Here is a 72,089-nt window from a genome sequence, read left to right as displayed (position 1 = left end):
ATAGCTGAAAACATGCTTGAGCCCGCCGATGAGGGTAGCTAATAAGCTAACACCCAAACCAAAAAGAAAAATGACTGAGAATAAGCCTAAACATACATCAGAGCAATTTCAAAACAAGACCCTCCAGCTCCTTGTGCCAAATAGCGAGAGGCTCAGGGGCTGCACTCAGAAGATCCCAAGAAGCGCTACATGGTTTCGCTCAAGAAAGCACTTGAACAACGCTTATTCCTGCTCAACAAGACTTGAAGGAAATAAGACAAGACTTCCAGAACTCTACCATGAAGCGCTCAGGGGCTTGCCGGTCCTAGGATACTTTTGCAACTAGAAATAGGACCAGATGCTGACCACACTATGAGCTAAGCCAAGAAGAAGAAGCTGGAGATATCCAAAGTCTTTTCTAATACTAACAAGAACGCAAAGTTTGTCGACACAACGGGCTATACCGAGTTGTTTACAAGTCACAGACAAAAGCTAGACAAGCACTCAACAAGTCAAGGAAGTCTATCAAGACATCAATCTACATACATCGAGTTATTTCACATGGCACAGACGAAAGCCAAACAAGTACTCGGCAAATCAAGAAAATTTGTAAAATACAACGATCTACATACAGCGAGTGGTTTATACAACACGGATGAGAATCAGAACAGATAGCTACCCGAAGAAAATTCTGATCAATTGAAGAACACATTTAAAGAGTAAGCAAGGATTAGACATCTAGACAAAGAAGACATCAACAAAGATAGAGGATCTTCATTCAAGAAAGAGTATAAGTATTCTGTTACAAAAGCCAGAGTGTAGGGGTCGATTACATTCAAGCATTGTCATTAGGAGTAGAAACATCAATATTGAGATTATCTACAATCTTCCTGGCTAAGTCATCGACCTCGGGCTCTAACCTCTCAATAGCATCGAGGTACTCTTAGATCTCGGCTTCATCAGCAACCTTGGACAAAGGAAAGTCTAGAGAAAGAACCCAGACCTGGGCAAGGACGTTCCTAGTGCAAAGATGGGCACAACGCTTCATGAACTCCTAGAAATGGGTCAGCACTTGGGGAATGAATTGAGCCCAAGAATGACCATCGTCTGCTGAAGTCCGAAGAAGGTTGGCTACTGACCGAAAAGACTTCCATAAGGCTTTCTAGTTTTCAATAGCCATTGCCAACTTGCCAATCAAGTCCTTGATGGTCTTTTGGGCCTGTACAAGATCTATGTCAGCTCCACGCCTAATCAATCAAGCAAGCACGAGTTCTTCTTCAGCTTGAGCAATTACCCTCCTTAGCCTTGTTGTGGCTAGTTCGAGCAAGCGTCCTCATCTCCTCGATACCCTCTGAGAGCTTCTGCTTTTCAACTCAGAGAGCTAGACCAGGCAACAGAAATAAGTCAGCAGAAAAGAAAATCAGAGTACAAAAGAAAAAATGAAAACTTAGTAGAAAGGGAAGCTAGAATACAAAAGGACACAAAAAGAACCTGCAATACCTTTGCACTCATTCTTCACAGCATCCTTCTGCTTCTCTACCTCTACCACCCGGGCATGAAGAGTTTTCTCCTCCTTTTGATGCGTCTAACGCTCGGTCTCCAACTCGGCCTGAAGGAGGTCAAGCTCGGCCTTCAGGGCGCTTACCTCAAAAGACAACTTCTTCTCATTTTCGGACGAGAAAAAGAAGCCGGTATGATCTCGAGAGAAAGACTGAACAAAAAGAGAGAGAGAGAAGGCATAAGAAGAAAATGAAGATCAAACATCCAAAGAAAGAACTCCTCTAGCAAAACTCACCTGAAGCTTTTCACCAAAGGAAGTCGAAAGGGCCCCCTAGGCAGTAGTCAATTTTGACAGACGATGGGTGGCATCGAACTGCAGCAACACTTCATCATCCAAGCGCTGACTATTGGTTCCAAGGAGAGCAGAGGGAGAAGCTGGCGAAGGCAAAGAAGGCAGAACCAGGGCTATATCCTGGGAAGCCCCAGCTACCTCTCTAGAAGTACCCATCGCCGTAGCCATGGTCACCTCCGAAGCAACAGGATCAGCAACGGTAGGGGACTCGGCTTCCCTCATAGCTACCTCACCAACTGAACATCCCAAGTCCAGAGACTCAGTGCACAGAGGCGGGTCAGAGGACTGAGAAGAAGTAGGCAGAGGGTTAAGGGAAGGCGAAGGTCTACAAAATCACAAGAAAAATTGATGATAAAGAATATGAGTGAGGGAAGAACAGAGAGAGAAGCAAAAAAGCATAACAAGGAATCACTTACTCAGCTATCTTCTTCCTCATAAGACCAAAAGAAGACCTCGTAGGCAGAACCACAGCAGCAAAGACGTCCCCACCACTCGGTGGCAGGAGCAGCGTAGTCGGTACCGGAGCCCTGGAAGAACTCGATACCAAAGCTACAGAAGAACTCGGTACCAGAATCTCAGAGGAACTCGGTGCCGGTGCCCCAGAAGAACTTGTACCCGATGACCGCTTACTACAAAGAGATCAAGACCAAAGTTAGAACAAAAAGAAGGTTTCAACTATAGGAAAGCAAGAAAACAACTCATCGACGAGTAACAAGGGCAGCACCATCATCCTCTTCTGCCTCACTCTCAACCAAAGTTGCCAAAACACCAGCTAAAAAAGGACAAAAGTACTCGGTTCAAGATAAAAACAAGAAGACAAAGGGACAAAGCGTATTAATATGCTCATCTAAGAGCATGCTAGCTACAACTAGAGTACCTAGACGAGTACTTGACTGGTGGGACTTCTTGGCAGAAGACAAACCAGAAGAACTTTCAGCTCGCCCCCTCTTTCCGACACTATGACGACCTCAAGGAACTGAACGAGGAACATACTCTACATATACATCAGGGTTTGTGGAAGAAACACTAGGAAGCATTATGACTGTTTGTGACTTACTGGTTAAAGAAGCCCCAGCAAGACTACCCCTAGCCCCCACAATGGCAGGGAGGTCGTGAAGGGGAATCGGGTTGATGAAGTTATGCCCCAATCCCTACAAAAAGAATAAGACAACAAGACAAGGAAGATTAAGCGAAAATAGATATAGCTAAAAGAAATACAAAAAGTGCCTGCACAAAGAGAAAACAACTTACAGCTGGAGGGGGGTTCTTTGCACAAAGCTCAGAGATGATAAGTGGGACAACGCTTGCTCCTTTCAGCATCTTCTGAAGACGCTCGAGTACTTCCTTGTCGGTCAACTCAAGGGCCGGGACCATGCATGAAGGATCCTCAGCCCCCGAGTACTCGAAGCCAAAGTTCTCTCGCTCCTTCAGAGGCTGAACACGACGTCGAAGAAAACTCAAGACGATTCCAAAGCCGGTCAAGCCCTACTGCTTCAGAGTGCCTATCCGCTCAAGGAATGGCTGGATCGCCTGGAGCTCGTCCGGTGTTAGGGAGTTCTTTTCCCATCGATCGTTAACCGAGGGACCAGATCCAGAATGAATGATGAGAGAAGGAATCAAATTGGCGGCATAGAACCAATTAGCATGCCAATCCCTCATAGAGTCAACCAGGTCATAGTCAAAGAACTTGCTTTTAAGACCCTAGCAAAACTAAATCCCACTGCCGCCAAGAAACATTGGTGTCTTCACGGCGGGGTTGAGGCTTCAGACGAAAGAAGTGATGAAAGAGAGAAAGAGAAGGAGGAATTCCAAGGAAAGCTTCACAGAGATGAATACCACAGAGATGAATAAAAATAGAAAGATGGAGAACGGCATTGGGAGTAAGATGGTTCAAACTAACCCCAAAATAACCAAGAAATTGATGAAGGAAGGCGGAAGCAGGAAGACAAAGTCCGGCACGGATAAAGGAGACGAAGAGAATAATCTCATCAGGGCCTGGAGCAGGGACCCGATGCTCGCCTAGAGCTCTCCATTCAGCAATGTCCTTGCTCTAGATCAGACCATCACTAACAAGCTCGCGAAGCTAGTCTTTAGTTATTGTCAGAGCCGGCCAAGACTTCTAGGCAGCCCTCATGGCCACGAACTCCTAGTTCTCGATCACGGAAAGAGACGACTCCTCATCCACAAAGGTTGCCTGGGACTTGCTCGTAGCTTTCTTCCTACCCATGTACTAATGGAGGCCAAAAAGCACTAGGGATAGAGAAGGCTCGGACGGCGGCGCTCAGATGGTGGCGGTAATGGCGACAACGAAGTTGCAAAGGCTAGGGTTTTTTCAAGGCGAAAGGCGAAGGCAGGGGTACCAAAGAAAAGGTGGACAAAGGCCTTTAAATAGATTTTACACCGATAAAAACACGGCCCACCAGGCCCATTTTAACGTAGCATGAGAACGCAACGGTCCATTTACTGACACAGCTAAAATGATGGAAGGCACAAATCCACACAATGGTACAGTTCAACAGGCAGATTTCGGGCTTATCCATCCAGCAAAACGGCAGAGTTACCATATGGCTGCAAAAAAGAACTCATCAGCCATGAAGCAACGGAAGGTTACCTTACAAGGAACATAACAACCCGGTTCTAACATAAAGAACTCGGGAATCTCATAGACAACCAGGACATCAGCAGAATAAAGAATGACAACTCAGAAGACAAGATTCTTTCTATTACCAATGACTTCAAAAGATACAAGATTACACATCTTCATGTAATGCTTTGAGGATTAATAAAAGTTTTCTTTACAAAAAAAATCAATGCATGGACAATGAAATTTCACTCCACTCTATAGTTGCATACAAATTTTTAGTTTTCTCTATTGGGCCATTTGGCTGGGCTCCTACCTGCTCCGCCTCCTACACTATAGCTTCACTATAACACACAGGGAGACGGAGGCCCAAGCGGGAGGAGCCAAAAAAACTGGCTCTGATGGCTCCTTGTGTGTCACTGAGAGAGGGAGGGAGGAGAAGAGAGAGAAAAATACATTTCGTGAACAATGTTGCTAGAGTGCATGTGTCAGGCGGAGCTGGAGCTAGCAGAATCCATATCAAAGAGGCCCTGTATATAGGGTTTGAAAATGGAAACAAATATCCATTATCTAAGATCCGTATCCACTAAAACTTGTAATATATATGGATATCCATATTCACTATCTGTTTATATAATATGGATACTAAATGGATGTTTCAGTGTTTTTCTTTATCCTATTTCATATCCGTATTCGATAATATTCAACAGTATCCATATCCGCAAAGAAAATAAGGTATCACAAACCTATTTAAAAGTTTTCTCTCCATAACGAGTGACTAGTTATTAAATTTATTATTACTAATGATGCATTAAAACCATTTAATAGCATATCTATAAATCAATTTTAATAAAATTATTAACAATACAATAAGAAAAAGTTAATTTTAGTATTTTTCTTATTTAGTTTAAACCTAATATATTTGTTGTTGTAAATTATTTATTACTTTAGTTTATTCATATATTGATTTAAATTGTTTTATATAATTTGTTAATTTAATGGTAAATATTTATATAAATATAATATTGATTGATTAATTGATATATTTAGTTATTAAATATTTATTGATAACTATATTATTTTTATGATCTATCATTGTCTATGTTATAATCAAATACTTTATCTCTACTTGTGTAATAATTTTGTAATTCCAAAAATATTGATAAAGCAAATGGCTATTTGTTTCTACCATTTTATTTGAATTTCTTCACTTGACCTATTGTTTTAATAAATATTATCCATTATAATTTATTTTACTTTGATATTGGAGATTATTAGAAGTGTACTTTCATTTAGTTCACTTTGGTTAATGATGAACTTAATAGTAAAATTTTATTCATGTATGTAAATATCCAAATAGAAATCCGAATCTGAGACATCCGCTTTGTATTCGTATTAGAAACATCCATATCTGTATTTGGATTTGGATTAAATTACGAATCCCATCCGTTTCCATTCGTAAATGCAGCCCGGTCACTCTGGCCTTATTTAAATTCAGGGTGTAAAAGTTTTTTGGTGTCACATCGGGTGTCACATGAGGGTGTCGCATGGGATGTTCAGATACTAATAAAAAAATAAATTACAGAATCCGTCAGTAATCCGCGAGATGAATTTATTAAGCATAATTAATCTGTCATTAGCACATGTGTTACTGTAGCACCACATTATCAAATCATGAACTAATTAGACTTAAAAGATTCGTCTCATAAATTAGTCATAAACTATGCAATTAATTATTTTTTAGTCTATATTTAATACTTTATACATATGTCTAAATATTTGATGAGATAGAGAGTAAATTTCAGAGATGAGCTAAACAAGGCCCGGTATAGCCAGCCACTGCCACAGTGCCACAGTAGCGCTCCCAAATTCCAACGTCTTTTCCTTTGCTTTTCCAGCGTGCCTGCAAAGTGCGCGCTCGCTTGCAAACAAACAAGAAAAGGGTCGGCAACAGGAGGGGTGAAAGACGGACGGCAGATGACAAAGAAACAAAGAGAAAGACCGTTAGAAATTTGCACCCCCACTGCCACTGGGTGGTGCCTGCGCTCTTGTTTGCGTTGGAAGCCGCAATTCTCTTTTCGCTGTCACACATTGCCGAGTGAACATATGTACTACAGTAATTCTGGCCATGCTGGCTCTGAAAAATCACGGTTAGCAGGTAAGACTCTCTCTCTCCAAAAAATAAACCATCTTGAGTTTCACTAAATTTAGTATGTATCAATATTTAAATAAGTATTATTAAATTCATCATGACATATATTTTTATAGGATGCATATTTTGTGATATAAATATTAATACTCTTTTTTATAAATTTTATTAAACTTTAAATTTATTATTAAGAATAGAGTTAGAATTATAAAGTATCCTTTTTGGGATGGAATGTCTTCAGAAATGTGACGCGTTGTGATCCTTAGTATGTAGAAATGGTGAAGGAACCTTAACATAAGGTCTAACTACTTTATGCCAAGACTCCGATGTGCAGACCGAGCCTAGCTCCGGTGGCATGCCTCGCTCGGTTGCAGGCTACCGGCTGAAGTTCGATTCCCACGGGAAGCGAATTTCTGGTCTCACACCCAAAAATTCCTCCTACTGTGCACATGAGCCTGGTGACTGTGTTGGCAACAGTGCGTGGCCTTCTGGCGACGCAGGCCTGATGATGTGTTCCGGTTCACTCATCCCTTCGGAGTATGTGCCAGGGTTCAGAGGTTTTCTCGACCGGGATCATACGGTCCCCTTTCTATGGCATTGCCGTGAGGGCGGTTCTTCCCTCACTGGTCAAGTTTTTTTTATGCCAAGACTCCGATGTCGCCTTTGTTCTCTTCAGATTCATGCAAATTTCCGCTTATTGAAAGTTTTTAACGGAATTGGTCATCAGTCCAATTTTATGGTGTTCGCTATACTATTAGGATTTTATTTGTGTTTTTCCTTGTTTTGGAGTTTTTCAGATCATGAATTCAAAGCAGTTGCTATTACATTCGGAGCCAAAGGAGAACATGCGCATAGCGTAGTGGTAGGGACCTGATGAGTGTTGAACTACATGTCCAGAGTTTAACTCTGTCTTGTCAAAAAAAAAGGGAAAAAAGTCACTTGTACTATTTAAAAGGGTTCGTTGTCTTTTTTTTTGACCCTATGGTTGATCTAAGGGGCGTTTTTTTACATTCGGAGCCAAGAGTAGTACTACGAGTAAACAAAAGACCTGTTCGTTTCGCTGAAAAGATCGGTTGAAAAGTACATTTCGCTGATTTATTATGAGAGAAAATTACTGTACCATAACTGATAAGTTAAGTACAAGATGAAGAGATGTCATGCCAATATATATGATCGATCTTCGTTGCTAGCTTGAGAGATAATAATCCAACATTATAGATGAACAAAAATTGGGAGCCAAAAGAGCTCAGTCCGCATGTCGCGTATTCGGCTATTCGAGCAGGAAGCCCAGAACCGTATCACTATATCGTGCCTGCTTCCCCTCTCCACGTTCCCGCCAATTCTGAAGTTTGAACGTTGCAAGCAGCAACGACCACCTCCTGGCTCCTGCTCCCTTCATCTCCAGCACTCGCGCCATCTACCGCAACCACGCTTAGTGATCGAAGTCGAAGGTCACAGCAGCATGGCGATGGCTATCGATGCTGTCGTCAGTCACATCACCACTGGGACCTTCACCGTCGTTTGTCAAGTCGCTCGGAACGAACTCGTCTTCACTGCTGCCAGCACCACCATCCTCCTCGTCGTCATCAGCGCGTAGGTTCAGGTCAAGGCCACCGCCACCGCCCATCCAGCGCTTGGACTCGCTCGGCATCCGGACGCTCTCCGCCTTTCTCTTGAGATCGCCGGACGGCGGCAGCAGTTCGCAGGTTGACAACCATGGGACACTATTCATGTTAGAGGTGGTTGCATTTGCATTGCACGGACGAGTCGGTTGGTTCCACTGCGACTGCGAGTGAACCCTCAGCTGGCAGAGTCGGCTCCATTTCTTCTTCAGCTCCATCAGATCATCCTGCATCAATCAAACGATGCGAAAAATGCCCTTGAATATGAATGACATCATTACTATTCAGAGAACAGATTCTTCCTAAATTTTCATCAGCACTTGCTAGTGTGTGTGTGTGTGTGTGTGTGTGTGTGTTTTCTGTTTATTACTGAATGTACCTTGTGCGACGTCTGGGGTTCGTCTGCCTGCGGCCAGCCAGGGAAGAAGGTCAGCGCGAGATTGGTGCCTGCTGCCTTAGCTCTCACAACCGATGCTTCATTTTCGTAGTACTTAGCGCATTCAGCACACAGGGTTGGCATTGGCACGCCATCCTCTTGGTCTTGTTTGGGTGCAAGATCCAGCAGAGGAAACTGAGCAGGATGGGCAGCCTTGCCGTCAGCCGGGCTGCTAAGACAGCAGACAGCAAGAACAGATGCAACTATTACGCTTCAGTGTTGCATATACTGTAGTATTTTTCATAACAAAGACGAAACAGTAGGCGGCAAGATTTATAGTAGTAGTAGGATAAATATGAGTTGCGCATGCAATCAGATTGTTTGCATTGGAGATTCCGAATCCTGCTAAGGAAATGAAAAATGAGAACATGTCCTCCTAATAGCCACCACTACTCCAGTTTTCTGATTATTTCAGGCTAGTATGTCTGTCTACTCTAATGGACGGCCAAGCATAGCAAAGTGAATGGTTTCAGGGGTATCCTGAGTCCAAACTCCAAACAGAAGGGACCAAACCAAAAGAGAGCAGGAAAGGACAGCCGACAGCAACACATCAGTCACAGCAAAGTGAATCAAAACAAAAGCAAAGCGTACTGTACGAAACAAACAACAGTAGTAGGAGTAAAATAAACAACAGGTTTGTCACCTTGCAGTTGCAGCGCGAGGGCCGAGCTCCAGGTCGAGGCCGCCGCCAGCGCCAGCAGGGACGGACACCGGCTGCAGGTCCCACGTCACCTCCAGGGACGACCGCTGGCAACGCATGAAGGTGCCGTAGCTCGCTGCCGCCACCAGCCAGGCGCGCCCGCCGTGCCCGTGCGACGCGGCGCGGAGGCGGAGCTCGCCGAGCAGGCGGGCGAGCTCTGCGGCCAGGTGCGCAGCGGGGCTGAAGCCGCGGGCGTCGTCGTTGCTGCTGTCGACGGCCCAGCGCATGTCGCCGACGTAGATGACGAGGCCTGCACCGGTGTTGTCGGTTCCGGTGGCGGCGCCGACGCTGCGGCGCAGGTCGGCCGCCCACGCGTCCACGTCGGCGCGGGTCATGAGCCGGACGTGGACGTGGGAGAGGTGGAGCCGGAGGACTCGCGCGCCGCGCAGCTCGTCGGGGACGTCGCCTCGCTCCATCCGCCGCATCAGCTCAGCGACGGACGCCTCGGCAACGGACGCGGAGTCGCCGACGACCACGGGGTTGGCTCGTCGTCTCCCCTGGCGCCGCGTCAACATCACCTCCAAGATCGCTCTCACGTCTTCCGCCTTGCATGGAGACTCGGACTCCAAGGAGGGCGCTGCCCACAACGCGCCGCTGGCACCGGCGTGCGCCGGGAAGCCGCCGTAAGGCTCCAGCTGGAAGAAGTGAGGCGGTACTACTACGGCCGCGGCTGGAGGAGCATGGGAGGACGACGACGGCGTCGAGGAGCCGTGGTGGCTGCCGAGGCCAAGCAGCATGGCGGCGCTCTCCTCCTCGAGGTTGGTCTTGACGGCGGCGCTGGAGAAGCCGGCCTCCCGCATGACCCGGCTCACGCTGGGATCGTCGAGGATGGAGATGATGAGCTGGTCCAGCTCGACCTTGATCGTGAGCATAGGAGGCTGCTGCTCGACCTTGGTAGTGGATTGCGGTTGCGGGCCTGGCGGCGACGCACAAGGCTGGCTCTGCAGCTCGACGCAGCCGCGGCGCTGGTTGGCCTGCGCGCGTTTGAGCGCGGCCACGAGCGCGTTGGACAGCGTCGGGCTGGGCTGTTGGAGGAGCGACGCCGCGAAAGAAGTAGAGGGCGAGGAGCCCATGCCCAACCCCGCATTGCCCGTGGGCAGGCGGTTGAGCGCGACGTTGAAGCAGAGCTCCAGCGCCCGGCACTGCGCCGGATGGGTCTGGGACTGGGAGCGGGACCGGGCGCAGGCGCGCATGAGGAGGCCGTAGGCCGGCGTGGAGGCGCCGGCGACGGTGGTGGTGGTGAAGAGCCGCGGCGACGACGACGGCTCCGAGACCCCGAGCAGCGTGTAGGCGACGTGCAGCGGCGTGACCTGCGCGTGGCCGCGGCGGCGCGCCAGGCCCAGCGAGAGCTTGAGCACCGCGGCCGCCTCTGCGGAGAGTGACTGGTGCACCGTGTACGCCCCCGCCCGCATCGCTGTGCCCTGGCTGTGACACACCGCCGCTCACTTGTCAGCAGCAGGTAAGCTACAACTACAATAGTAGGATGTGTTTGTGAATGTGTCTGTCTTTGTCCCTCCCTCCCCTCTCCCCTCTTGTCTGGCCGTCAAGTTTAATAATCCTAGAGTGAGTCCTAGGCGTGGTGGAGTTCCAGTCCAGGGATGGATGGATATAACCTCTGCTTTTTACTCCTACTAGTGGAGTGGCATTGCTAGCTGTGCAGTTTTTCTCGTGTGACGTAACTACGGGCGTAGGAGTAGCTTTCTCTTTTGTGTTGGTTTTTTGAAGCTCAACTGTACAGTGTATAGAATAGGCAGACTGGGCTCCGATGCAAAGTGGCTTTCTCGTCCCTCGTCTATCTGATCGGCGGCATGCTCTTTCCTTCTCTCATTCCGATTCATCTGCGACTCGTGTCTCTTTGTGCAGAGAAAGCGAGAGGGGCAGGGCCAGTTTGTCGCTTTTTTCACACAGAAAAGACACAGCGGGTGTCCTGTATTAGGACGGAAGTGGGGTTGGGCGCAGGCTGCTGAGCTTTGCTTTTGTTTTGCGACGTCGGCTCCGTGCTCCGTGCTCCCCTCCCCGGGACGGCCGAGAGCAGAGAAGGGCTGGCTACACATACATCCCTTTCAGTCTTTCTGCATCCGCGGCGGCCAGTATCACCCTTCCTTTTGTCCCTTTTTATCTCTTGCCCCTCTCAGTAGCTAAGCTAGTGCCGCGCGTATCACCTTCTTGTGTTAGCGCATGCATTCTACTATACGAGTGGTAGTAGTACGTCTCATCTTTATGAAGGAAGCCAGATGGAAACCCAACGCATTAGAGCCTTCATTTCCCACAATCTGTAACCGCGGTAATTAAGGTCATGTTTGGATCCCATGGCAAAATTTTAACCTCGCATTTTTAGCTTTTTTTTCCATGGGGATCTAAACATGGGGTTAAAAGTGAGCAAATGGTTAAGAATTGGGCTAAAATCTTTTGCTACCAAAGAGGTCCTAAACTAGGCTAACCTCCTTCGGGGCGGGCGCTAGACGCTCCATACCCCTTGCCGCTTACATATATATAGCTGTGCATGAATAATTAAATGAGGATAAATTATTCATTTTAGATTAGAGAACTAAAGCTTAGCCCATAAATCTAAACAGGTTAGCAGGACTAAAGTTGAAACACCACCTAAGCTAATCGTTCCGTCCGTCGGTAACCTGTATTTTTACCCTTTTCAGATCTTTGAAAGGCAAGTTTTCCCATTAACATGCTGTTTGTCAGGCTCTCTGTCCTAGCGAGTCACGGGCGCCATGGAAGAAGGAAATGGACGGGCCGCTGCGCTCCACGAGGAAATTCCACTGCTTTCATTCCATTCCATGGGCACGTCGTTATACGACGACAGAGGCGATCTTTTCATCCATCGAACTTGGCGCCGCGAACGCGGTCCTTCTCTCATTCCTTTGGTCCTTTCCCCCTGTAGGAGCGACTAGTCTGCTGTACCGGCACCGCCACCGGCAGCTGGCGCTACAGCAGCAATGGGCAATGGGTGCTAGCTGCTGGGGGCCGGGACCGGACCGGGCCCCTTGCCGGCGAGGCGCGCGCCTTTGGGCTCTGAGCCTCCGACGCCCCTCGGCCCCTGCCAGGAAGGGAGGAGGAATTTGAGGTGGTTTGGATGGTGGGCGATGGCCGATGGACGTGTTCACACTAGCCAGAGCGGGTGCACCGCAGCAAACCGGGCTTTCCCGGCCCCCTTTTCCTCGGACTCCGGGGCGCCGATACTTCGCTATCGCCGTCTGCTCACCGGCCGCGCGGCCTTGACCGCCCGCGTCCGCGTGCCGCTGCTGTTGCAGCCGAGCCCGCCGGGTTTTCGGTGCGCAAAGGAGTTAACCGAACTGCCTTTGAGTTTGAGCGCCTCTTTCCGCCAAGATAGGGGAGCAAGGCACACACAAACTTTAACAAACTCCCAAAAGGAACTTTATGTCGTGAATTGTTTGCCCATCACCTTTAGCTATCGACGACGGCAAATGACCAGTCAACGACACCAACAATCCGCACCGACTGATCGACAGATCAAATTCATGATAAACTATTCATATAAATTAGAGCCTTTTTTTCTATATATTGCCTAACGAGCCTGGTGTTTCCCTAATCCCTATCTATGCCTCTGATTATTTTCATGGTTCACTCCCAAACATTGCCGTACCATCTTGTATTGATCTGTATTGAATGAACTCATATTGATTTTTATGAATAAGCCTAGGCATGACCAGCTGCAGTCTGTTGACAAGAATTTTGGTGAAGATCTTAATAGAGAGAAATAGACCTAAAGTCTAAATGTTTCACAGCATTATAATGCTTAGGGACTAAGGTGATGTGAGAACCATTCAAGCTCTGAAGGCATACATTGCCATTGTAAAAGGCCTGACAAAGGTTGTAAAAATCATTGCATATGATGGGCCAACACTTCTTTATGAAATCAGCATTAAAACCATCAAGCCCTGGGGTTTTGTCTAAAAGTAAGTGTTTAACCACTAAATCAATTTCTTCTTTAAGAAAAGGATCCACCACTGAGGACAACTCTTGTGCATTCTGAATAAGATTTGAAAGTGATCCCATGATAGGAGTCACCTAATCTCTCTTTGAAAGAAGACCAAATAAGATCAGCCTTGGCTTGATGAGAAGTTAAAATTTGTCCATCTCAGTCTTGCAAGGTGGCAATAAGATTTTTCCTTGAACTTGATTGTAGCATTAGCATGAAATAATTTTGTACTAGCATCACCCATGGTGTCCTATTTGATGGAGCCTCTCTGTTTCCAATAAATGTGTTGTTGGTGGATGTTGATCGTCAATAAACATCAATTTTGACCTTCGATATTGCACCAAAAGTGAGAGAATAATCAACACCATAGTGATATTTTGTTTCCAATTGATGTGGTTCCAAACTTTGCTCATGCAGGAAAAACATGCAAAAACAAAAAAAACAAGCGCTAGAAGCAAGTGGGACAAGGCAGGGCCACCAGAGGCTTGGTGGGGTCGGCCGACCTAGCCCCACCTTGTGCTACCTCACTAATCTGTGTCATGTCAAGGAAACACACTCCCAAGCTCCCTCCACCATTGATCCAATGATGGTGCAAGATCAAAGGCTAAAATGAAGCATTACATGGATCTTTGGACCCACCAGTGATGCGTCGGTGTTCAAATGGACATGGGGCTTCATACCCATGCTCCCAAGCACCCTATAGGGCCACCGCAGCAAAGGAGGGAGGCCCACCCCTCAGTGGGGGTCAGCCGACCCCCAGGTCACCCTACGGCCCCCAGAAGCTCCATCGACTCAGCTTTGAACATCATGCACACAAAAGCACAAAAATGGAGCAATCCCATGTGTTGGTTTGAGGCAGTTTCGTCCAAGGGTTGTGACATGCTCTCCCACGGATTCACCCTCCTTGGAGTAGCCCCTACTCCTCCTCATGCTATAAATAGGACCCTCTCTCACTTGTAACACACACCACAAGAGAGGCTCTCTACTCTTCCAAGATGTAGTTCTGGTGTTAGTGGTAGGAGTTAGAGTTTGGGGAACTTTCCTTAGAGTCTGGAGGCAGTCTCCAGGAGTCTGGTATAGCTCTTGTATCTCTCGGTAGCCTACTTAAAAGGGAGGCGGTCCTGACACCATGCTCACTGATGAAGCTCGACCACCAGCCCGTCAAGAAGCCCAACGACTGCCATGAAGCCAACGTGAAGCTCGTGTGTTGGCACCACCCGCCCCTAAGCCCATGGCGGAGATCCACCAGTCATCATCGCCCATCATGGAGATCCTCGTCGTGAGATCCACCCGTCACTGAGCTCCTCGCTGTGAGATCTACCCGCCATCATCCTTCCCCCATCAAGCTCCTCGAGCGGTGATAGATCTGAGCTCCACTACCATGACATACACTCATCGTGATCCTATCCATTCAAGCTCCTCAAACCGTGAGGATCCAAGCATGATGAAAGTGGTCCTGCCTAATAGAGTTGTGAGGACGAGTTTGACCTGCTCGACAGCATCGATTATGAGATATCTCGACGTGGTCAAGAGTCTGTGGCATCGAGGATGAGATCACCTAGTGTCGTCGCGAATCTGCTAGGGACCCGATGCCTCTAATGTCACCTCCCGCCTGTGCCTCAACTCCGCCGGGGTCCCGATGCCTCTACATGCCTCCAACTCAACTAGGGCCTCGCCATCTCCATGCGCCACCATCACCTATGAGGGTCTGACATGTTAGAATGGCTAACCCGGATGCCGTCCACTTGACCGACTCGTCTTAGCTATCCCTCAGGAGAGTGTCATCTGCACCTCCTTTGACATTTTATGGTTGAGTTACACTACATGAGCCATTTATCAAGCGAATCACATATCACAATTACTATATATGAAAGAGTTCGATTTAATGGTTAAAACATCATTGACCATAAAAGAAAATAATTTAATAAGTTTACTACACTAGCCTAGAACTATTTCATTAATTAGCCCACATTCTATTTGAGTCTACTCTCAGTCTCTTGCTACTAATCATCAGAGTAACTGTAGCTCACTTTGGGATGCCCATCCTTTGGTCTGCTACGCTTCGACTTCATTGAGCTTGGCTCAATGGTCATCAAGTCAAAGTACCTACAAAACAACTTATCAGCAGCACCATGAGTACATTGCGTACTTGCAGGACTTAATCCATCACATACATATTTGGTGGATGTAGGGATTATTGAGCAATTGTAAAGTTGCATAAAAAGCATGGTGTGTTCATGATTCTTAATTTGATTGTTATCAAGTATGATAATATTGATAAGTAATATGGAGAACATGGTTAAGTGATCAACATTATAATTCATCTCATCGTCAAATTTCATCATCAACACTACATTGAGTCTAGAAGTAAGAACAATCGAATGGTTCTATCCCGATGGACTTTAGGATTTTGAAAAGATCTCTGCAAAGGTGTATAACTATACCCACACAGACACCAAGGATGAACCTCCATACCCGTGCCCAGATAATGGTTGCCTCATGGTTCCAACCTTTTCTCAATGTGGCTCTCAAATTGATGAACGGTTTGATTGGGTAGCGATGTAATGCCATCGTATCTACATCACGTCACCCCTCACTCCGAATCTGCCCAATAAGCAAGTCACCACCAAGTACTTGGCTCACCACCCCCATAAACGAATGTGGTCTATATGGGTAGTTAATCAAACATACTATCCCATGCACGGTCCTTAACTACTCCACAAGCTACGTCACTTGAGACCCAACACTTATAGTGACCTTACCCCACGATTGAGTAGAGATTTCCAAATTGATCATTACTTAATTATCCAAATTAATGTTGGTCCTTAGTCACATTGAGTCAATTGAGTCAAGTCGACACCCTTTGCAAGTTTTAAGTGAATAATTACCCCGGTGTAGCTCCTACATGCATGAGAGTGAGTGCTTGCTCACACTTGACTTCTAACAAAGCTAGCCAATTAAGCAATTAAGTGACCCAAACCCATTGGTTGAGTAAAGTCTATGATTAACTTAAGTGTGTTGGTCTACTTTAGTCAAGCATGATTACATAGGTCACTGATTTTAAATGAGACGCAAACACATAACGAACAATAGTAAGTATCCAAAGTAGAGTAGTAGTAGTGGTGCCTGTCTATCATGAAGTCCCGATGACTGAGGGTGATCATGACTACTCATAAACATTCCTCACATCCTAGATTAACCTACGAGAGAACATCAGAAGAGTTGGAGACGAGTTCACTTGATAGATAGAGAGATAAAGAACATATGGGAGTGATTCGAGATAAAGAGCTGGGAAGATATATCTAACAGTGGATTAGTGTTTTTTCTTATTTTTAGCTAGACATGTGATAAGGTGGTTAGGTCCTAAGGTCAAGTGTTAAACATTTTAACATTATAAAGTATTCTACGGACACTCCGTCAGCTTTGACGGACGCTCCGTAGAGTTATTTCCCAAAGCTAACAAGTTTGGGTTGGGCTTTGGGTGAATTGACGGACGATCCGATGAGTACAGGCCCGATCTTCCGAGAGGTAGCCGGTAAGTTCGATTTGTGGAGATCTCGACGTTGGCGATCCGGCTTCAAATCAGACACGATTCGAACCCTGCAACCGTTACACCACCGCTCCGTTGGTTATCAACCAAGCACAACTTGATTGACCTCGCCAAGAAGGCTTTTCCTGCAAGCGAATCGAAGAGCACAAGCAAGAAGGTAAAACACGCAATCTGAAATTGCAAATATGAATGACGCGAATATCAATAGAGGGTTCAAGAACTCGGTTCCAAAGGACTAATCGACACAGTGGAGGAGATCAAGAACGGGGGCCCTGGATCACTGTAAAAGGATTTGTCACCACAGTTACAATGAACGATTCAGTTTCTCGATGGAAAACTAAACTCTAAACAAAACCCAATTGTGTAGCAGCGGTGGCGGCTATGTTTATAGTCTAAGACTCGACCTAGGGTTGGGGACGGCCAGGGGTTGGGCGCCCACAACTTGGGCTTAAGGCCCGACACGATACATGGCCAAGTTGGCCCAAATAGGTGACGCAGCACCTTGCCGTGGTCACACAGAATGATCCACGGACCTTCTGGAGCTGGGACCAGATCCAAAACGACGGCATCGTCGTCCCCTTTCCAACGCATCCAAGAGCGGCCCGTTTCGATGTCGTATGAGGAAGTTATGACCGAAACAGTGACGACGTGTCTGCTGAATCCGAGGACGACTGTGGCAGCTGAGTTGGAAACGAATTGCAACTTGGGGAAGACCATGGCGTCGGTGTGTCCAGCGTGGCGATGTCCTCATCATCCTCCCCTTCTCGAATTGGAGTCGTCCTCGACTCCATCTTGGCGATGTCCTCATTATCCCCTCCTTGTAGAATTAGGAGTCGTCCTCGACTCCATCCCATCATCAGCGAACTCCTGCAAAAGGTTAGTGACAGCAGGCAATGCACCAGACATACAAGGTTGACAAAACATAGTATAACATGGTGCATCAGGATTATCACATAACTCAGCAGTAGCAGGAGTTGTAGCAAGAAAAGCACCTCCTTTTAACTTAATCCCATTATTTTTAGCAATGTCTGTTGGAGGTTTATTTTTTATCTCATTAGCATGTTTAATAATATCCGTAGGAGACAAAGGCAGCAATATAATTTTCTTGTCCTTATGTATGATAGTGTATGTATTAGTTCTACCATGGTGTAAAGCATCATTATCAAATTCCCATGGGCGACCTAACAAAATGGAACAAGCTTGCATAGGGACAACATCAAAATCAGCAGTATCATGATAAGAGCCTATGAAAAAGCTAATGTGTGCTGATTTAGTTACCTTAGTCTTACCACTATTATTGAACCATTGAAGTTTATATGGATACGAATGTTGTCGTGTGGTCAAGCCAAGCTTGTCAACCAAATCTGAACTCACCAAGTTGTTGCAACTCCCGCTATCAATGATAGTGAGAACACGACAACCCTGTACTAATGAGATACATGTGGAATAAATTGTGGCGTTGGATCTTCATCTCTTCTTCATGACCCACACGTGTACTCAACACACGCTGCACAAGAAGGCTAGGGTAGTTCGCGGCAGCAACCACAGAGTCAATGGTGATGGCCTCCTTGTCATGATCGCCCTCGATGAGATCTGCATCAATGTTAGCAGCAAGGGCTAAATCATCTTCAACATCACTAGCACTTACATATCCATCCTCGGTAGCAATGAAAGCGCGACGACTGGGGCATTCCTTCATGACATGTCCCATGCCTTTGCATCGGTGGCAAATGATTTTAGAGCTGGACGAGGAGGAGCTAGTAGAAGCACCCGGAGTGCCACCTTTCTTCAGCTGTGGAAACTGCACATTAGACTAATTTACTTACCCCAGAAGAAAATGGAGGTGTAGATGGCTGTGGTGCAACAGGAAGCTTGGGCGTCTCCGGCTCGGAACGCTGCTGAAAATTCCTCCCATTGTTAGACCTGAAAGGCTGGTGTTGTTTGCGTCCCTGTACTTCTCGTTCGGCCTTAATAGCAAGATGATATAATTGGGAAAAATTGCGCCATTCTTTGTAATCAAGTATGTTCTGTATATCATGGTTTAAACCACCAAAAAATCTAGCACTAGCATCATCATCATCTTCATTTATACCACAACGTGCTAAACCAATAAGCAATTCTTGATAGTATGCTTCTACTTCCTTTATCACCTTGTTTTAAAGTTTGTAGTTTCAAACGTAAATCACGTTGGTAATAAGGAGGAACAAAACGAGATTTCATACGTTACTTTAAAACATTCCAAGTTTGAGGCACAGCAGCAGCATTATTGGCATTGCAAAGATCACTCCACCAGAACAAAGCAAAATTAGTAAACTCACTGGTAGCAAGTCTAACTCTATGCTCAGCAGGAACATTATGAGAATCAAATTTTTGTTGAACAGCAAGCTCCCAATCTAAATATGTCTCTGGATCAACATTACTAGCAAAAGGTGGTAGACTAAATTTAATTTTAGCAAAAGGATCATTATTACCATGATTATTACCTGCCATACCGCGACGATTGAAGTTGAGGCGGCGACGGGCACCACCGTCAGCATATGCATCTTCATCACCAGCATCTTCATCATCAGCACGATAAGGTGGAGGGCGTTGCTCAAGCTGTTCAATGCGGGTGACCAGATTGTTCACGTTGCGCGTCAGCTCGGTCATAAGATTGCGTTGTTCAGTCATGAACGTTGCAAGCTCGCCCTTGGACACGCACTCATTGAAGTCCGTCGGAGTTCCTGCCATGGTTAGAAGATAGAAAAAGACAACACCAAAGTATTATCCCTATCAACTAAAAGGAAATAAGTGGTGGTGGTGAAAGTGGAATGCAAAATCACAAGCGGCTTACCACCGTCTTGCCTGTATTCTTACCAACGCCAAACAGGAGCAAAACCAAAGTGGCGAAGCAATCTGTTGTTGAGCGTGGGTAACAGTTGCAAGATGAACCTGTGCTGACAGAAGAATATGTGGAGCTATGGGTAGGCACACAATATGACAGCAAGGATTAGCAATTAATGAGTGCAGAGTAGCGATTGTTCAATTTGGATCCAAAGTACAAATCACAGTTGCTGGCTAAGACGTGTCGAGACGTAGCGCAACAAGGTGAAAACAAAGAACGATCGAAAGAACTCACAGAACAAGCAAATAGCCCGGATTTCTCCTTTTTCCTGAATTTTTCTCGAATTTTCCCAAAAGGCACTAGTAGGAAACAAACTTTTTTTTTTACTATTTTTTTATACTTTTCTCTGAACAAGGATCACAAAAGATGCAACCACAAAAATTGGCACCTACAACTGAGGTGGGATGTGGTCTACAGAAATTCAGCACATTCTCTGAAAAGCGTGCAAAAACTTTGACAATTTTTTTTCTATATTTTCCTGAATTTTTTTGGCAATTCTGATGAAACCAAACAGGGCGAAGCCGAGTTTGGGTCGGGTCCAAATGGTGTCAAGAAGCTGCACAAAAAATTTCAGATTTTTCTGATAAACGAGCGAAAAGTTATGCCTGTTTTACCGAAGGTATCTCAAGGTATGTTTTCCGGGAGGCACAACACGGCGGCGGCAGTTAGGGCAAAGCGTCCCTAAACTCTAACACCGATCACAGCAGTAGGTATTCGCCTAATGATGTAAGGAGGGCTGCGATGCAGGCAAAATAAGAGCGGCTAGGCAACCTATCTAGGGTTTGCGCGGCGGCGAGAAGGTACACAAGGCGGCTAGCGGGGCAAGTCGAGTAATGTGGTGGCTTCGACTTGTTGTTTGGGAACGGTGGATGGGATAGCGGCGGAAAACAAAATCACAGCAACGGGCGATTGAACTACGACCACGAACACAATCCTAAACCAGCAACAAGACTCGACCACGGACACAAACTCAACAACACGAATCTGAAACGAAATTGCAAAGGCACAAAGGGCGATAGGACAGCGGAAATTGAAATATTTTTGGGCTTTTTGTGGACTCTAGGTAATGAACAAATATGAATCTAAGGCAAACGAGATTATACCTCGCGGTAAACCTGAAATATCTGATACCAATTGATGAGTACAGGCCCGATCTTCCGAGAGGTAGCCGGTAAGTTCGATTTGTGGAGATCTCGACGTTGGCGATCCGGCTTCAAATCAGACACGATTCGAACCCTGCAACCGTTACACCACCGCTCCGTTGGTTATCAACCAAGCACAACTTGATTGACCTCGCCAAGAAGGCTTTTCCTGCAAGCGAATCGAAGAGCACAAGCAAGAAGGTAAAACACGCAATCTGAAATTGCAAATATGAATGACACGAATATCAATAGAGGGTTCAAGAACTCGGTTCCAAAGGACTAATCGACACAGTGGAGGAGATCAAGAACGGGGGCCCTGGATCACTGTAAAAGGATTTGTCACCACAGTTACAATGAACGATTCAGTTTCTCGATGGAAAACTAAACTCTAAACAAAACCCAATTGTGTAGCAGCGGCGGCGGCTATGTTTATAGTCTAAGACTCGACCTAGGGTTGGGGACGGCCAGGGGTTGGGCGCCCACAACTTGGGCTTAAGGCCCGACACGATACATGGCCAAGTTGGCCCAAATAGGTGACGCAGGCACCTTGCCGTGGTCACACAGAATGATCCACGGACCTTCTGGAGCTGGGACCAGATCCAAAACGACGGCATCGTCGTCCCCTTTCCAACGCATCCTAGAGCGGCCCTTTTCGATGTCGTATGAGGAAGTTATGACCGAAACAGTGACGACGTGTCTGCTGAATCCGAGGACGACGTGGCAGCTGAGTTGGAAATGAATTGCAACTTGGGGAAGACCATGGCGTCGGTGTGTCTAGCGTGGCGATGTCCTCATCATCCTCCCCTTCTCGAATTGGAGTCGTCCTCAACTCCATCTTGGCGATGTCCTCATTAGCAAACATGACGGACGGTCCCTGGTTCGACGGAATGTTCTACAAGACGATCGGTGGTGTTAGGACTTAGTCATTTTTGGGTGAACTATGCTTCATGGGCACTACGTAAAATTTGACGGACACTCCATGGTGAACTGGGTGCTCTCAGGTTCTCTAGAAATCAATTTTAATTATTGACAGACGGTCCTATGGGTTCTCACAGACGATCCGTGAAATTATTAATAGTGAATACTAAGTGTTTTGCAGGGCTTATGGCTAATTGTTTGTATTGACGGACAGTCCATAAATAGTGACGGACACTCCATCAGTGCGTCGATAGAACCCATGTTCTTCATTGTTCATATTGCCTATTTGCGATTCAAGCTTAGATTGAGGGTGAAGTTAGACATACATGTATAAGGGGTTTCTACGGTTGTTTAGGTGACTTGTTGGTATAGTGATAGCTAGGTTTTGAGCTCTAGTTATCAAGTGCAATTAGTGACTTGAGAATCAAATTAATCATGAGAAAAGAGAGATTAATTCATGAGATTGAGCATGACAACTTATCTTTGAAATTTGGTGATTGTAGGCCACCAAGATGAGAGATGGAGTCTTGCCCAACCTTGCTTCCAAGCAAAAGAGATGGATTTGACTATATTTATGAGGTTTTCTTAAAAATCCATAAAATGCATTAGGAGGGGATTTGGGGAGATTCATGAGAGGATTGAGCTAGAGATGATCTTGGGCTTACTCTTGAGATGATGGAACAACTGATAAACTTCATACTTCATCCATGCATAGAGAGAGTCATGAGTTAGGGTTTGGGGATTGATCTCAAGAGAGAGAGAGAGAGAGAGAGAGAGAGAGAGAGAGAGAGGGTTCTTGAACTAACCATGGATTGAGGGAGATGGAGATGTTCATGAGCTTGAGGTAGGTGCTGATCTTGCTCCCCTTTTCTTTCTTTCTCTTCCTTCTCTTCATCTCCTTCATTTTCTCTCTAGTTCATCCTTGTTCTTGGTTGTAGAGAGAGGCATAGAGTGGGAAATGGGAGGATGAATGAGAGAGTGAGTGGATCTGGCTCCTTTCTATTGAAGACACCTCCTATTTCGTGCTGACAGATGGGTCCCACCTTGAGTGAGTGGAGGACAGCTCATTCCCACTTAACTCTACTTAACTAATGAATTGATGGACAATCCGTTGATCAGGTCGGACACTCAGTCAAATCTTTGAATTTTACCAAATGGTTTAGAGAAGAGGCTTTTTGGCATTGAGACCACTCTTCATGTCTAAGAGAATTGATAAATGCTCATAAAGGGATTATAGGGGTTGATTGACACCTTTCTCTGAGTACTTTCTTGACATTGACTGACATTTGACCATTTTTTTTGACTCCAGGTTTACTTCGGTTAACTTGAGAGAGTCGATACGATTGATCAGCGAATTTGGAGTCCTTGTCCTAGTAGAGAGTACTAGGAGTCCTCTAAGGAGAGTGATGAGGTGATACTTGGGTGGTTGAGGGACTTTGCAAGGTTATCAAGGAGGTTGTACTAAAAGTTTTAGTTGGAACAACTTTGGGTAATGATATCACCGGTGGGGCAACCTCTTCGCCGAGCTCGGGTTGGATTCGAGGGGGAAAGATGGAGTCTGAGGAGAGAGAAGCAGTGGCTGGAAATGAGGATCCCAAACCCTAAGGCACCTATATATATGATGCAAAATTGGTTTGGCCCTCAATGGGTAAATCGACTAACTGTATTCCTAGAGATGGGTCTCATAATGAGTCCCTTTGTGAAAATGGCTCGTATTTTTAGAGATGAAGACGTTAAGGGCCAGCCTCTTCTAATATCATTTTTAGAGATGGGTTCTCTTTGTAAATGAGTAAAATGTCTCTACCTAAACTATTTTAGGAGACATAATTTGTGTTCGTCTCTAAAAATAAAAATGGTTGTCTCCTAAAATATTTTTTAGTAGCAAACACTTCTCTAAAGAAAGTTTGATATTCTGATTTCCAAATTACTTCTTCCCATCATAGAAGAGTGTTGTTTCGAGCATTGCCTTGTCCTTATACTATACTTTGACTACTAGCTATATGAGTATAAAATACAAGAACCATATTGAGACATACCATGGTTCATCGAGGCTCTGTTTGGTTTGTGGACAAGGTTGGATGGGATGTGGCCATCCATGGATTTCCGGATATAGTTATTCATACTTGCTATTTGGTTGGATGGATGGAACGAGTCATTTTTTTGTTTGGTTGGATGGATATCTGTCGGATGGGGTGAGACGGGACACACTATTTTCTGTTTGGTTGGATGGATGAGAATGGATACGCTAATGATGTCATGCGGGACTCACTTGTTATTTATTTAATTTTAACCAAAATATAATCATGTGAGATCTTGTTTTGTAGACATATCATAAATTAGATAAATGGTTTAGTAGACAAAATTGTTTGAAGGTTATTTGTATTCATTGATTATTGTTGCCACGTCAGCAGCTCGATCGGTCGGCCAATTTTTGGTGTCCGATTCCTCCAATGATTAGAATATTCTCTCTTCTCGATATCCCTATCCAGTCGTCCATGTAACCTAACACTATATTTTCATCGATGGTCTTATTCCATTCATGGATACCAAGGAACCAAACGCACCCTGAAATGATAGTTAATCACTCTACATGTTTTTTTTTTGAATTTTTATCCATCATTGTTCGACTTATCCTCATTTTCAATGTACGATTAAGGTTTGCTATCTGGCACGTCGCTAAATTAGTCTTGCGTTCTCGATTTCTCTGCCTGTTGGTGGACTCGACGCCACCACTTTTGTGGGGCTGGAATGTGTTTGGGCCCAAATAAACACAAGTAACGGGAGATCTTCTAATAATAAATAAACTAACACGAGATGGGCCGGGCACTTGGGTTCAAGTCTGTCGTTTTTCTCATTTCCTCCATTCGATTCGAGTCAGTCAATATAGTGACACACCATCCGCACGGCCGACTCCGCGCCAAGCGTCACTCTGCACTCCTGCACGGCAACCAGCTAGCCCGCCGGCGTGACGCTGCCATTATTGCATCCAGCTAGCCCGCCGGCGTGACGCGCACGGCTTACGCGTACGTTTCTCCTATCCCTTCCGCCGGCTATATCTCTCTGCCTTTCCCCTTCCCCTTCCCTTCGTCATCACTCATCACAAGCCTGTCACAGACACAGATCGAGCTCGTCCATGTCCTAATTCCTCTTGGCGAGTGAGTGGCCGGCAATAGTCTAGCTAGCCTCGCCATGTCTCGCCCAAGGATCCTTGCCTCCGTGGAAGCCGGCGAGCGGCTGCTGCTTCTGGTGGCGGCGGCGGTCTTGCTGTGCCTGTACGTGCGTCCGGGGCGCGCGGCGCCCCTGGGCGCGGAGGTTGCAGAGTTCCCAGGGTTCATAGGCAACCTCCCTCCAAGCACTACGCCGGGTATGATCTGAAATCCATCTATGAAAAATCCGAGAGAGTGCCATGTCGATCTGACGCCCGGGGCCGTCGGACTGTAACACCTGACGCCTGCCAAGCGTGATCACACATAGTTTGGCAACCGAATTGAACCAAGCCATGCCAGGTATTACAGAAGCAGTAGAGATTGCGGAACTGGGACTGAAACTGATGTGTTGTGGATGGTAAAATGTTTGCCCCGTGCCGCTGTTCCCCTCTTTGTAAGGAACAGCAAACAAAGCGTTGCAATCGCATCCTGTTCTACCTTCAATTCCTAGGCACATTCCATAAACAGTTGCAAGTTCTTTGAAACATTTTGTATCGGGTTCAGTACCTTCAATTGCATATACACAAAGTTCTGAGAAATTTCATCAGTACTGCAGACATTTTGAGTGCTATATGTATAGCAATTGTATACTACAATTTTTTACCAATAAGATGTTCGTTGCCCACCATCCCCTCCCTTCCTTCCTGTGTGCAGGTATATAACAGTTGGTCATGAGCAACAAAAGAGACACCTATATTACTATCTTGCCATTTCTGAAAGGAACCCAAGATTAGATCCTGTGGTCATCTGGATAAATGGTGGTCCAGCATGTTCAGGGTTTAGTGCATTTCTGCATTCATTTGGTAAGTACGTACTTTCCAGTGATGGTATTTGCTCAGTTGTCTGTGGTATCGTTATTCTTGTTATAGGAAAAAGGTTATGCTTTTCTCTTTCTCAGTATGTACAACTGATCTTTTTTTACAGGACCTTTTAAAATGGAGGCCTCCCAAATTCACATCAATGACGGTTCTGTTAGATAATCTTCTGCATCTCTTGTGTAAACGCACAGCAGATGAAGGCGGCACCGTAAAGGGCTCCCTGCTGTTGCACTGTAGCAGCTGCAGGGACAGACGTCGAACGGCTCACCTGCCGCACTGTAGCCACAGCAGTGACAGGCGTCAAAGTCAGACCTGCTGTCACATCTAGTCACTGTAGCAGCATGACAGCTGTACTAGGACTAGATGGATAGAGTTGTATAAATAGTTTGCCACTACAATTCAGTAAAGAGCGAGTTCAGATTTGTCATCTCCTATAACAGAGCTCCGGCCAACGCTGGTGTCTCTGCTGTGTGTGTATGCTCTGTTTTCCCTCCCTTCTTCTACCTCTAGCCATAGTGTGTGGTCGGACAGCGTCTGTCGTGGTCGGCCGTGGTCGGCAAGACTGGTGAGTGGTCGACTCACCTGAGCCAGTGATCTTGTGGGCTAAGAAGTGGTATCAGAGTCGTACAAGCGCCGTCGTCGGACTAACCGCTGGCGATGACGGACGGTTCGGAGATGGGTCACAGCAGTGGCACTGCTGTGGCTGTCCAGCCATGACAGGAGGTCGTTGTTCGCACGATGCGGGAGGTCAGCGGCACCAGTTGGCCGACGCTGACTCGCACCAACTATGGAGAGTGGTTGGTGACCATAAAAGTCAAGCTCAGAGCCCGACGGCTCTGGAATGCTGTTGACAAGGGCACCGACAATGCGAAAGATAACATGTCAGCGTTGGAGGCTATCCTCGCTGCTGTACCGGCGGAGTACAGGGAGCCGTTGGGGGCGAAAAGCTCTGTTAAGGAGGCGTGGGAGGCCATTGCGGCGATACGCGTCGGTTCTGACCGTGCAAAGAAGGCAACGGCCCAGCTTCTGAAGTAGGAGTACGCCAACCTCAAGTTCAAAGACGGCGAATCAGTGGAGGACTTCTCTCTCCACCTGCAGACGCTCATCAGCAAGCTGAAGAGCCACGGCGTCACCATCGACGAAGATGAGGCGGTCTCCAAGTACCTCAACTCCGTGCCAGCAAAGTACATCTAGATCGCTCTCTCCATAGAGACGATGCTGGACTTGTCCACCCTCACCATTGAGGATGTGATCTGTGGGCGGTGGACGAGTGCCTGGAACTGGCGACAGCAACAAAGGCTAGCGACAAACTGCTGCTGACAGAGGAGGAGTGTGCTGCTCAGAGGAACTCCGGGGTAGCCTCCTCCAGCAGCGATGGCGATGGCAAGCGCCGTGGCAAGGCTTCTTCGGAGAAGAAGAAGCAGGTCGACCCCAATGCCTACCGGTGCTGTGGAAAGACGGGCCATTGGGCACGGGAGTGCCCAAATCGCAAGCAGGAGAAGAAGGCTAAGATTCATCTGGCATAAACTGATGATGATGATGAGGCCACTATCCTGATGGCGACATTCTGTGCACTGCACGACGTCGGGGCCGAGGATAAGGGAGAGGTGGCGATGGTGGAAGGACCTAGGAAGGCCCTAAAAGCTGTCAACCTTGACAAACCGCGGGCCTAAGTCCACCTCGGACGCGTGGGCAGCAAGCAGGAGCAGCTGTGGTATATGGACTCTGGTGCCAGTAACCACATGACGGGCTCCAAGGCAGTCTTCTCCGAGCTCGACGACGATGTTATTGGTACGGTGCAGTTTGGTGACGGATCAAGGGTGGCTATCCGAGGGCGCGACACCATTATCTTTAGGTGCCAGAACAGGGAGCACCACGCGCTAACGGATATATATTACATCCCACAGCTGCGTTCAAGCATCATCAGCATTGGTCAGCTGGATGAGCGCAGTAGCGAGGTACTAATCAAGGATGGAGTCCTTAGGATTAGGGACTAGGAGCAGCGACTTCTTGCCAAGGTGAAGAGGTCTTTGAACCGGTTGTACCGGCTTGACCTGAAGGTAGAGCAGCCGGTGTGTCTGGCGGCAAGGCACACCAAGGAACCGTGGCTGTGGCATGCCCAGTTCGGACATCTTAGCTTCGATGCGCTTGGTTGGCTAGAGAAGATGGTCCGAGGGCTACCCCACATCGAGCATGGAGGTGAGCTGTGTGATAGCTGCCTAGCCGAGAAGCAGAGGAGGCTGCCATTCCCAAAGGCAACCAAGTATCGCGTGGAGGATGCTCTCGAGCTCGTCCACGGCGACCTCTGTGGGCCAATCACGCTAGCCACAAACGGTGGTCGGTGGTACTTCCTCCTCCTCGTGGATGATTGCAGTCGCTACATGTGGCTGTAACTTCTGACGAGCAAGGATGAAGCGGCGGCGATGATCAAGAAGTTCAAGATGCGTGCGGAGGCTAAGAGCGGAAAGAAGCTCCGCGTGCTGAGAACTGATCGCGGTGGTGAATTCACTTCGGTGGAGTTTGCTATGTACTGTGTGGATCAGGGTGTGGTGTAACACCACACTACGCCGTACTTGCCACAGCAGAATGGCGTGGTGGAGCGATGGAACTAGACGGTGGTCGGAATGGCTCGATCCATGAAGAAGGCCAAAGGCATGCCAGCAAGGTTCTAGGGTGAGGCGGTGACCATGGCGGTGTTCATCCTCAATTGTGCTCCCACCAAGGATCTGAAGGGCAAGACGCCATTTGAAGCTTGGCATGGGCGCAAGCCGAGCGTGTCCTTCCTTCGAACATTCGACTGCATCGGCCACGTCACGAAGACGAAGCCGATCCTCACCAAGCTAGAGGACATGAGCACACCGATGGTGTTCCTAGGCTACGCGAAGGGTACCAAGGCATACCAGCTCTACGACCCATGCGGAGACAAGATACTTGTCTCACGTGATGTCGTGTTCGACGAGAAGGTGGCTTGGGACTGGAACAGTTCGAGCACAGGAGAAGCTGGTGGCTTCACTAGCACCTTCGTCATCAAGCACTTGGTCATCCATGGTGGTGGAGACGCTGGGGAAGAGGTGCCGAGCACTCCAGCAACAGAGCCGAGCATGCCGGGAAGGGTGCCGAGCACTCTAGGAGTGGAGCCGGGAGGTCCTGCAGTGGTGACGACTACTCTAGGACGGGTGTCGAGCACTCCCGTAGTGGAGCCAAGCAGTCTTACAGTGGTGTCAACCACTGCAAGACTAGTGCCGAGCACTCCGAGAAGGGTGCAGACCACTCCAAGAGTGGTGACGAGCTGTCTAGGAGTAGTGCCGAGCACTACAATCGGGTGCCGAGCACTCCGGGTGCCGTGTCGAGCACTTTGGCGGAACAGGGAACTTCATCGACTCCAATCGAGTTTGCCTCACCTCCAAGTGACATCACTGAGTGCGTGGATGCCTTCCACGATGGTGACGAGGTGCGGTTCCGTAGGCTAGATGATATCGTCGGTGGCACATGGCCCTCAGGCCTGGCTGGTCGGCTGCTCAATAATCAAGAGCTGCTGCTCGTTAGTGTAGAGGAACCACCCATGTTCGCGCTGGCCAAGTGCGATGGAAACTGGCGACGGGCGATGCTAGAGGAGATGAAGGCGATCGAGGAAAATGAGACTTGGGAGCTCATCGATCCACCTCCAGGATGTCATCCTGATCAGCCTGAAGTGGGTATACAAGGTCAAGCGAGACGAGCTTGGTGCCATTGTCAAGCACAAGGCGCGCCTCGTCGTCTGAGGCTTTGTCTAGCGCGAGGGCATCGACTTCGAGGAAGTCTTTGCACTAGTAGCACGCATGGAGTCTAGTCCGTTTGCTACTAGCCTTGGCAGTAGCAAAGGACTGGTGCGTCCATCACCTGGACGTAAAATCGGCCTTCCTCAATGGCGAGCTGGCGAAGACGATCTTCGTCAGGCAACCTCTGAGTTTCGCTGTCAAGGGAGCGAAGCATAGGGTGCTCCGACTATGCAAAGCACTCTATGGGCTACGGTAGGCCCCACAAGCATGGAACGCCAAGCTTAACGCCACACTGGGCGAGCTTGGGTTCCTAGCGGTGCACAAACGAGCACTGCGCTCTACACATGGCGATGGGGTAAGGAGGAGCTCATCGTCGGCGTGTATGTGGACGACTTGATCATCACCGGTGCGCGTGCGGAGGACATCGACAACTTCAAGTGCAAGATGGTGGCTCTTTTTCGAATGAGCGATCTCGAGGCACTCTCGTACTACCTTGGCATCGAGGTGAGATAGGGGAAGGAGGAACTCACACTTGGTCAGAGCATGTATGCCTCGAAGCTGTTGGAGCGGAGCGGCATGGCTGAGTGCAAGCCATGCGTGACTCCGATGGAGGAGCGGCTGAAGCTGACAAAGGCCAGCACCGCGGCGAAGGTGGATGCAACATTCTACCGGAGCATCATCGGTGGACTGTGCTACCTAGTCCACACGAGGCCGGACATTATGTTTGCCATGGGCTACGTCAGTCATTTCATGGAGGATCATCGAGAGGATCACTTGGGCTGCGGTGAAGCAGGCTGTTGCGCTACGTCAAGGGGACTGGTGGATCAAGGGATCGTCTTCCCCAAGACAGGTGGAAGCAGGCTACAGCTCACTGTGTTAAGCAATGCAGACATGGCGGGGGACATCGATGGGCGACAGAGCACCTTTGGCGTGCTTGTCTTCCTCGGGTCTCCTCCAATTTCATGGCTGTCGCTGAAATAGAAGGTGGTAACGCTATCTACGTGCGAGGCAGAGTACGTAGCGGCGGCCACAACAGCATGCCAAGTTGTGTGGCTACACCAGCTGCTGGGTGAGCTGACCGATGCGGAAGCTCACCCACCAGCACTGATGGTGGACAATCAGCGTGCCATCGCCCTCACAAAGAATCCGGTTCTCCATGACCGGATGAAACACATCGACGTGAAGTTCACTTCCTCAGGGACTGTGTCGATGGAGGGCAGATCGTCATCGAGTTCGTCGAAACTGGTCGGTAACTCGCGGACGTCCTCACCCAGCCGCTCGGCCATCTTCGACTCACGGAGCTGAAGAAGATGATCGGTATGGAGGGGGTTCAAGGGTAGCAGAAGGATTAGGGAAAGAATTGTTAGATAATCTTCTGTATCCCTTGTGTGAATGCACAGCAAGTGAAGGCGGCACTGTAAATGGCTCCCTGCTGTTGCACTTGTAGCAGTTGTAGGGACAGACGCCAAACGGCTCATCTGCCATACTGTAGCCACAGCAGGGGCAGGCGCCAAAGTCAGCCCTGCTATCACATCTAGCCACTGTAGCAGCATGGCAACTATACTAGGACTAGATGGATAGAGTTGTATAAATAGTTTACCACTGCAACTCAGTAAAGAGCGAGTTTCAGATTTGCCATCTCCTATAACAGAGCTCCGGCCAACGCTGATGTCTCTGCTATGTGTGTATGCTCTGTTCTCCCTTCCTTCTTCTACCTCTAGCCATAGTGTGTGGTCGGACAGCGTCGGCCGTGGTCGGCCATGGTCGGCAAGACTGTTGAGTGGTCGACTCACCTGAGCCGGTGATCTTGTGGGCTAACAGGTGCACGAGTAACCGTAAACCCTTACTCATGGACAAAGGTACACATACCAAACTTAGTATAGCATTGCCTTTCAGTTTTGCACTGTTAATGTTATGAAACAAGGCCGACCAATCCAAGTTGGTATCTCTTTTATGTTTATTTATTAAAGACTTTATAGGGGGTTGCAAACAAGGAGTTATCTACATTTATACCTACATTCCATAAGACCCACTGCGGGTGTTGGGTGAATTACTTTTGCTATCCCAGATTTGCAGCTGATGACACATTTGTTGTACAACCAATTACAGATGGCTAGCCTCCTTTTGGTTGACTCACCAGCAGGTGTGGGCTACTCTTACGCCGATAATGAAGATGACTACACAACAAATGATACAAGCAGAGTAGTGGACTTGTATGATTTTCTGTCAAAGGTTAGAATGGTTTATGATCAGAAATATATTGTAACACAACGAAATTTCTCTTATTCTCATGACGTGGTTCTTGTTCCAGTGGTGTGCTGAATATACTGAATTTGTATCAAATCCTTTCTACATAGCTGGGTGCTCTTACAGTGGAGTGATAGTACCTGTACTTGCACAGGAAATTGTAAAGAGTAAGTTGCAATGCAATTTTTTATCCATTTATTATTTATTATACAACATACTGATGTTTTTTAACTAAAAAAATATAAGTATTGTGGTATTTCTATACACGTCTCTCAATCTTGCATAGTTATCATTTGTTCATATGACATAATGCAATATTTAGGAAATGAGGAGTCTGGTGGGATGAAGATAAACTTCAAGGTAATGTGTGCACAACTATTTTAATTCATTTGTAGCATAATTACATATTTTTTGCTTTAATTATGTAGAAACTTGTAAAATTCTCTATCTTACAATGCACGTGTAATGTAATGTAAGCCAACATTTAAGTGGTGTCATCAAAACAACAAAGCAACATTTTTGTCCTAATGTTATTAGTACACTAGTACTTTGGTCTTTTGGTCTGCTTGAACACCCTAACATCAAACCAAGATTTAGTACAACCAACGACCAAACCCTATCAGATGATCATCATACGGAAAAGCCTCCAGTTGTTTCCGTTGACACTTAAATTGGGCCTAGGCCGGTTCTAGAATAGGCCCATGCAGTTTTGACCCAATATAAGGATAACTCTATAAAACGACCTGAAAATAGTACCGCATTGATTTTTCAACATGATAAGACTACCCCTACTCCATATAAAATATGGGGTACACAGCCGATTGAGGTATCCACTACATAATCAAACTTTTATCAATATATATACCTACTTTTTACCCCTTATCTCTTCCATCCCTCTGCTGTCCTACTGTTCCTCGGCGGGATTTGTGGGCGTTCTAGATAGCCTTGCCAATCCTAGAACATCCCCATCGTGCGTCCCCCGATAGGTCTTCCCGGGAGGCGTTTGTGGGTTTATCGGGCAAAGAACGAGTGTCTAATAGGCCTCATTGACCTCACCATTGGGACCTCCCTCCGGTGCATGCTAGGCCGTTTGTGGCCTCTAGGCAATTTAGCCTCTACCGGTGTGTGACCCGAATCGGTGTGAACACACTTTTTGGCAACTCCGATGAGGACGAAGCAAAACAGATCTATTAAGATAGCCGTCGGGAATCCTTCGGCCAATCAACTGCCTGAGGAGATTCGCAAGATGCTAGAGGAGAGGACGAAGGCCCAAGCTGCTGCCGATCTGGAGTATGCTCTCATCACATGCTTCGAGATGGATGAGCAGGGAACTCTCAACAAAATCAAAGATGTCAACTTTGATCCTCATCCTACTACATCTACATCGGAGGTAAAAATAGATCAGTCTCCTCCTGCATCTGGTGTTACGCGCAATGAGTTTCTTAAGATGATCCGTGAGTTTTTTGAGATCCCTATATTTGACAAATTTAACAAACTCATGCATAGCTATAGAAACAGGGAGGAAAAGAAATATGAAATTATTGATGGTCAACGTCAATATGGGATGCCGATCAGCATTAAAATCTCCATCGAGTCTTTTGGGCTCGGGGTCAAGTGAAAACTCATGCTGTTGAGAAAAAAGGAGATGAAATTGCTGATGTCCAAGGTATTAAACAGCAAAAAAACAGCAAGGCCGATTTCTCAAATCAGTCTAGTAAAGGTAGAACGAAGAACCCTGTGCACCTACAAACCAAGACAGACAGAGATTAGGACTTGGAAGATTAATAAAACAAAGGTCCCTGTCAAAAGGCGAAAACAGAGGGCCGATTCCAAGGATTGGTCCATAAAAAAGAAGCTCAGTCACCTCCAAAATATGTTGAGCGAAGATACCGAGACAAGAAAGGGGTGTAAAAATCCGAACATGGCCGCTATACATAGTATTGTCTTTACAACAATAATGGCCGATGCATCCATCGTGCTTAGAGCAAAATTAAAATAGTCGATGGATTGGGACACCTTTGCTATATACTGTATATTTTTAATCTCACATATGCTTTACTTAAAAACAGGGGGCATATGTTGACACTCAAAGTGGGCCTAGGCTAGTTTTAGAATTGGCCCATGCAGTTTTGGCTCAATCTAAGAAAAACTCTACGAAATGACCTAAAAATAGTACCACATTGGTTTTCCAACAGGATAAGACCACCCTACTCATATAAAATATGGGGTACACAGCCTCTTAAGGAATCCAACTACACAATCGGACTTTCAATATACCCACTTTTTATCCCGTATCTCTTCCAACTACCGTTAGCCACTCTTGATCAATTTGCTTGGAGTAACTCCCATGTGTGCATCAAATTGCTCTCGAATACAACTATTTGAGAAAGCTACTAATATTCCCCTTAATAGTATAGCCAAAGATAAATAAAATCCTGCTCCCAACACCAATAATGCACTTAGACACTATCGTGTCCTTAGCCTTCATGAATATCCTCCGGTCATCGAGGTCTAGGAAAACCATGTTGGTATCAATGTGACTAACTATTTTTCATTAACCCCACAACAAAGTTAGCCAGATATCCTTGTGTTTATCGATCATCGAAATACAAACTAGGGTCCTTAATGCGTTCAATAGTATAATCATATTATACAAATATTTTATTGTGTTAGTGGTAAGTACATATTAATATGAAAATATACTAACTAGTGTAGGTCTAATTCTTATGTTTTGTATTATTTTTTTTGTATATAGTGTCAAATTAGAGTTTGAAGTGTGCTAAAAACTTGTAAATATTTGGTTACCTAAAACTAAGCCTCCATGACTCCATGGGCCACTGAATTTGTGGATATTATTTCATTTTCTCTAGCTAAATACTAATTTCCTTTGATCAACTTTTCATATGCCATTCTACTTACAATATTTTTATTACACTTTTTCTCCAAAGTACATATTTAATAAAATTCTAAGTATCATTTCAGTTCACATAATTCAATTCCATGCTTTATTTTTACAGGGCTATTCATTGTGTAATCCAGCTATTGATGTAGACATAGAGAACAATGCACATGTTCCATATGCATTTCCAATGGGTTTAATTTCAGATGAATTGTTTCAGGTACTATTGTTTCAAACATAGCATTGTTGTCTTATTTTTCTTACCTAATATTAGAAATTTCTTTCTGTGGTAACATTTTGATTTTTGTAACCAGAGTTTGGTTACTACATGTAACAGAAAGTATTGGAATAACTCCAATCCATCATGCCAAGGGAACATGGAGCAATTTTATATCGTAATTCAGATCTCTTCTTAGTTTATCCAATTTACCTATAAGCTCTATTATTGATCATGTCTAACAATTCAAGATGTGAGATGCAGCAAATCAAAGGTATTGACATGGAGCATATTCTATGCCCCCCCCATGTCGATACAAGATGGGGATAACCAATGAATTTGTGGAATATGATTCTGGTCAAATGTTTGAGAGCCTTTCTAAAACCTCCAAGCATGGTTTAGAATGCCATGTCAGTAATTGATCTACTAATGGCATCTTTTCCCTTTTTTGAGTCATGTATGTACTCCCTCCGTCCTAAGATATAATGGACTTTTCGTTGTCCTAAGTCAAACCATGCTAAGTTTGACAAAGTTTGTAGTAGGAAAAAGAACAATATTATTTACAATTATCAAAAGAGTTTCATTAGATACATTATGAAATGTACTTTTGTAATGCATCTGTTTGATGTGGTAGACGTTACTACTCTTCTCTATAAACTTAGTGAAATTTAGGATGATTTGACTTAGGACGATTGCAAGTCTATTATATTTCAGGATTGAGGGAGTAGTATTTACTATTTAGTATATACCTTATCTAAACAACAAATGAAGTATTTTTTTGGAACCGTAAGTTTCTATATGTATTTGCATTCCAGGATCAAGAGTTGGCCCTTGAGAAACTCTTTGATACAGAATCGGGCAGAGAAAAACTGCATGCAGAAAAGGTTAGTAAGGGCGTTACTAAATTTTGTTAATTGATGAGGTGAATCTGGCTACTTAATTGAGCATCGTGTCCATTTATTTAGGTTGAAGTATCAGGACATTGGAAGAGGTGCCCCGAGCGTGTTCTATACACGAGGGATATTCTAACATTGATAGAATATCTTTTTTTTTGAAAACGCAGGAGAGCTACGTTTCATTGTATTATAGAGAATGAAAAAGGGGGGTCCCCCAACAGTTACCTCACTCATACGGGGACCAAATATGAATGAGGTGATTACACATACACAAGAATAAGACCCATAAAAATAAACCCGACACTGACCTTAACTAGAAGGACCTAGTCTGAACAAACCTAGCCCTTCTAGCTTTTTTCGCACCAGCCAAACACCAAAGGCTGTGCTCATTCTTCAGCTCACTCCAAATCAAGTTAATCGAAGGTGAGGCCCCCTCAAAAACACATGCATTTCTATGTTTCCAAATAATCTAGGCCCCAAGAATAATTAGAGAATTCACTCCTTTCCTGTGCTCCTTGTTAACTCTGTTAATAGTCTTGCGCCACCAATCAACAAAGCTTAGTTCGTTATGGTGGGGGACACAATATGCTAGGATCAAAATAGAAAATAATCTAAACCAAACTTGTCTTGCCACCACACAAGATGTTAACAGATGTTGTATTGTCTCATCTTCTTGATCGCATAGGGGGCATTTATCCGGATGAGAGAGGCCCCTCTTAGCGAGCCTGTCTGCCGTCCAACATCTATTACGGATTGCCAACCACAGAAACATTTTGCATTTGCTTGGGGCCTAGGACTTCCATAACCGATGCCAAGGTTCAAAGGTCACAGCACCACAAAAAAACTGGTTTATAGGCAGATTTGGAAAAGTAGCAACCACTTGAATCTAGCCTCCATGTGTGACGATCCTCTTGGTCAGTTAAGGTAAATCCCAAGAGACAATCCCATAGCTGCAAGAATTCTCTAATACCAGTCCAGGAAAGGCCTCCTTGAATATCTCTTGGCCATTGCACATTGGTGAGAGCTGCAGCCACAGTCCGGCTATTGCGAATTCTAGGAGAAACACAAGCATAGACAGATGGCGCAAGATTTTCAATCGAACACCCGTGAAGCCACCGATCAGTCCAGAAAAGAGTATTCTGACCATTCCCAACCTCAGTCATGACTGCAATGGCAAAAAGGGCTAGCGAGTTAGAGTGCGAAGGCAGTTCCAGATCAGACCATGGACGATCAGCTTTAGTCTTTTTAAACCATTGCCACCTGATTTGTAAAGCCCAGGCCATCAACTCCATGTTGGGTATGCCCAAGCCACCAAGATCCAATGGTCTCATGACCTTCTCCCAAGCCACCAGATAACAACCTCCATTAGCCTTATCCTTTCCTTGCCATAAGAAGCCCCTTCTGATTTTGTCTACTGCCTTGATGAACCATTTCGGGACGCTGATGGCAATTAACAAATGAATAGGCATGGCAGAAAGAACACACCGGACTAATGTGGCACGACCAGCCCTGTTCATGAGAGCTGCCTTCCAGCACGGGAGTTTATCAGCTATTTTCTCAATCCATGGCATAAGGTCCCCTCTTAAGAAGCTTTTTGTTTGACAGTAGGTAAGCCCAAATACTTGCATGGGAACACCTGAGATAGTACATGGCAGAATATCATGAATAGCTGTCAAGGACTCTCCTGCACAACCGATGGGGATGATGTTACTTTTCTGAATATTGGTATGCAACCCTGAAGCGTCACCAAATACCTTGAGAATATCTCTAGTGACCAGCAACTCCTCTTCGATTGGCTTAATAAATATGGCAACATCATCAGCATATAGAGAAAGTCTTTGTCCAGCCACCCTTGGGGATAGCAGCTGCAACTAGCCCCTCACTTGCTGCTTTTACAAATAAACTGTTCAGCACATTCATCACTAAAATAAAGAGCATGGGGGATAAAGGGTCCCCTTGTCAAAGACCTCGCTGATGATGTATTAGATCTCCCGGTTCTCCATTCAACAAGATTTGAGTTGATGAAGAGGATAACAGACTGGCCACCAAATTGCGCCAAGAATTTCCAAAACCCAAATGTTGCAGCACTTCTAAGAGAAACGGCCATGACACCGAATCAAAAGCTTTGGAGATATCCAATTTAAGAAAGAGGCTAGGCACCTTTTGTCGATGTAGCACCTTAATTGTTTGCTGCACTAGAATGAAGTTATCATGAATGCATCTCCCCGTACAAATGCACTTTGATTAGAAGAGACTAACGAGTCCAATAAGGGGGCCAGCCGATTAGCAAGAATCTTAGTTAAAAGTTTACTGAAGCTGTGCACTAGGCTAATGGGGCGAAAATCTTTCGCAGCCACCGCATCATTCTTCTTCAGAATCAGAGTGATATAAGCTGCATTTAACAGTCCAAGCCTCCTTGCTTGACCTTGTTGAACCATGATAATTGCCGCCATGAGATCTGCTCTAATTACCTGCCAACATGCCTTGTAAAATCTGCCAGTAAACCCATCTGGACCTGGGGCTCTATCTGATGACATAGACTTGATAGTTTCCAAACTTCTTCCTCCATGATTGGATTATCAAGAGCTGACAAATCCATAGAATTCTGATGAATGAATTGCAGGTCTAAGGACGCAGTTCGGATCGGGGCTGAACCTATCAAATTATCATAAAAATCATACAATACCCTATGTTTATCCTCCTGGGAAGTGACAGTCCGATCACCATCTATGATTTTGGAGATAAATTTTTTTCTCTCCCGAAAAGCAGCCTGCTTGTGGAAGAAGGATGTATTAGCATCACCCTCCTTTAGATACCTGACCCGGGAACGAAGTCTAGCAACAGTTCGTTCCAAAGACGCTAACTTCAGGCAAAGTCGCTTCAATTCCTTTCGCAGCCAGTCCTCTCCAATGGATAGAGTCCTCCTATCTTGGGCCACTTCCAGCCTATGCAACACTTCACGAGCTAGAGCAAGTTGAGTTTTTATGTGTCCAACTCTTTTTGCACCCCAGGATTGCAAAGCACGAGTTAATCGCTTCAGGTGAGCAAGGTGACATTTCATTCTTATTCGTATTAGAACTAATATTATCCTAATATAATGTTCTTAACATCCATATTATGAACTTTTGTTACGTAACATTCCATGGAAAAATCATATTTGTCCAACAGAACCCCTAGCTCGCCAACACAAAACATCTATAGTTTTTTTTGTTGTTCTTATGATTTTTCCCGAGGGACATTAATTTTACATGTAACCATAACCACTAATTGCACAGGACTAGACATGCGGAAAATATATTTTTTTTGATAAAAGAAGCTTTTATTAAATTTCAAGCATTTTACATTGAGATGATACAAAATCTTGAAAAGAGCTTCTGGCCTCTACCTAAACAAGCACACAGCCAACAAAAAAGAGTAGCCCAACACAATCTAGTGATTATCAATCCATAAACTAGATTGTCACCCATGTGACTAAGAGAAAAAATATCCTTGACTGCCTGTCCCAAGTGTTGAGATGCTGCCGCAACCAAACCCTGCAAATCCGACTTCTTGAGAATGGACTAAGTACAGAGCCAGTGGATAATTGATGAGTATATAAGCTGCACATGAAAAACAGAATTCTTCTTTTAAAAAATAATAGCATTTGCTTAACCATAGGGACCAACAAGTAGTGGCTGGCCCTAACAAAACTAATGGCTTCAAATTATTACTAATGGGAAAATATAGGAGCAACGTTCACACATCCTTCAAATTCTATTATTGTATGCAACAGCCTTTAATGTTGAATACAAAATGCACAAACTCAAACGCACGACCCATTGATGTGCCCATGCCACCGACAGAGAAGAAGAGTCGGGCTCAACGTTGGGGGATCCACTCATCGGCGACTGTAGAGGGGAGTTTTTTTTGGGGGGGGGGCAGTGGGAGGTGGAGGGTCACCACATGGTGATAGTGGCGGTTGAGATGGCGAAAAGGCGGGGCCTTAGGAGCCATGTTCTCAGAAGGGAATGGGTATGAAAACTTGGGTGGTACTTTATAACGTGGGAACTCAAATGTTCCGAACAAACAGTGATGCCTAAGAAGATTGGTGAATTACACTTCTAAAAACAACTTGATCTCTATTTTCTACTTATCAAAACCTATGTAAGATGTCTATCTAAATGTGCACTACAGGTTGCAAAGTGTTGCTATCTCTAACACAAAAAAGTTATGCAACTTAGGTTCCAATTCTACCGACAAGCCTAGCAAGCTAAACAAGGAAAGGTGAACACACAACCTAGGAAAGTAAGTAAATGTGAAAGCTTAGATGAGTTGGTGAGTTAGAGATGCAAAGTCCCTTTAACAATGGTAATTTTCCCGAGGTGTTGAGAAGGTCATGTTTCCTCATAGTCATCGTTGGAGCCCCTCCCAACGATGCCTTCGTACGGGCCAAGCTCCTGATCAGGTAACTCTATAGAGCCCACGGGCCTTCCCCTAGTCATTGTTTTCAGAAGCTGCGAGCCTCGTTCCCTCTAGTACAAACTAGGCGGCAATACCGCAAACGTTGTTGGTGTGATCTCACAAGATTACAGGCCCCTAGTGTACAACAGTGGTGTGCTCAAGCACCGAGTGTCAAGAGGTATGCAAACCTCAATAGTCCTAAGCCTAAAGCAAAGCGCCAAAACATATAGAGGTGTAACTAGCCTATGCACTCCGCAAAGTAGTATGCTAATCACCTAATAATTCCTTAAACATTTTTGGTGAATAGAGCACTAGAGATGAGTCTGAACACACTAGCAACAATCCTCATCTCCAACAACCCTCGAATGGCCAGCTTGGGGTGGGATATATATAGCCTCTCCCTGAAATATGGCCAGTGTGGCTAAACTGCACTTTTGCAGTAAGCACCGGAATTTCTGGTGCCCCCACCCGAGGTTTCCGGTTACAGCACACGGACTTGCATTGCAATCGTTGGAGAGTGTATTCTCCGATGCTGCTTCTCTAGTGACCACTGGAGGATTCTAGTGAGTCTAGGAACCTTCTAGTCATCGCTCGATGGAGTGCACTGCGAAAGTCCTTTGCTCTTCACGGGAGCTTTTCGGTGCTTCAATCTTCGCTGCACCGAGTCTCCAACTCTCTTTGACCAAACCTCCGGTGTGTGGTCTGCAGTGACTACCGGAAGGTAAGGTTCTTTCTTCTCTTTTTCAGCCCATGAATAGTGCAACCCTTCTCTACAGTGCCTGTTCTCCGATGCTCACCAGAGTTTTTCAGTGAGTACTCTAGCTCCTGGCTGTTGCTATGTATTGCATGACTTTTTCTCCAGTGCTGTCCTGCATGAAGGACCGGGGCTTTCTGGTGATCACGGTGCAACACTATTAACTTGTTTTCTTCGCGTCTCGTTTAGGCTTTGATTGATGTCTTAGGCTATATGCAAGTATTCTATTGTCTTCAACTGAGCTCCTCGGTCTTCCTTGAGGTGTTAATTAATCACTTGATCCTCATGTTGCCTGCTTGTCCAAGTCCATCCTTGCATCCATTTGAACTAAATACCTTGTATACTAGCAAAGCACATTAGTCCAAATGATCATGTTGTTATATCACCAAAATCAACTATGGCCCTAGATAAAAATAATTATGCTTCATGCCTTCTGCTACACTAAACAATAATATATCATGTGTATTCTTCAGCTAAATAGATTCCAAGTAGATCAGTATCGATGAACATCCACAAATATTTATGTAGCTCATTGTTTGAACTATATTAATATCGTGTAAATATTGATGTAATATTATTGGTTATCTTCCAATAACCCAATAACCACAAAGCTATTAGAAGAATAAGGAATGTAAGTATTCCACTAAATGACCGTGTAAAATAACTAATTAAAACAACTTTAGCATGTGTTTAGTTTCAAGAATATAAGAAATTGACAACACTACTAAAACCCATTTGAGGAATGATTAGCCCCCTGCAACAACATGAAGGTGATGCAACTAACATTGTTTTATTCTAGAGTAACTTCCATTTATCTACTGTGTAATGCTATTTATTACTGCAATGCAGTGGAGACCATTCTTTGCTCGTTCCTTTTACTTCAACTATGGAGTGGCTAAAGAAACTATACTACAAGGAAATCGAGAAATGGCACCCTTGGTTTGTGGAGAATCATATTGCTGGGTAAGTAACATCCACTTGCTAGACAATGAGATAAATCCAAATAATTTTTGCTCCATGAACTGTTGAGCGATAAAACTAATAATGGCCCCGTTTGCTTCGCTGAAAAAACAAGCCGAAACACTGGCTGAAAAAGATGGATTATAAGAGAAACGAACAAGGCCAATATTTTTATTCTACATCTCGTTTGAAAAATGGATCCATAAACTTGGAACCTACTCAATAATGCCTCGCATGTAGTTTCTTTATCATAATTAAATTTCTTTACGAAAAACATAATAACTAGTTTAAGTGACTTTTGTTATATTTCATATTCTAATTCTGAAATATATATTACTTAAATATGTTAGTACCAATCAACGTCTTATTCTTTCAGTCTCATTAGTCATTTGGGTCCGAATACAATTGTAGTTCTGCCATAAGTGTAGTAAAAGCACGATACTATTTTGTGGTAAAAGCATGATATACAACTTGTCAAATTGAGCGACCTATGAACTAGAGGATCGCTGGATTACCAAAATACAACTGCTGAAAGTGATCACTTTGACCAAAAAAAAGTTATTTAGGTCTTGTTTGGATGTTGTCGGATCCACCTCAACACATATGGATTGATGTCAATCCACTACATCCACTACATATGGATTATCAAAATAGAAGGCCTTAGTGGGATGTTTAGAAGCGGAGCGATATGGAATCGATCATTGGGTAGTTAAGATAGTAAGTTGACTTAAAATTATTAACAAAAGCGCCAAAGCCAAACAATTTGTGCAGGTTGAACACGCATATATAGGCGCACATCAATGATGGTGCTAAACTCAAATTACACTTAAACCACATCCAAATCTGCCATCTCTTAAATAATTTATATGTAATTAGTTTTAGATAATTATTATTTCAAAAAATAACATAACCTTTTGCTTTGATTGTTTTAATAGGTACTCAATTAGGTATGAGAACAATATATTGTTTGCGACAATAAAGGTACGCATATCTACTTCACGTAAAATAGAGTAAAATGCACTACCACAATCGATTCTCAAACTTGGCTCGGAGGTACCATTCAGGTTCCTAAACATCCAAAATATTTGGGTCATTAAACTTGCCTACTAACTACGCAATGGCTTGGACTGGCCAGAGAGGTGGGGTCCACATGATAGCCCTAGCCCTATCTTCACTCTTTTTTTTTATCTCTCACTCCTAGTATTGTGTCCTACCTGCCAGAGCAGATATCCTCTTCCTCTGTCGCACGTCCTCCCCTACCTCTTCTCCTCCAACCCAAATTCCGCATGGTGGCTTGTTTCCTGGCTGCCAAGTATAGTGACTACAGGTCCTTGGGTTGGAATGAAGCCTTCATCCCTCTATCAAGGTCCTAAATCGTGTTGCCAGCATCTAGAATGCTACCACGTCACTGATGAGGCTATGCACATGTGTGTGTGTGAGTGTGTGTGGAGGGGCATACCTTTATGTAGCACCCGCTGGCCACCACGCCAACGTATTTGCCTCCCATGCAAATTAAATGTACACCGGTCTACACAATGTGGGTTGTCAGGGGATATAGGTTCATAGAGTGCCACCACGAGGCTGGCCCTGAGGACAGGGCCCCACTAGGGCATATGCGCCGAATTTGGTCGACGAGCATAGGGAGACGATGGTCGTGGTCATCGTGTGTCACACTGACATGTCCCAGTGGAACCAAGCGACACATATTCTGGCTGCTTGATGTGAAGGCTGGGGGCGTGGTAGTTTGCCACATAGCGCTCGACATGCATGCACTCCCAGCTAGTCAAGTATGATAAGAGCTTAGTCCTCGGTGTATGGGGCATAGAGCGCCTGGTGTGGATGAACTGGCCATCAATGAGGAAGAATGGGTTAGATGACGAATTGGGCGGGGATGAGGATGAATTGATCATTGCTAAGGAAGAATTTGGTGACAATGAATGGGGTTCCACACCAGGGTCAATAATGCCTTTGCGGGAATAGCCCAAACTACCGGGCACACATGGGAGGAGGTGGGGTGACGAAGCCTGCTGGAGGGACAGGCAAGGACTTGTGGCAAGTAGGCATCGGTTAAGAGCGGGATGAACGAGAGAGAGAGAGAGAGGAGTAAGCAAGGAGAGAACAAGAAGGGACATGATATCTGGGCCCTCTTCTCTAGATAATCAACAATGAATTAACTTAAGTTACAGAGATTATGACCTCACATGATGCACTTGGTAGTTTGTTGACCTGAATCTGTATTGAAGTTTGTGGTACTAGATGTTACTCTATAGAATATGTATTCGTTAGCAAACGTCATCCAATCAAGTTTTATAGGACCCTACCACGGACCCTACCACTGTGTACTAATGGGTTGAATTTTGTACATTCACTTTAGGGGGCTCTGGTCATGTTCCATCGAACTATTTGCCACTTGAAGTATTTGTTGCCTATCAAAGGTGGATAGGGGCTGCTTCTCTGTAATAGCTTGACTGTTACTGCAAATTTTGCATAATAAATCTGAATTAAGTACCAAGGCCAACTGTGAGATCATCTCCGTTGCTGACATTGAAAATCAATATAGGAATTGTCAATGACTAGATTGTTTCACTTTCATACAAGCACTCTGACTAATTTTCGAACAATCTAGTAAAGAATAATTTTTTGAATACAGCGAAAATCCCAAATGCTTCAGGAGCAAGAACAACAAAGGAAGATACTCCAATCTCACCGGAGCTCACAGCTGATTTGTTAGATAAGAACCTGGCAAAGCATGACTACTGACCTTTTTTTCGGAAAGGGAAGTTTTATTAATTTCAAGTTTGTTACATCAAAGTGATACACTAACTTGAGATCCTCCTGGCCTTCTTCACCTAGACGGCACACAGGCTGGATGCGAAAAACTAGAATCAGTAGAAGGACCATAATAACATATTTGTTTTATATCGGTCGTGTGTGATCTCGATCGGACTTCCCTATATGTACTTTTATAGCCAAGTGTCTGGTCTTTGTTTACACAAAATAGAAGCCAAACACGTAAGTATAGACTATAACTCCATAATCACGAAGAGACAGAACTATCTAAGAGCATCTCCAGTAGTTGCTGCTTTGTTGATGATGATAGTGGGTCACCTTGGTGGACTCCTCTTTTACATTTGAAGTATTTCGCTGGAACACCATCTCTCTGGGAATCCCATGTGTTGCATAACCTAGATGATAGTAGAGTGTTCCACAGTGTCAAAAGCCTTCTTGAAGTCTAGCTTTAGGATGACCGCTTCCCTTCTTGACTGATGACATTGATGGACGACTCAAAGCACCAGGCAAGACAGCTTTGTATAGTGCGTGAACGAATGAAGTCATACTGGTTCCAGTGGATCACTCGGAGAATCACTGACTGGAGTTTGTCTGCTAGGATCTTAGTTATCACTTTGAGACTGATGTATAGTAGCGAGATCAGTCTAAAGTCACCTTATAGTTTCTGGGTTATAGCCCTTAGCTTCTGGAGCAACAAATGAATTGTTGATGCATTTCTAAGTTAGCTGCACTCAGAAAGAACTCATTACTAGAGACCGTAGTAGTCGTCTTTGATGATGTGCCAACATTTGTTCAAGAAAAGGAAGTGTTAGAGAAAAATTTTGCCTAACCTTGTTTCCAATCCCCAAAGTCGCAAGTCTCTGACATGAAATCCTTTCTTTTGAGCAAAACATGGAGAATCTCTAGGAGTTGCTTGGGCTCGTTTCATCCAAACTTTTGGCTTCCGGTCTGGATCTTGGGATCTCAAAACCTATTCTTTTGCAAGACATCATTCTGGGTTTCAATACTGAATCTGCCAAATTCCTAGATTCTCCATCAGAGGCTCTTTTCCCATCGAACCTCGAGCGAAGGGAGGACAATTCTTAACAAAATACTTGAAAACACTCCTGACATTGGGAATTATGACGAGTTTCCCGATGAAGTATCCAATGAGCCCATGGGATTTTTACAAGCAAAATCTATCGATTCTTCCAATGCCCACCTTCAGCATGTTCTCTGAACCTACCTTCCAACCCAACCTAGATCCTTATGATCCTTCATGTGCTTTTCCGTATGATTTTGACAACGAAAAATTTTAGGATTTTTGGAATGTTCATAAACAACCAAGAGAGGAAAAACAACTACAATAAATGGAGTTTAAATAGTTGGAGGAGGTGGAAGACGCTACAGAAGTCATTAAAAAGCTCACTCAAGTAAGTAAGATGCACTGTCAAGTTATGGGCATAAATGATGAAATCTTCTATGATCCTAGCCTTGAGATCAACATTATTTCTCAATTTCTAGTCCAAGATCTATTTGACAAAAAATCTATCACGATCCTGTTCGTATACGAACACGTCACCGTGTGCTCCCTAGCAATGAGCACGATATACAGGACAAGTCACCCTGAGGAGAGCGCGATACGCAAGATACACCGGCAATGTTCCTTGAGACCCAAAACCCCACAAGCCTAGGAGGGGCCCCATCAGGACATGTGGTAGCTATGGGCTGCACTAGCTAGCCTAACCGCTCTAGGGCTTCACCATTGTTGAAGCAACAATCATTGCCAACTATGAAGAATGAGAAGCAATAATAAATTAGAAGACATGATGAAACATGATAGTAGATGTGTTTGATAGATTGGATCGTGAGATGTCAATTAGTCATCACCCTTTATATTTATACAGCAGCTAGTCTTTCCTGTTAGAATAAGTCAGAACCTATACTAATGGGGTTATGTAAATGGGATACCCCAAAGCCCGGTCTTAAGAATCGCTTAGAATGGCCTAGTTGGCCACGACCCAACTAAATACAGCCCTGCCTTGACCTCTCGACCTCTCCCACCTCTCGACCACACACAACGCAATGCCCTCGGCCACCTCTAGCCTTAGCCGACTAAGGAAAGGACGAGAGGTGGCAAGATATGTACAATACGCTGCCCAGATGAGACACGCACGCGTATACTCCACCGAGTACAAGAGGACGACAGCCCCTTTGACTATCCGGCCCTAGGGCAGAGCGTCACTGTGCCCCACTGATAGACAAGGCAACACCAGGACCCAGCAATGTCACCCCCCATGGCTCACCACCGCTCAAATCTAGTCTAGCCTGATGGACGGGCATATGATCCCAACCACTATGGCATGGGAATCACGACCGAGAGTCGGCTCTGCCATTCTAACCGAATCCAATGCCCCCGACCCCGACTACGAGAGGCTGGGGCAGAGGGGCCGCTACCCCGTGAGCAAGCAGGCCACGATGGGACAGCTAGTCTCCTCGTATAGTGACATCACAACTTCTCCTTGAAGAAGCGGAACGCTAGGACAGAGGCCACAACACCAGCAAGCAAGGCCATGCCGAGCGGTGGAGTTGGTGAACAACCACAACTCCCATTGCACCGTTGTAAGGTCAAGATGGCGACTAGAGGGGGGGGGTGAATAGCCGTTTCTAAATTTAATCGCGTCGGCTAACCAAAACAAATGCAGAATTATAAAAATTCGGTCTAGCTAAGACTACAACCCTCTATCAAAGTTCACAAGTACCTTATAAAGATCCTAGTTAAGCAACAAAGGCGCTGGGCTAGCTAGAGCTCACCTATAGTGTGCCCACCTCGGTTAATAGATTAAAAAACAAAAAAAATCTAAGAGCCCGCCGGTGAGAGTCCGTTCCCAACCCACTGAGCCGGATCCGTTGGGAGGAGCTGCCGCCGCGTTGCTCGCCGTGGAGACCGACACCGCCGCCTTCCTCACCGTGGAGCCCACCTCACTAGATCCCACGGTCAATGAGGGAGCCAGATGTGCCACCTGCCGGATCTAGCCATCGGAGGGCCACGCCCCCCGCGCTGCCACCGGATCCCACTGCCAGAGGGCTGTGCCCACCGTGCCGCCGCCGGATTCCGGCCGCCAGTGAGGACGTTCATCGTGCTGTCATCGAATCTAGCCGCTGGAGGTCTGTGCCCGCCGTGCCATCACTGAATCTAGCCGCCAAAGGTCCATGCCCGCCGCACCGCTGTCAGATCTGTGAGCCCCTGCAGCTTGGCACGCGCCGTGTGCCCCCGCGCCGTCGAGCGAGGAAGGGAGAGGATATCAAGTGAGGGAGGGAGAGAGGAGACCAAGTGAGTGAGGGGAGAGGAGACTAGGTGTGGAAGGGGAGAGGAGACCGAGCGCTGTATCAGAGGAGGGGATAGGAGACCGAGCGCTGCACGATGAGGGATGAAGGGAGAGGAGACCGAGTGTTTTAGGGTTTGTGTTTGCTTTTATATACTAGAGGTGGTAATGGGCTGGGTCTGATTTACGGAGGCGGACCTTACAGTGTGCCCGCCTCTGAAAATTGATTTATAGAGGCGGTTGCCTTATGTGCCCGCCTCGATTAATCGACATTAACCAAGGCAGGCGCATTAGGTTGTCCACCTCGATTGCTGGCTGGCTGCCCGGCCACCAAATAACGGAGGCGGGCAACTAGCCCACCCGCTTTCGAGGCCAAAAGGCAAACTCCTCGGTTAAGTTTTTATGTAGTAGTGGCGTGTGCGGCGGAGGAGCGAGTACACGTCGGTTGGGGCCAGTGAGCCCCCATTGTCCCACAAGAATGGGTCTAGAGGGTGGATTTGGGTGCCCAACCCAAATTAGGGCTCTAGTAGGGTGTGCTGGAGCTGCATTTGGTCTAGGCACCCATATTTTGTTGGATATATTATGGGCTTGGCCCGTATAATATTCAATAAATCAAATAAAACTCTATGGTACGTAACATTAAGCGTTGTATGGTTTAATACCGTATGGGATTTTGACTGAACGTTTACTTGGCTTATATGGTTGGAAATTATCCATCTTAATTGAGAAGCTGAGAAAAGGACAAAGGGGTGCCACACACGTGCGCCCTCGCCGCCACCGCCGTCACCAGCGGGGCCAGGCCATGGGCATGGGCATGGGCGTGGGCCGAGCCGAGGTCAAGGCCGTGGGCATGGGCATGGTGAGTGAAAGCTCTAGTTTGGTTTTGGTGAATTGAACAAACCCTAAGTGCTAACCTAGTTTATCAAGTGATCATGATATAGGTAGCACATTCCAAGTGGCAAAGCAAATGAAGATCATGACATGATGATGGTGATTGCATGGTGATGATCAAGTGCTTGGACTTGAAAAGAAGAAAGAGAAAAACAAAAGGCTCAAGGCAAAGGTATAAATGGTAGGAGCTATTTTATTTTGGTGATCGAGACACTTAGTGAGTGTGATCACATTTACGATCGATAGCCGTACTATTAAGAGGGGTGAAACTCGTATCAAAATGCGGTTATCAAAGTGCCACTAGATGCTCTAACTCATTGCATATGTATTTAGGATCTAGTGGAGTGCTAACACCCTTGAAAATATTTGGGAAAATATGATAACACATGTGCACAAGGTGATACACTTGGTTGTTGGCACATTTGAGCAAGGTTTAGGAACTTCACCGGCGGAGTGTCCGCCCATAGAGTGTGGACAGTCCGATGGTGCTACTAGTGCTCTATACAGAAAAGATGGAGGTCATTGTAAGTGATCGGACGCTAGTCTCGATAGAACCAGCGCGTCCGGTCAGTGGATGCGTGAAGATGCTGGCGTTGGTCCACTGACCGGACGCTGGGTCACGGACGTTGGGTCACTTAGTGACCAGGACGCTGACTGGGTGTGCATCCGGTCCTGCTGACATGGCAGCAGCATAGAGGAGACACCGAGTGACCGGACGCTGGGTGAGTCCGATCGAGGATGACTTGGACGCAGTTCGGTCGTGGTTTTTTGCTTCTGGATGCTTACTAGAAATGACCGGACACTAAGGCCCTACGTCTGGTCACTTCGTAGTAGCGCGTCTGGTTATCACTTGACCATTGGGATCAGATGCTCAGTATTTGAAGAGAGGGGACACGTGGCGTGCATCGCACGACTGGACGCTGGGGTCCTACGCCTGGTCGATATGACCGGAGCGTCCTGGATCACCCTGTGTTGTGCCTAGTGAAGGGGTACAACGGCTCTGTTTCATGGGGGCTTCTATTTAAGACCCATGGCCAGCTCTAGATCATTCCCTTGGCCATTTTACATTGACATAGCAACCTTGTGAGCTTAGCCAAAGCCCTCCCACTCATCTCCATCATTGATTCATCATCTTTGTGAGATTGGGAGAGAATCCAAGTGCATTGCTTGAGTGTTTGCATCTAGAGGCACTTGGTGTTCGTGTTTCACTGTGGGATTCGCTTGTTACTCTTGGTGGTTGCCGCCACCTCGATGGCTTGGAGCAGCGAGGATCGTTGAGCGGAGGTTGGTGATTGTCTCTGGCTCCGATCATGGTGATTGTGAGGGGTTCTTGACATTTCCCCAGCAGAGAGCCAAAAGGTACTCTAGTGGATTGCTCATGGCTTGTGTGATCCTCATCTTGTGTTGGTTGTGTGGCACCCTATTGAGGGTTTGCCATGTGATGCCAATTAGTGCATGAACCTCCAAGTGAGTGAATCGCCACAACGAGGACTAGCTTGCCGGCAAGCAAGTGAACCTCGGTAAAAAAATATTGTGTCATCATTTGATTCCGAGGTGATTGGTCTTTATTGGTATTCATTCTTGTGATTGATTGGCTCATTCCTCGACACGGCAGTATAACCATCTTGCTCACTCTCCCTACATTACCACAAACTAGTTGTCAAGCTCTTTAGTGTAGCTAGTTGTGAGAGATTGTTAGTTTGGTTAGTGTGGCTCTTTAGTTAGCCTTTGAGAGCACACTAACTTAGTGTAGTGACATAGTTATTGTGTGGATAGAAACTACATTAACTAGAATTATGGTAGGTGGCTTGCATTTTTAGTAGGCTAGCGCAACACTCGCTCCACCTCATAATTGTCTAACCGGTTTGTTAAGTGTTGTTGTAGAATTTTTTAATAGGCTATTCACCCCCTCTAGCCATTAGGACCTTTCAGCGAGACAGGCAGGCAGGCGGCAGGGTAGCGAGCAAGCGGGTGTGGCTAGGTTTTGCCACTTAATCCACATAATCATGGGAGCTTCTCTCCTTGACGGTGGAGGCGAACTGATTACGCCAGTTACCGTCTCTTCCACTCTCCATCTCCTGGGATTCTTCGCTGCCTTTCTCCCTTTCTATCGTAGCCATAAATCCATAGTCCTCCGTTAGTCCTCTTCTTCCGCTTCGCTTTCGAGAGAGACCACATCTTAGCAGCCCTCTGGCTTCCCCGTCCTGTACCTCTGTGCGCACGAAGAAGCGGGAGAGCAGGTGATGTGTGAACGTGTAGAGAACACACGACTGCAACTTGTATGGCCCAATCTTCATGGTGGAGCATAAGTAAACTTGATAACTATCGTTGCATGACCTGATGGAGAGGTAGCGCACCACGAGATCTTGCACCCGCGACGAACTGCCGAGACATCCACCCTTCCATGCGCCAACAAAACTAGTCCACGCAATCACGCCATATAGACATGAAGGCACGAACTAGGTGAACCAAAGTTCGGTGTTCTACAACCCCCTCAGGAGTCGAAAGAATGAATGTTGCAAAGCACTCATGCCTTACCAAAGATTCCAAATATTCTCTCCATGAGAGGAGAAACACACACACAAGGTGGCTATATTTTAACCAAAAGAGACTCTTACATAGAAGGATTACATGGGTATTTATACAATGACAAAAAGTATGCAAAAAGTTGACACTTAATCTGGGTGCTAACCACCATACCAAAGGTCCTCTTTACTTTTGGCTAACTGAAGTGGGAACTCAAGCAATCTCTTCAATTCTCGCGCAGGTGCTGGGCTGCATGTGCACCTTCCACTAAAACGATCATAACTCTTAGCTCAGAAGTCCAAAAGATGCAACGTTTGTTGCGTTGGAAACTAGACTTTAATATCTTTCTGTTGATATGGAATAAGGATGCAGAAATGTGGCCCAGTTTTGCAGGTATAGCTCTAACAAACTATTGAATCATAGTTGAGGTTGAGTTATCCTTGTCCACATCAGCAGGTGCCTCCGGAACCCTCGTCCACCTACGAACCTTGCACGGGGTGTGCAGCAATTAGGTTTTTGGGGAGCGATTTCGCGACTGCTCGTTCAACATCTTCTTCCTTGTGGAACCTGTCTTCTTCCTGGTGATCGCTCGCACAACCCATCTTCTTCCTGGTGATCTGTTCGGGGGACTGCACTGCGAACACCGTCCTGCATCAACTGTGGTCCATGACTTCGAGCAACGCACTATGTCGACTAGTGCGAATGGAGCCTCTGATGCCCTTGGCATGGGACCCTCCGCTAGGTATAATCTTATCTCTGTGATTACAACACTTTGCGTTCTTACTGTATCCATCTGTATGTCATGTCTGCATGCTGTAGCATTCATTGGAGATATACACATGCACATATATGTCATTACGAACCTACTGATGTTATATTTGTGGATTAAATTGACTATGAAAATGCCTAATTTTCTAACAATCCAAAAACCTAATGTTAGGCAATTTTCTGTTAGTGGTTTTGCTGCTGCATTGAAGCCAAATAATTTTGATGGCAAGAATTTCATGATATGGCGTGCCAAGATGGTATTGTGGTTGACTACGATGAACTGCTATCATGCCACACAGGGGAAGCCTAAACAATTTACTCCTGAGAAGGAGCAAAAGTTCTTGGCTGCCGATAACCTATTTCAGAGGCTGCCGTGATTAGTGCACTTCATCTTAAGTATGAGAAAAACTACATATCTTGCACATTAGGACAAGAGTTATGGGATGCTCTTGAGGTAAAGTTTGGAGTTTCTAATGCTGGTAGTGAGCTGTACCTTATGGAGCAGTTGTATGACTACAAAATGGTTGAAAACCAGTTCTATAGTGGAACATGCTCATGAGATACAGGCGCTAGCAAAGGAACTAGAACATTTTTCATACCTATTGCCCAACAAGTTTGTGGCCGGCAGTATAATCGCTAAGCTGCCACCTTCTTGGAGAGATTTTGCTACTTCTCTAAAACACAAGAGACAAGAATTTAGCGTGGCTGAACTTATTGGATCTCTTGATGTGGAGGAGAGGGCGAGAGCAAAAGACAACCATGGAAAAGGAGTTGAGTCTTCCGCTACCAATATGGTGCAGAAGAAAAATTCATTTGCATCCCATAATAAAAAGAAGAAGAACATGCAAGAGAACAACAATACAAAGGCTAAGCAGACTGCTCAGTTTAAGAAGAAAAATAACAAGAAATGTGGAGGTTGCTTTGTTTGCGGGAGTGATGAGCATTGGGCAAGTGTGTGCCTAAACCACAAATATAAGCAAGAAAAGAAATCAGCAAACATGGTGATCAACGAGACTGGAGGAGGAACATCTGGGTATGGTAATTTTTTACCTTTTGTTCTTTCAGTTTGTCTTTCACCTGAATGGTGGATGGACAGCGGTGCTAATATTCATGTGTGTGCTGATGTTTCTTTGTTTACTTCCTATCAGACCGGTAGGACTGGAGCCTTGCTGATGGGAAACGGTTCGCATGCATGTGTTCTTGATGCTAGTACGGTCGTCCTGAAGTTTACTTCGAGAAAGACGGTGCTATTAAAGAACGTGCAGCATGTCCCCTCCATCAGGGATGAAAGCAGGAATGGGAAATTCCCGTACCGACCGACACCGAATACCGAAATTCCCTGACCGGATATCATTTTCTTGGGATAAAACGGGTTTCGGGAATAATCCGGGAAAATTCGGCGAATCCGGGATCGAAATCGGTTAGAGTGATTTCCCGATCGAATTAGCGGATCCCGTATTCGCTCAGGAAAATTCCCGCGGGAAATTCCCTGTTTTTAAGGCCTGCAAACAGCCCAACGTTCCATCGTTCCATGCTTGGCCCAGTGATACCGTCAGGGAACAGTGAGCTAACGAGTCATGCATGCTGCCCATCATTGTTTGGCCCAGGAATTCATGCATGGAGCACAGGAGCAGCAAGGTTTGGCCTTTGTTCATTTTTCTTTTCCATTTTCTTTTTTTGGTAGTTCTAGTAGTTTTCTTTGCATAAATATTCTGACGAGCTAACTGTTTGCTATTGTTTGCATATGGATTATGCATGGTTGCTATTGTTGCATCGAGCTCACTGTTTCAAGTGGTTACATATATCGATGTTTCCATTTTGTGTTACCGCTTCCCGATCGTAATCGACACGTTCCCATTCGAAATATTCCGTTCCCGATATCCTGTAATACCGGATTCAGTTTTCCCGTCTGGCCTTTCCATTCTCAGTTCCCAGTTCCCGGCCAAAAAATACAGGAGCGGGAATGGTTGAGACATTTTCTCGACCTGTTCCCGACCGTTTTCATCCCTATCCCTCCATCAAGAAGAATCTTGTTAGCTGGTTCTCAAATGTGTCGTGATGGCTTTAAAATTGTGCTTGAATCCAATAAGTGTGTTGTGTCGAGACATGGAACATTTGTTGGAAAATGTTATGATTGTGAAGGCTTGTTCCACCTATCCATGCTTGATGATGTGTGTAATAAAATAGTGAACAATGTTAATATTTCGGATGAGTCGAATATATGATTTTCACGACTTTATCACATTAATTTTGGCTGTCTCACGCGGCTTGCAAATCTGAATTTAATCCTGAAATTTAACTTAGTCATAGATTCTAAGTGCCAGGTGTGTGTGCAATCGAAGCAACCGCGCAAGCCTCAAAAGGCTGCTGAGGCAAGGAACTTGGCACCATTAGAACTCGTTTATTCTGATTTATGCGAAATGAATGGCGAATTAACTAAAGGCGGTAGATGATACTTCATGACATTTATAGATGATTGTACTAGATTTTGCCTACGTGTATTTATTAAAAACTAAAGATAAAGCATTGCATTATTTTAAAGTTTATAAAGCTGAGGTAGAAAATTAACTTGAGAAGAAAATTAAGCGTTTGCGGTCCGATCGCAGGGGGAGAATATTTCTCAAATGAATTTTCTGAGTATTGCGCGGTGCATGGAATTATTATGAGAGGACTGCCACAATACTCACCATAGTCCAATGGGATTGCAGAGAGAAAAGAACCGCACTCTAACTGATTTGGTTAATGCCATGTTAGAAACTACAGGACTATCTAAGAAATAGTGGGGTGAGGCTATATTGACAGCATGTCATATCCTGAATAGAGTGCCCACAAAGAACAAAGAAATTACACCATTCGAGGAATGTGAGAAGAAGAGATTAAATCTCTCTTACCTGCGAACTTGGGGTTGTTTGGCAAAGGTGAATGTGCCAATAAATAAAAAGCGAAAGTTTGGATCCAAAAATTGTTGATTGTGTTTTTCTTGGTTATGTTATTCACTAGCGTGGGTTATAGATTTTTAATTATAAATTCTAGTGTTCCTGAGATGACTGTTGATACAATCGTGGAATCTAGAGACACTACATTTTTTAGAATGAATTTCCTATGAAAAATACACCTAGCACGACTGGTCATGAATTTATAATTCTCCCATGAGCATGAAAATTTTACTCCGATAGAACAAATTGAGGAACCCTATATGTAAAATTCTGAGGAGGATGACACTATAGTCACTACAAAAAGTAAGAGACAGAGGACTGCAAAGTCTTTTGGTGATGACTATATTGTGTACCTTGTGGATGACACACCAACGACCATTGAAGAAGCATATTCCTCTCCGTGATGCTGACTTATGGAAGGAAGCAGTACGGAGTGAGACTGGATTCTGTTATGTCTAATGGAACTTGGAAAATTGTTGATCGTCCTTATGGGTGCAAGTCTATAGGGTGCAAATGGGTGTTCAAGAAAAAGCTTAGGTCTGATGGTACTATCGAGAGGTACAAGGCAAGACTTGTGGCCAAGGGTTATACTCAAAAGGAAGGTGAGGATTTCTTTGATACTTATTCACCGGTTGCCCAATTGACCACAATTTAAGTTTTGCTTTCCCTAGCAGCCTCTTATGGTCTTATCGTTCATCAAATGGACGTTAAGACAGCTTTCCTAAACAGAGAGTTAGAGGAGGAGATCTATATGGATCAACTAGATGGGTTTGTAGCAAATGGTCAAGAAGGCAAGGTGTGTAAATTATTAAAGTCATTATATGGCCTAAAACAAGCTCCTAAGCAGTGGCATGAGAAGTTCGACAGAACTCTAACATCTGCTGGCTTTGTTGTGAATGAAGCTGACAAATGTGTGTACTATCAGTATGGTGGGGGTGAAGGAGTTATTTTGTGCTTATATGTTAATGACATACTAATCTTTGGATCCAGCCTCAAAGTGATTGAGGAGGTGAAGGATTTTTTATCTAATAATTTTGAGATGAAAGATTTGGGAGAGGCTCATGTTATTTTTAATATCAATCTTCTAAGAGAAGGTGATGGTGGGGTAACTCTGTTACAATCCCACTATGTGGAAAAGGTGCTGAGTCGCTTTGGTGGTTTAGTGACTGTGCACCTGCTCCTACACCTTATGACCCGAGTGTGCTATTGAGGAAAAACCTAGAGAATAGCAAGGGATCAGTTGAGATATTCCTAGATCATTGGTTCGCTCATGTATCTTGCTAGTGCAACAAGGCCTGACATTTCATTTGCTGTGTGCAAGCTGAGCCGGTTTGTATCAAACCCAGGAGATGATCACTAGCGTGCTCTTGAGAGAGTGATGTGCTATCTAAAAGGCACTATGAGCTATGGTATTCATTATACCGAATACCCGAAGGTGCTGGAAGGCTATTGTGATGCCAACTGGATCTCTGATGTGGATGAGCTTTATGCCACAAGTGAATATGTGTTTTCGCTTGGAGGTGGTGCTGTTTCTTAGAAGTCTTGCAAGCAGACTATCTTAACGAAGTCTACAATGGAAGCATAACTCACAGCATTAGACACCACTGGCTCTGAGGCCGAGTGGCTTCGTGATCTCCTTATGGATTTACCAGTTGTTGAAAAACTCATACCAACTTTTTCTATGAACTGCGATAACCAGACTGTGATTACGAAGGTTAACAGCTCTAAGGATAACATGAAGTCTACAAGGCATGTTAAGAGACAACTAAAATTTGTCAGAAAATTGAGAAACTCCGGAGTAATAGCGTTGGACTATGTTCACACGTCTAACAATCTGGCAGATCAATTCACTAAGGGTCTGTCACGCAATGTGATAGAAAATGCATCGAGAGAGATGGGTTTGAGACCCACATGAAATTTACTATAGTGGTAACCTGTTCTATAGTGATCGGAGATCCATGTAAAGTAGGATGGTGAAACAAGCTAGTAGTAAATTATGAGGAAAGATCCTTAGTAAGACTCATTTCTGATGCATATCTTTCCTTTCTGTAAGGCAGGATGGTTTTTACCTTAATGTGTTCCAAGTGGCTTGCTAAAGCAAAGATGTTGTCCTACAGAACATCTTTTGAGGAACACACCTATATGAGTCAGACTGCTGGTCACAGTCTATGAGATTTGGGTGATCTCTAAATACTCATGAAAGGCACCTGGAGTATGACTTATATGCTTCAAATAGAGGGGATGCCTTTTGCAGCCTAGTATCAGCTAAGGACTTTAGTGACATTCACCTCACACAAAACTATCAATTCAAGGTTTAGTCCAATGTTCAGTTATGACTGAGTGAAACTATTGCTCTAGATGGATGTTCAACTTAATATTCTCTATCGAAACACTGGTATATAAAAGAAATATGGTTCTGAGACTACTTTGTTACAAACACTAGAGTTTGGTGGGGATTGTTGGATATATTATGGGCATGGCCCATATAATATTCAATAAATCAAATAAAACTCTATGGTATGTAACACTAAGCGTTGTATGGTTTAATACCATATGAGATTTTGACTGAACATTTACTTGGCTTATATGGTTGTAAATTATCCATCTTAATTGAGAAGCTGAGAAAAGGACAAAGGGGATGCCACAAGCGCACGTGCGTGCCGCCGCCGGCCGGGCCGGGCCAAGGCCATGGCCGTGGCATGGTGAGGCAGGCAGGCGGGCGGGCGTGGCCAGGTTTTGCCACTTAATCCACATAATCACGGGAGTTTCTCTCCTTGATGGTGGAGGCGAACTGATTCCGTCAGTTACCGTCTCTTCCGCTCTCCGTCTCCTGGGATTCTTCGCTGTCTTTCTCCCTTTCTGCCGCGGCCATAAATCTATAGTCCTCCGTCAGTCCTATTCTTTCCGCTTCGCTTCCGAGAGAGACCACATCTCAGCAGCCCTCTGGCTTCTCTGTCCCGTACCTCTGTGCGCATGGAGAAGCGGGAGAGCAGGTGCCTCCGGAACCCTCGTCCACCTACGAACCTTGTACGGGGTGTGCAGCGATTAGGTTTTTGGGAAGCGATTCCACGACTGCTCGTTCGACATCTTCTTCCTCGTGGAACCCGTCTTCTTCCTGGTGATCGCTCGTAGAACCCGTCTTCTTCCTGGTGATCCGTTCGGGGGACTACACTACGAACACCGTTCTGCATCGACTGTGGTCCACGACTTCGAGCAACGCACTATGTCGACTAGTGAGAATGGAGCCTCCGATGCCCTCGGCATGGGACCCTCCGCTGGGTATAATCTTATCTCTGTGATTACAGTACTTTACGTTCTTACTGTATCTATCTGTATGTCATGTCTATAAGTTGTAGCGTTCATTGGAGATATACACATGCACATATATGTCGTCACGAACCTGCTGATGTTATATTTCTGGATTAAATTGACTATGAAAATGCTTAATTTTCTAACATATTTAACTATGGAGGTTTAAGTAGAAGTAAGTTGGAGTTGCTCGCCCTCTTTTGTTCAGTCAACAAATCTATACCGAATACATATACGTAGATCACATACATGCACGTCTTCAGGTTATTCCAAATACTAACTGAATTCATACACGTGCTGATGACTATATTGCTTGTGGCCTATGCTTTTAAAACCGACAATGATAATACCATTTTGTTATACCCCCAAATCTTCCATTTTAGATTTATTTAGTTTGTTGCAAAATATGGTTTAAAATTTTACGAGTTAATATATTGTGTTTGTTTGCATTCATGCCGTTGCACAACTTTTTATCTTAGTTTTTTTTTTTTGAGAATTCTAGGGGGATTGATCCCCACCTGATTTTGTTAGAAAAATTATGGGCTCGCTTTGCCCCTTTTACATGATTGTCTGGATAGAATTTACATTATATAGGGAGAGAGCACTTGGGAATTAGGTGAAAAAACACATTGGGGGTTACATTTGGTGGAAGCGGGTTTACAGTTGTGTCGCCATTATTTGATCAAATAACTTACACCAGTCTTCAATTACTGCTTTGTCCCGCTTTGGCATTCTAGCCTGGCCATTGCCACGCCTCCATTTTGCATGAAAGCATGAGTTGTTTTAGGGAAATGGTTTCTTTGCCAAAGACGAACCCATTCCACCGCTTCCACAGCTGCCAGCAGCACAAGGCGATGAAACTGCTGTACTGAGCATCAGGGATTGAGTTCATCCTCGTTATCAAGTGTAGATTATGTACTCGCTGCCCGGTTGAAGTTGAAGGCCAGCAGCTGCCCAGAAGTTCACTGCGAAGGGGCATTCTTGGATTATGTGTTCCGGAGTCTCTTCAGTCGTCCGTCAGATCACGCAAGCCGCTGTGTCGACACTGGATTCGACCCTTGGAAAGAAGACAAACGAAGAGCTATACTCTTGGAGGAGTAGCATTGTTCAGGATGAAAGAGGACGTTGGATCAGCTGATTGCCCTCTTGCTTTCAACAATTTGTAGATCGCTGATGAATCAAGCTTTGCCGGTCCCTGACTGAACATTGACTGTCTTTTGTCCGGTTCATCAGAGAGTGTAGTTTGGGCAGTTAGGAGACTAAGTTCCTGCAGTTCATGTCGAGCTTGGTTGGACAGTCGATTGACAAAATTCCGGTGACGATTAGAAGTCAGGACCTTGTGGACTGTTGCCTCCTTTTTTTGTGCAGTGGATGAACAGTCGCGTGAAACGATCTGCAAGGGAATCCTCCCCGATCCACACATTTGTACACAAAAGAGTTGAGTGTCCATCTCCTAGCTGAACCGTGGTTATTGCCTGATAAAGCTGTAGAATGGAGCGTAGCATTTCCCAGTGGTTGCCTGCAAGATAACCGATCCAGCCAGGAAGTCGTTTCCTTGCAACCGAACATGCCCTGAAGCGTGGCCAAGTTTTCTCTCTGTGGTATCCAATTATCCCAGGCTGATGCATTCGTAGGGTGAAGACGATGGAGGAGGTTTAGTAGCAGGCAAATGTTTTGAGTACCAAAATCCTCATAGATCTTTGGCTGTGCAGACATTTTGCCAAGAAACCTGACACTTTGCAGAGGACGTCTCCTTGTTGCCAGACCAAAGGAAAACTCTCCTTTTATCAATTTGTTTGATCACCTTTGGAAGAACCTGCATAACTCACGTGACATAGACTAACTGACGGTCTAAAACCGAGTTATGAGTACCACCTGACGAGAATCTAATATAGAGGTATGTTAAATGCTCGGTAAAGAGGTAGCCGACTGACAAATCTCCCGACCGATCCTATAAATCAGTCAGGGGGCTATATCCATCGGAACGCTTGCGCGTACCGTCTAGAGGAGTCAGGACAAGCCCAAGCGCACCCGTAGCCGTTGCTTGGAGCTCGAGGGCTTGGCGACGGCCCCGGGCTACCGAACGGCGATAGCCCGAGCCTAAGCCATGGCCTTTACCCTGGGCAGCAACCGACGTCCAAGCCATGGCCAGAAGCTAGCTCGCGAATCTGTCAGCCCTCGCAGCCTGACAGACTCAGTGGCACTACACCGTCTGCCCGTTCAACAACCACGAGGCCTTGTCAGCCACTTTCTCAGCAGGGTCACACAACGGGCGTGATGCATCAGGACAAGGGACTACCCAAGCTCCGAGGGCAGAGGGCTCTGGGCCGTCTCGTTAGTCCCTTGTTGGCATTTCTAAACGCAACCACCAAGTATGGAGATAAAATCCATCCTCGGCAATGGCGCTAAAAATGCTTGTTGGTATTTATAAATGCAATCAATAAGTATGGAGATAGAATCCATCCTCGGCAACGGTGCCAGAAATGCTTGTTGGTATTTCTTAGTGTCATCGGTAATGATTAGCAATGTCACTAAGTAATAATAGCCTTGATACTTTCTTAACAATTTTAGATATTTATGCGTAAGCATACGGAGCTATCATTGTAGCATTTGAACCGAAAGTATTCAGGGTATCGTTATTTATATTTTGCCAAAGGAAGTCATTTGATTAAGAGTCTAGTATGGATATGAACTTCAATAATAATGCTTGCAAGTACAACAATTATTTATAACAGGGGTAAATACGGTGATTTCAAGATAGTGGACACACGCATGGGCATTCCTCAAAGGATAAAAGAGAAAAAAAGATAAAAGAATAATCTAAGTCGAGCAGGCATTAATCTAGTATAGTCATACAAAGATTAGTTAATGATCATATAAGTTACATAATTAGTTTTAGGGCTAAGTGTGAAGCAGGTCGGGAGGCCACCGCGTACTGGTCAGCCAACAACCTCACGTGACAATTTAGACTCCTACACTCTAGTTGAACATGGGGGATTACAAGGGACGGACAGGGCTATCACCACCTGCCGCCTACCCCTCAACTGTGGAAAGGGACAATGCATTCACCTGTCTCTCCATACCAAGCACCACGCTTGCGTATACAGAAACTATCCAAATTCCCCCGGGTCCTCGACCCTACGGATCGACAGGTAAAGAACTTGGGCACACCTAAAGGCACGATGAACCGCCACTTCAACTTTGCTCTAATTCCAATTATATAAGTTATATGAGTGTTTAGGCATAAAGTCATGTGTGCTACTTTCATGACATACAAACTATAGACTATTTCATATATCATGATTATAACACGATAACTATATCGACCGGGCGCAGGACCCCAGCGTTCGGTCGTGCGATGCACGCCACGTGTCCCCTCTCTTCAAATACTGAGCGTCTGATCCCAACGGTCAAGTGATGACCGGACGCGCTGCTGCGAAGTGACCGGACGTAGGGCCTTAGCGTCCGGTCGTTTCCAGTAAGCATCCAGAAGCAAAAAATCACGACCGAACACGTCCAGTCATGCTCGACCGGACTCACCCAGTGTTCGGTCACTCGGCGTCTCCTATGTGCCCTGCCATGTTAGCAGGACCGGACGCACCCCGTCAGTGTCCGGTCACTAAGTGACCCAGCGTCCGGTCGTGGACCAACTGCCAGCGTCTTCACGCATCCACTGACCGGACGCGCTGGTTCTACCGAGACCAGCGTCTGGTCACTTACAGTGACTTCCGTCTTTTCTGTATAGAGCGCCGGTAGCACCGTCGGACTATCCGCACTCTACGAGCGGACACTCCGCCAGTGAACTTCCTAACCCTTGCTCAAATGTGCCAACAACCAAGTGTATCACCTTGTGCACATGTGTTAGCATATTTTCACAAATGTTTTCAAGGGTGTTAGCACTCCACTAGATCCTAAATGCATATGCAATGAGTTAGAGCGTCTAGTAGCACTTTGATAACTGCATTTCGATACGAGTTTCACCCCTCTTAATAGTACGACTATCGATCCTAAATGTGATCACACTCACTAAGTGTCTCGATCACCAAAATAAAATAGCTCCTACCATTTATACCTTTGCCTTGAGCCTTTTGTTTTTCTCTTTCTTCTTTTCAAGTCCAAGCACTTGATCATCACCGTGGCATCACCATCATCATGTCATGATCTTCATTTGCTTTGCCACTTGGAATGTGCTACCTATATCATGATCACTTGATAAACTAGGTTAGCACTTAGGGATTGATCAATTCACCAAAACCAAACTAGAGCTTTCACTCACCACGCCCATGCCCACTGGCCTTGGCCTTGGCCCAGCCCACGCCCACGCCCACTGCCCACGGCCCGGCCCGGCCGGCGGCGGCGGCGGCGAGGGCGCGTGTGTGGGCACCCCTTTGTCCTTTTCTCAGCTTCTCAATTAAGATGGATAATTTCCAACCATATAAGCCAAGTAAACGTTCAGTCAAAATCCCATACGGTATTAAACCATACAACGCTTAATGTTACGTACCATAGAGTTTTATTTGATTTATTGAATATTATACGGGCCAAGCCCATAATATATCCAACAAAATATGGGTGCCCAGACCAAATGCAGCTCCAGCACGCCCTACTAGAGCCCTAATTTGGGGTGGGCACCCAAATCCACCCTCTAGACCCATTCTTGTGGGAGAATGGGGGCTCACCGGCCCCAACTGACGCGTACTCGCTCCTCCGCCGCACACGCCACTACTACATAAAAACTTAACCGAGGAGTTTGCCTTTTGGCCTCGGAAGCGGGTGGGCCAGTTGCCCGCCTCCGTTATTCGATGTCCGGGCAGCCAGCCCAGCAATCGAGACGGACAACCTAATGCGCCTGCCTTGGTTAATGTCGATTAACCGAGGCGGGCACATAAGGCAACCGCCTCTATAAATCATTTTCAGAGGCGGGCACTCTATAAGGTCCGCCTCCATAAATCAGACCCAGCCCATTACCACCTCTAGTATATAAAAGCAAACACAAACCCTAAAACGCTCGGTCTCCTTTCCCTTCATCCCTCATCGCGTAACGCTCGGTCTCCTATCCCCTCCTCCGATACAGCGCTCGGTCTCCTCTCCCCTTCCACACCTAGTCTCCTCTCCCCTCACTCACTCGGTCTCCTCTCTCCCTCCCTCACTTGATATCCTCTCCCTTCCTCGCTCGGCGGCACGAGGGCGCACGGTGCGCGCCAAGCTACAGGGGCTCACAGATCTGACAGCGGTGCGGTGGGCACGGACCTTCGGCGGCTAGATTCGGCAACGGCGCGGCGGGCACGGACCTCCAGCGGCGGGATCCGACGACGGCGCGATGAACATCCTGACTGGTGGCCGGATCCGGCGGCGGCGCGGCGGGCGCAGCCCTCCGGCAGCGGGATCCGGTGGCAGCGCGGGGGGCGTGGCCCTCCGATGGCTGGATCCGGCGGTGGCACGTCCGGCTCCCTCATTGACCATGGGATCTAGTGAGGTGGGCTCCACGGTGAGCAAGGCGACGGTGTCGGTCTCCACGGTGAGCAACGCGGCGGCAGCTCCTCCCAACGGATCCGGCTCGTGGGTTGGGAACGGGCTCACCAGCGGGCTCTTAGATTTTTTTGTTTTTTAATCTATTAACCAAGGTGGGCACACTATAGGTGAGCTCTAGCTAGCCCGGCGCCTTTGTTGCCTAACTAGGATCTTTATAAGGTACTTGTGAACTTTGATAGAGGGGTGTAGTCTTAGCTAGACCGAATTGTTATAATTCCGCATTTGTTTCGGTTAGCCGACACGATTAAATTTAGAAACGGCTATTCACCCCCCCCTCTAGTCGTCATCTTGACCTTACAGCGGTGCAATGGGAGTGGTGGTTGTTCACCAACTCCACCGCTCGGCATGGCCTTGCTTGCTGGCGTTGTGGCCTCTATCCTATCGTTCCGCTTCTTCAAGGAGAAGTCATGATGTCACTGTACGAGGAGACTGGCTATCCCATCGTGGGCTGCCTGCTCACGGGGTAGTGGCGCCTCTGCCCTGGCCTCTCGTAGCCGGGGTCGGGGGCATTAGATTCGGTTTAATGGGAGAGCCGACTCCTAGATGTGATTCCCATGCCGTAGTGGTTGGGATCATATGCCCGTCCATCAGGCTAGACTGGATTTGGGCAGTGGTGAGCCACGGAGGGTGACGTTGCCGGGTCCTGGTGTTGCCTTGTCTGTCAGCGGGGCACAGTGACGCTCTGTCCTAGGGCTGGATAGTCAAAGGGCCTGTCGTCCTCTTGTACTCGGTGGAGTATACGCGTGCGTGTCTCATCCGGGCAGCGTATTGTACATATCTTGCCACCTCTTGTCCTTTCCTTAGCAGCTAAGGCTAGAGGTGGCCGAGGGCGTCGCGTTGTGTGTGGTCGAGAGGTGGGAGAGGTCGAGAGGTCAAGGCGGGCTGTATTTAGCTGGGCCGTGGCCAACTAGGCCATTCTAGGCGATTCTTAAGACCGGGCTTTGGGGTATCCCGTTTACATAACCCCATTAGTATAGGTTCTGACTTATTCTCACAGGAAAGACTAGCCGCTGTATAAATATACAGGGTGAAGACTAATTGACATCTCACGATCGAATCTATCAAACACATCTACTATCACGTTTCATCATGTCTTCTAATTTATTATTGCTTCTCGTTCTTCATAGTTGGAAATGATCGTTGCTTCAACTATGGTGAAGCCCTAGAGCGGTTAGGCTGGCTAGTGCAGCCCATATCTACCACATGTCCTAATGGGGCCCCTCCCCGGCTTGTGGGGTTTTGGGTCTCAAGGAACCTTGCCGGTGTATCTTGCGTATCGCGCTCTCCTCAGGTGACTTGTCCTGTATATCACGCTCATTGCTAGGAGCACACGGTGACGTGTTCGTATACGAACAGGATCGTGATAGATTTTTTGTCAAATAGATCTTGGACTAGAAAGTGAGAAATAATGTTGATCTCAAGGCTAGGATCATAGAAGATTTCATCGTTTTATGCCCATAACTTGACCGTGCATCTTCCTTACTTGAGTGAGCTTTTTAATGACTTCTATAGCGTATTCCACCTCCTCCAACTATTTAAACTCCATTTGTTGTAGTTGTTTTTCCTCTCTTGGTTGTTTATGAACATTCCAAAAATCCTAAAATTTTTCGTTGTCAAAATCGTAGGGAAAAGCACATGAAGGATCATAAGGATCTAGGTTGGGTTGGAAGGTAGGTTCAGAGAACATGCTGAAGGTGGGCATTGGAAGAATCGATAGATTTTGCTTGTAAAAAATCCCATGGGCTCATTGGATACTTCATCGGGAAACTCGTCATAATTCCCAATGTCAGGAGTGTTTTCAAGTATTTTGTTAAGAATTGTCCTCTCTTCGCTCGGGGTTCCATGGGAAAAGAGCCTCTGATGGAGAATCTAGGAATTTGACAGATTCAGTATTGAAACCCAGAATGATGTCTTGCAAAAGAACAAGTTTTGAGATCCCAAGATCCAGACCGGAAGCCAAAAGTTTGGTGAAACGAGCCCAAGCAACTCCTAGAGATTCTCCATGTTTTGCTCAAAAGAAAGGATTTCATGTCAGAGACTTACGACTTTGGGAATTGGAAACAAGGTTAGGCAAAATTTTTCTCTAACACTTCCTTTTCTTGAACAAATGTTGGCACATCATCAAAGACGCACTATACAAAGCTGTCTTGCCTGGTGCTTTGAGTCGTCCATCAATGTCATCAGTCAAGAAGGGAAGCGGTCATCCTAAAGCTAGACTTCAAGAAGGCTTTTGACACTGTGGAACACTCTACTATCATCTAGGTTATGCAACACATGGGATTCCCAGAGAGATGGTGTTCCAGCGAAATACTTCAAATGTAAAAGAGGAGTCCGCCAAGGTGACCCACTATCATCATCAACAAAGCAGCAACTACTGGAGATGCTCTTAGATAGTTCTCTCTTCGTGATTATGGAGATATAGTCTATACTTACAGTGTTTGGCATTCTATTTTGTGTAAACAAAGACTAGACACCTGGCTATAAAAGTACATATAGAGAAGTCCGATCGAGATCACACATGACCGATATAAAACAAATATGTTATTATGGTCCTTCTACTGATTCTAGTTTTTCGCATCCAGCCTAGTGTGCCGTCTAGGCGAAGAAGGCCAGGAGGATCTCAAGTTAATGTATCACTTTGATGTAACAAACTTGAAATTAATAAAACTTCCCTTTCCGAAGAAAGGTCAGTAGTCATGCTTTGCCAGTTCTTATCTACAAATCAGCTGTGAGCTCCGGTGAGATTAGAGTATCTTCCTTTGTTGTTCTTGCTCCTGAAGCATTTGGGATTTTCGCTGTATTCGAAAAATTATTCTTTACTAGATTGTTCGAAAATTAGTCAGAGTGCTTGTATGAAAGTGAAACAATCTAGTCATTGACAATTCCTATATTGATTTTCAATGTCAGCAACGGAGATGATCTCACAGTTGGCCTTGGTACTTAATTAGATTTATTATGCAAAATTTGCAGTAACTAGTCAAGCTATTACAGAGAAGCAGCCCCTATCCACCTTTGATAGGCAACAAATACTTCAAATGGCAAATAGTTCGATGGAACATGACCAGCCCCCTAAAGTGAATGTACAAAATTCAACCCACTAGTACACAGTGGTAGGGTCCGTGGTAGGGTCCTATAAAACTTGATTGGATGACGTTTGCTAACGAATACATATTCTACTAGAGTAACATCTAGTACCACAAACTTCAATACAGATTCAGGTCAATAAACTGCCAAGTGCATCATGTGAGGTCATAATCTCTGTAACTTAAGTTAATTCATTGTAGATTATCTAGAGAAGAGGGCCCAGATATCAGTGTCCCTTCTTGTTCTCTCCTTGCTTACTCCTCTCTCTCTCTCTCAGTTCATCCCGCTCTTAACCGATGCCTACTTGCCACAAGTCCTTGCCTGTCCCTCCAGCAGGCTTCGTCACCCCACCTCCTCCCATGTGTGCCCGGTAGTTTGGGCTATGCCTGCAAAGGCATTATTGGCCCTGGTGTGGAACACCATTCATCGTCACCAAATTCTTCCTTAGCAATGATCAATTCATCCTCATCCCCGCCCAATTCGTCATCTAACCCATTCTTCCTCATTGATGGCCAGTTCATCCACACCAGGCGCTCTATGCCCCGTACACCGAGGACTAAGCTCTTATCATACTTGACTGGCTTGGGAGTGCATGCATGTCGAGCGCTATGTGGCAAACTACCACGCCCCCAGCCTTCACATCAAGCAGCCAGAATATGTATCGCTTGGTTCCACAAGGGACATGTCAGTGTGACACACGATGACCACGACCATCGTCTCCCTATGCTCAGTCGACCAAATTCGGCGCATATGCCCTAGTGGGGCCCTGTACCTCAGGGCCAGCCTCGTGGTGGCACTCTATGAACCTATATCCCCGACAACCCACATTGTGTAGGACGGTGCACATTTAATCTGCATGGGAGGCAAATACTGTTGGCGTGGTGGCCAGCGGGTGCTACATAAAGGTATGCCCCTCCACACACACACACATGTGCACTGCCTCATCAGTGACGTGGTAGCATTCTAGATGCTGGCAACACTGATTTAGGACCTTGATAGAGGGATGAAGGCTTCATTCCAACCCAAGGACCTGTAGTCACTATACTTGGCAGCCAGGAAACAAGCCACCATGCGGAATTTGGGTTGGAGGAGAAGAGGTAGGGGAGGACGTGCGACAGAGGAAGAGGATATCTGCTCTGGCATGTAGGACACAATACTAGGAGTGAGAGATAAAAAAGAGAGTGAAGATAGGGCTAGGGCTATCATGTGGACCCCACCTCTCTGGCCAGTCCAAGCCATTGCGTAGTTAGTAGGCAAGTTTAATGACCCAAATGTTTTGGATGTTTAGGAACCTGAATGGTACCTCTGAGCCAAGTTTGAGAATTGATTGTGGTAGTGCATTTTACTCTATTTTACGTGAAGTAGATATGCATACCTTTATTGTCGCAAACAATATATTGTTCTCATACCTAATTGAGTACCTATTAAAACAATCAAAGCAAAAGGTTATGTTATTTTTTGAAATAATAATTATCTAAAACTAATTACATATAAATTATTTAAGAGATGGCAGATTTGGATGTGGTTTAAGTGTAATTTGAGTTTAGCACCATCATTGATGTGCGCCTATATATGCGTGTTTAACTTGCACAAATTGTTTGGCTTTGGCGCTTTTGTTAATAATTTTAAGTCAACTTACTATCTTAACTACCCAATGATCGATTCCATATCGCTCCACTGCTAAACATCCCACTAAGGCCTTCTATTTTGATAATCCATCCTGGTGCGAAACTCTGGGCTGCACCGCTTGTCGAAGGAGGGGCTGAGCAGCACCAGCAAGGGGTTAGGCACCCCTTGACCGTGGTCTTTCACCACCGCCTTCGCCGGGTAGGCCGTGGGCTAGACCAGGATTGCTTCCCCGTGGGGTTTTGCCGCATTTGAATTGATTTGATGGGTGTCTCCCTTGTTCCTTTGCGCAAATCAGTGTCGAAAGCGCCTTTCGGTGAATTATTCCATGTATTTGTGTTTGTGACCTGCAAAATAATGTTCTCCAAATACATGTGGAACTTGGTTTGTAGTAAATGCATATGTGTTTAAGATTGTTAATTTCTCCTCTTTTTGTGTCATAATTGGCTGTCGGATTTGATCGGTAATGATCGCCAACAAGATCCCCCAAACTTAATCTTTGCTCGTCCCGAGCAAATAGCTAAGTTATTGGTTGTTGATCAGTAGTTGCTACGATGACGAGTATAAATCATAGGTGCCATGCCTATAACAAAACATTCTTCCTCAATTTAAATAAGTTGGCATTCTATCTACCCTTTTAACTTAATCCCTGTGGGGCTTAATGCTTTTCCAAGTCTTAGTTGGTTGCAAGATAGAACGGTTTTTAACAGAATTACCAAATATTCATTCTTTGATCAACCTTCTATCCGGAGGTTTTATAAGTTTTGCAAAATAATACATAAGTTCCTCAAATGATTCACTTGATCGCTCAATATGTATGATCCTCCCAAGGCATTTGATTGTTTTGCCTTTTTCATCCTATCTCTAAAAGCTTTGAGTGGAGTTTTAGGTAGGTATGAATGAGAGGCACACTTACATCACATATATTGCTAAGTCAAAAACAGGATCCAAGGAGATGCAAGTCATACACTTTGATCAAGATGTGCAAGTGTATGGTATATATATACATATTTTTTTCTAATCCTAATATTTTTGGTACTCCTTTGATCATGACTTTCTCTCTTTTGATAATTGCCTTAGAAGTATGGGCTATCTCTCTTTTTTCAGTACTTTGGAACATTCATGTGTTCCATTTTTTCTTTTATTGCTTTGAGAGCTTCATGTGTCTCTCTCTCTTTTTAGCATAGACTCATACTTATTTTTGACATATGAAAACTTTGGAGAGAAAGACTCATGATAAAAGAATGGAGTTTTTATTTTAGGTGGATGGAAAACATGTTTTTGCGTAACTCTCAGTGTAAGAGTTAGCATTTTAATTGAGGGTGTTCGTGAATCTTGATCATGGGTGCATGACGAGAATCTCAATAAGGGTCACAACAATTTGACAAAACTTAATGTGAATATAAGTAGCATATGACTAGGGTTGTGAATTTGAATCATGTCATATGTCCGTGGTAGGAATTCATAATCATTGAAAACTCTGGATGTCAAGTTTCTTTTAGAATAAAGTTATAGCATATTCTATTTACCATATCATAACTTACAACAACTTAGAAAAGGATCATACTTTTGCAACCCACAAGTTTTAAGTTTTAAGATGAGACATTTTAGCCAACAAACTTAAATCTTAGGGAATGCTAAGTTACAACCTAGACACAGATGAATTATAGATAGAGCAACTATTCATCATTTCAACAAAGAAGAAACTAAACATTCTTAAATCACATATGAGAGTGAAATAAATATTTTTGTTGTTTTTCTTTATCATATTTATTTTTTTTGGATTTTATATTTTTCGATTTTTAATGCTAATAAATACAGAAAATAAATAATGCAAAAATTAAAATGCGGAAAATAAAGATACTACTTACCTCTGTAGGGGTCCTCCCCCAAGCTCGCTCGAAGGCAGGAGATGATTTCAAGGTAGGTTATTTGTTTAGCATATCAACTAATGTTCGCATTAGTAATTTTGGTACGATGGTCAAACTAGACAAGATGTTCCGTTTGATTAGGGTAGACTGATAAACCTAAGTCCCAGGTTTAATTTAAAGAGTCTATGGAAGCATAATTGACCAATAACCATACCTCCAAACCAAAATATACTTCTTGCAGAACATCGGAAGATAACTAAGGTTTATTTAACAAAGTTGAAGGATAGACTTTGCAGATTTTTTATTTGTTTTCCTTTATATTTGCATTCCACCAATGTCTATACTCAGTAGTCTTTGGTACAGTGATCAAACTGGACCAATTTTGATCAAAGTAGACTAATTAACCTAAGCTTCATGCTTAATTTAATAAGTCTATAAAAGTGTGATTGCGCAAGAATCACACCTACACCAAAACCAACTTCGTGTAAACATGGTCGAACACTTTATGCTTTATTTGGCAGAAGTTCTAAGAAATGAACTTTTTAAGCTTTTATTAAATTTAGCCTAATTAAGGTATAGACTAATAATTCTAAGTTTTAATATCTTTTATTATTAATGTAAGGGATAACTACTGATTTACCTTCGACAAGGGCTCATCCTTTAAAGTCCAATGAGTAGGATTGTTCTCCGTTTATTTCTTGCTTGCTGATGAAGTGCCCGATCTCGGAGAAGTGGATGCGGAGGGCTGCTCTTTCGTCGGCCTCCACACCATCTTGTTTGTTCTTGGTGGTGTGGTGGTGGACTTCAGAGCTTCTTCTTTTGGTTTCCACACCGGCTTGTTCTTCTTTGGTGGTGTGAGAACAACTTTTGGGATCTTGTCTTTTATCATTTGTTTAATTTTTTTTCTGCTTTGGCTTCTTTTTTATTTCTTTGTTCTTTTTCATGGGCCTGTCCACCATTTGAGGTTTGATATGGACCTTCCTTAGGCCTTGTGGGTTTGGCCCATACTTGATACAAATCATGGAGCATTGCTCCTTCCTAGACCTGAAGGCGAATTTTTCTACATTTCCATGGATATTAAAGCGGATTTCTTCGGTTCCAAAATCAATTTAGGCTCCTACAATGCTCGAGAAGGGTCACCCAAGGATGAGGGTTGATTCTTTTGTGACCTCCATGTCGAGCACCATGAAGTCGATAGGGACATAGCAATCCTAGATTTTAATCAGAATATCTTCAGCTATCCCTGTCGGGTAGCGGACCGTTGAATCGGCCAGCTGAAGCATCATTGGTGTTGGCGTCAATTGCGTGAGGTTTAGCTTGTCGAAGACGGTCTTGGGCATAACGCTTATGCTAGACCTATGGTCACACAAGGTTTGGTCGAAGTACTAGATCCCGACGGAACTTGAGATTGTGGGGGCACTCAGGATCCTTTTTCTTTTCAAGAAAGTCAAGTATAGCAGCGCTACACTCTTCTATCAGCTTTACGAC

General features: G+C 45.3%; 1 protein-coding gene and 1 pseudogene across 2 annotated transcripts; one reads left to right on the top strand and one right to left on the bottom strand.

The window, feature by feature from the left end:
• Nucleotides 1-7,725: 7,725 nt before the first annotated feature.
• Nucleotides 7,726-10,807, bottom strand: LOC136463301 (protein SMAX1-LIKE 4-like). 2 transcript variants are annotated; one of them, XM_066462307.1, is made up of 3 exons: nucleotides 9,263-10,807; nucleotides 8,563-8,791; nucleotides 7,726-8,410 (listed from the first exon to the last, which is right to left on the bottom strand). In XM_066462307.1, the coding sequence occupies exons 1-3, from the start codon at nucleotides 10,729-10,731 to the stop codon at nucleotides 7,994-7,996; spliced, it is 2,115 nt and encodes a 704-aa protein (XP_066318404.1). In that variant the 5' UTR covers nucleotides 10,732-10,807; the 3' UTR covers nucleotides 7,726-7,993. The 2 variants fall into 2 exon arrangements, with proteins under 2 accessions (XP_066318404.1, XP_066318405.1); XM_066462308.1 differs by having other exon boundaries at nucleotides 8,563-8,788.
• A 13,946-nt stretch (nucleotides 10,808-24,753) lies between these two features.
• On the top strand, nucleotides 24,754-44,423 carry LOC136463300 (serine carboxypeptidase 1-like; annotated as a pseudogene).
• The last annotated feature ends 27,666 nt before the right edge of the window (nucleotides 44,424-72,089 follow it).

The sequence above is a fragment of the Miscanthus floridulus genome, chromosome 7, assembly GCF_019320115.1.
Source record: "Miscanthus floridulus cultivar M001 chromosome 7, ASM1932011v1, whole genome shotgun sequence".
Classification (NCBI taxonomy): Eukaryota; Viridiplantae; Streptophyta; class Magnoliopsida; order Poales; family Poaceae; genus Miscanthus; species Miscanthus floridulus.
This window is presented reverse-complemented; position numbering and strand designations above follow the sequence as displayed.

Excerpts from the sequence above, each read along its gene's own strand:
- LOC136463301 (XM_066462307.1), bottom strand. The coding sequence starts at position 10,731 with ATGCGGGCGGGGGCGTACACGGTGCACCAGTCACTCTCCGCAGAGGCG. Across the intron at positions 8,792-9,262 it reads CCTCGCGCTGCAACTGCAAG|CAGCCCGGCTGACGGCAAGG; the intron begins GTGACAAACCTG and ends CTGCTGTCTTAG. Across the intron at positions 8,411-8,562 it reads AACCCCAGACGTCGCACAAG|GATGATCTGATGGAGCTGAA; the intron begins GTACATTCAGTA and ends TGATTGATGCAG.